The sequence below is a fragment of the Diplotaxodon limnothrissa genome, linkage group LG3 (assembly GCF_057381915.1).
Source record: "Diplotaxodon limnothrissa isolate DT_005_m linkage group LG3, D_limnothrissa_male_GT1.1, whole genome shotgun sequence".
Lineage (NCBI taxonomy): Eukaryota > Metazoa > Chordata > Actinopteri > Cichliformes > Cichlidae > Diplotaxodon > Diplotaxodon limnothrissa.
The window spans coordinates 33,186,744-33,258,832 of NC_140598.1; the positions used below are offsets into that span (position 1 = coordinate 33,186,744).

Consider the following 72,089-nt stretch of genomic DNA (forward strand, 5'->3'; position numbering starts at 1 on the left):
TGTGATTACTCATGAAAGTGGCCACTTTCATGAGTAAATCATATAAGGCTTACATGATTTACTCATGAAAGTGGCCACTTTTGCATTACTTTCATACATTGTTTTAGTAAAACATACAAGTTTCATTATATAATTTTTCAAGGGATCTTATATCTGTTTTCACACTTATATGCTTTTCATACAAGTTTCACACAAGACAGATACAAACTTTATAAGATTTATATATATCTTTTCCATATGGGTATAGCCATATGTAAAACATGGTGTAGCCTCTGTCGTAGTTAGAGGCTGCATTTCAACCAAAGATGTTGAGGATCTTGTCAAAATGAATGGAATTCTAATATTATAAGCACCACCAGATTTTGATCCACCATGCAATACCATCTGGAAGTCACTGCAAATATTTCTAATTTTCTAATTTTTCCCAGCAAAGTCTAACATACTAAATGTATCTTTCTTGTAGAGCAGGAATGCTGCTATTGGAAGTTTCTTGGCATGGATGAGGCACAAAACAAAGTCACAGCTCACAAACATTTCTGTCGATACAGTTTACATTTAAAAATATTTTGGTAGCTATGAATCCATCTGTTGTGACACAACTTCAGAGTTAAAGGATGTTTTGAAAGCGGCTGCTTCTTCAGAATGTTATCAAGATGGTTGGCTAACCGATCATGCCACAATTATGGTCAGTTCACTTTAACGATCATATTAAAGCACAACAATATTATCAAATTTCAACCTTATTCGGGTGTCAGGTTGGCTTGTGCTTGGCTGGTTTATAGGACTCATAAAGCAGGCTGTGACTCAGTGAGGCCATGGAAAAAGACAGAAAAGTTAGAAGCTTTGTTTTTTTAATACTTCCTCTATGAGAATGACTTTCTAGGTCTGATATGCACACTTTATCATCCATTTCACCTCTGCGACTAGTTTTAGTACCCCTTTGTCTTCATGTTGAAATAAAAACTATACAATCACAAATCAATTTGGCTTTATATGGCATGAAGTACCCAGTGATCCAGAAGTTCAAATGCCTTCATGGATGAATGTATTATTCAGCAGAGATAACAAATGAAGTATTTTGTCCACATGGTGGAAACAGTACTTGTTCATCACTGAGCAATTTGTTAATATGTGTTTCGAGCCAAATGACAGCGAGAGAGAGACGTGAGATATCGCGGATAACAGTCTTGAGTACCTGCTGATCTTTGAAGCTCTGGATTCTGGGACTGTTGTATAACATTTTCATTAAAAACCTTTTTACTGTTTTGTTTTTGTTACTCATCATTGTAGCTTGTTGTTAATGCTGTGCTAACAGTAGCGATTAGCTGTGTTAGATACTTTAGCCGTTGACGTTAATGCAATTTAGTATCGGTATACAGAACTGTTCTCTTAAAAGAAAAAACCACTGTTATAATTAAGTGAAGATGCTCCCAACTAATTTTAACCTTTGGCTTCTAAAATATGTGGTTCAATTGCGTGCTGCGTACATAACGTAATGCCAGCTAGACCGATATTAAAATTTATAATATTGTTAAAGTCACTAAAATGGCGCCCGAAGCCTGTTGTGACATGAGCTCTGTGTCTGCTCTAGAAACTCAGAAATTCAGTAGAGCTGAGCCGTACATTAATACTCACATGAACCTGTACTTTGAATTCTGTAAGAGCTGTATAAAATACAGCTATGCATAAGTGTTTTGAATGAATAGAAATGTGACATGAGAAGGTGTGTCTTTGACTGTTCCTGTATAACTTATTTTCGGACTAGTTGACAAGTTATGCTCCGATCATTTGATCTTACCAAGATAATGTCCTTTTGTAATATAGTTACATTTTCTTTGTACATTTCATTTATCGACCATCATACATTAAGCCAAGAAGACGCTGTTAGATTTGTATTGTTGATTGTCATTTATGCTTAGAGATATTTAACCATATATGCTTAGAGGTGTATAATCAATTGTGTAGTGATAGGATGTGTGATCCTTAGGAGTCTGCAAAGACTTCGTGTGCATTCCAGAGAGTTCTGGCATTCACACTCACAATCTTAGGGTCATGGGAAGAGGTCGTATCTTTTCTTGCTGATATATGTTATAGCAAACACATCTATATCTGTTTTACTCCAAGTGCCTTTTGTTTAGAATGAACTGCTGGATTTCCAGACCAGCAGGTTTAGGGAAGTCATGTATGGGGTCACACTCTGACCACACACACACACACACACACACACACACACACACACACACACACACACACACATGCTTACACAACGCACAGGCAAGGTACTCTTTGTATGTAGACGTCATATGTTAATGAACCTATGTATATTCATGTAACCTCAATAAAAGAGCAGTGTTACGAGGGAGCGGACGAGAGCGACTGGGGTCAAGCGAAGGAACAACGTTTGTCCAGTTGGTCTCCCTCGTATACGAAAATCATAAAGAGCTCTGCTTGGTGTCAATGCTTTTTGCTGTGTAACTGAATTGTCTTGAACGTTCCAGCGAATAGGTTTAAGCTACAAACCTATCAGACGCCATACTAACAAGAGGTATCAACACTGGCCCATAGTTCAGCACGTGGTTAAAGTTTGTAATCCAGCCAGGGTGTAAATATCACTCAGCAGCCAGAGCTGAAGCAGGTAGCATCAACACATAAATCTACTCTACCCGGCTTAAATCACAAGAGCACCTCTGACCAAAAAGCTGTAGATTTTTCTTGTTTGCACAAATTAATTCAGATTCACAGTAATTCTGTTCACAGCTCCAACAAAATGAGAAAGAGGAGGGAGAAACACAATTAGACTGAATTACAATTGAGTACAAGGAGAAGGAAGTTTAGGATGAGGAGGAAGAAAAGCAGCAGGAGCATCTTTAGGGATCTCTATGATGTCATTGAGGTTTGTTTCATTAATATGGTCCTCTCACAAATAAAGATGACCTGTTTTAGTTCACTTACTTCCTGTATTAAATAGTTTGCAAAACGTTGTGGAAAACCACGGAGCAGGCACATTTATGGCATCTGCAGGTAAATGAACATCAAATCTCTCAGACTAAAATCTGTATTATACTTTTAGTCTTAAGAACATATGTTGTATATTTATCACCGTTATGATAAAACCCATGTCAGCCATTGGTTTATGGACTTATTAGGATGAGGGATCAGAATCTGGAGTCGTGCACACTACTGTTTCATTTAGCGTGTATCCATAAGATTTGTACAGCAGATCCAAGTTGTGCCTTCAAAACAGGAAAGTCGTCTGCATAGAGGAGAACTGTAATAGCAGGCTTGTACAAAGTGAGGCTTTGTGCTCACATTTGCTGCAAACACTCGTTTTAATTCTGTCACCCTGTTTTGATGCAGAATTCAGTTGAAATCAGGCAAGAACTGAACTTGTTTTTTATAATGTGTTCTTGTGAATTGATTGTGTATCGCATACATTTGATATGACTTTCTGCGAGACAACAGTCGTCCGGTGGCCAAAAAGTTTTCCAAATACCTCCACGTGATCAAGAATGGATTTAGAAAAGAATAGCAAAAACAATCTGCACCTCCTGCTTCAGATGCAATTTGTGTTTGTGTGTTCAGAGGCTACGGCAAGAGGGGAGACCTCGGCTCATCCAGCTGGAGAGCCTGACCAGGAGGAGTCGAACAGTAACTCTGCTCTTCCAGGGCACCCTGCAGACTCGGCTGCTGGCATTGGCGAGGGAGTGCAGCCGCCGCTGGGATGGCGTGAACGCCAAACTGGAGTCCATCACAGGTCAACTGCAGGTATGCAAGTCAGACCTTCTGAGGAGGGTTTCACTTTTCTCTCTTCTTTATAATTGACCCTTGTTTTCTCTCTCTCAGCTCCTTGTCTCAGAGTGGGAGGGATTTGAAGGGAGGAACTTGTACGGTGTACATTTTAGGACAGCGTCAGGTCTTGGGAAAAAAGATGTCAGGTGTCAGTCTCAGACGAAAAAAATGTCAGGTCTCAGACTCAGACGAAAAAATGTCAGGTTTTACTTTACTTTAAATGAAGCTTAAAGTAAATCTATAGGTAAAGATGTCTTTCATAAATGTGCATTATTTTATTCCCTTGTGTTATCTTTAATTTCATTACCCAAACTGGACTTGCAAATAAAATTTGAATAAACTCGTGTTGGTTAAATGTAATTTTGGTCATAAAACATAAACACTGCCTTGGTAAAACTTAATATTTGACCACGACTGATGTTACTACAGTAAGTCAAAGCTAAAAGAACCTTAAATGTTTGCAAGAAAAAGTTAATTACCTTAACAGAATCCAGTCCAAACCTGTTCCCTCGTGTCCTTTGATTAAAGCAGTGAGATAATGGACAGAGCTACGGTGGCCCCTAGAGACAAAGCACGTACAAAATCCAAAACACTTGCAAACCCCAAAACACATGCAAATTCCAAAACACTATGGAAGTGCTCCAGGACGCTAGGGGCAGTGTTGAGCTCGATTTGCAAAATAAACAGCAAGTTTGTCTGTATGGGACAGTCTAGTCTCCATCGCGCTTCCCAGGTTGCCTAGCAACCATGATACTAACCGCTGGAAACGTGTCATACAACTTTGTTTGACAAAAATGAAGGAGAACAAATTTTTTTTGTTGATTTGTTTGTTTGTTTCTACAAGAGCTTTGTGTGATTTGATAAGTATCTGAGGCTGAGACCACAGGACAGTAAAACATAATTTTTGGGCTTCATTTCTGTACTGAACAGTTATTTAAGATTAGTTAGTAAATAACAATTAGCTGATGTTGTTCATGAGACTAAAGTCATATCAATTTGGTAATGTAAATATAATATGGCCAATATTATAGTTATTATATTAATCATTATTAGCTATTACAGCAGTGAACATGAACTCTGTGTCAAATACTGAGCTTCAGTACAGATTCAAGTTGCAGTTATTTATATGTCTTATCACCTTAAATCTTCACTCAAAGAAAAGTATCTTTGACAGTGTATACATAGGTGTATCATATATAAGAGACAAATTGTCATGTTTCGACTGTGTACAGGCAGGAGAAGGACCAAAACGCAAAACTCACGACAACAAAATTAAACTCAAAAAGCTGCTTTAGAATAGAATAGAATAGAATAGCCTTTATTGTCATTGTACAGAGTACAACGAAATTGGAGTGCCACTCCCTTGGTGCAAGATAAATAATAAATATAAATGTAAAATATAAAAAGTACAATAAAATAATCGCAAGTACTCAAACAATAGTAAGTACGATATATACAGGATAGCAGCATTAATATAATGACAGTATGAATAGCAGCATAATATAATGGCAGTGACAGTATGGTATAGCTAAGCAGGTTCAATTGTTTTTGTGCTTATTTACTACGGTGATAGCTCTGGGAAAGAAGCTATCCCTGAATCTGTTTGTCCTGGTTTTATGTGACCTGTACCGTCGGCCTGACGGTAATAGTTCAAACAGTTGGTTGCTGGGGTGAGAGTGGTCCTTGATGATATTGCCAGCTCTGCTGAGGTACCGAGAGATTGCAGTGACCTCCAGGCTGGGCAGAGAGCAGCCAGTGATCTTCTGGGCTGTGTTGATGACCCTCTGCAGTACTTTCCTGTCTGCAGCTGAGCACCCTGCATACCATGTTGTTATGCCGTACGTTAGGATGCTCTCTATGGTGGCTCTGTAAAATGTCACCAGCAGCCTCTCCTCCAGGTTGTTCCTCCTGAGCACTCTCAGAAAGTGGAGACGCTGCTGGGCCTTTTTAACCACCGCTGTAGTATTTGCAGTCCAGGAGAGGTCATCAGATATCTGCACGCCCAGAAACCTCATGGAGCGTACCCTCTCCACACAGCTCCCGTGAATGTAAAGTGGGACCGGGTCTGCTCTGCCCCTCCTGAAGTCCAAGATAAGTTCTTTAGTTTTCGTGGTCTTCAGTTGGAGGTTGTTAACTGAACACCACTCAGTCAGTCTGTTGACCTCATCTCTGTAGTCCGACTCATCCCCCCTTGAGATGAGTCCAACCACTGTGGTGTAGGGCTCAACGATATATCGCATTTGCGATAATATCGCGACATGATCAAGTGCAATTTTCTAACCGCAAAGGCTGCGATTATACTCTGGACATGTCCAAATTCATGGGCTGCATCCTCCTGAGGCCGCATTTGTAGACCGATTACGTCACAGCGACGTGCCGAAGGCTGTCCAAATTACTACCATATCCCAGAATTCATAGCGCGGCCCAGCCAAACTCCAGTTTCCAGCAATGGCGGCCGCTACTAAGTTTTAAAATTACTCATACTAATCTTTCTGGGTCACAAAATAAACTTTTAACATATTTTCAGGCGAGAAAGTAGCTGTGTAAACATCAAATATCTGCTCGGTTTATCAAGATATCGCATATTTGCAAAAGTGCTCGAGGGTTACTGATGCGGCCGAGAACGGCACAACTCCCGGCACATCATTTTCAGATCACCGCGGAGTTTCGCTGCTCGGGTTAAACGTAATATATGTCACTTAGACAACCTAAAAATGTTATTGTTGGGCTTTTTTCAGTGTTTTGTTTGTTCGTGAGTAAATCGGTTTGGCTGAGATTAAAGTTATTAGATTAGATAAAATAAAACTTTATTAATCCCCCGGGTGGGTTCCTCCTTGGTTTTCACACAGCTGACTAAACGTCAAACAGAAAACTTATTAAACAGAAGTATGAGACAGTCGAGAATTTACACCAGTGTCCTGTTATATTTTAGATAGCAAGAAGCAGACGGCCGAGTTTAATAAACTCCACCGAGACAGCGGTGACGCTAATCAGAAGGCTAGACCGTCCAATTTCACGCCTTTAAACTTTAAAGGCGTGTTTGTGTGTGTGTTTATACAATTGCTATTATGTTTGCACTTTATGTGTAATGTTACTGACTGCAAAGATCAGTAAGATGTGTGTATTTTTTATTTATTAGTTTTATTTATTTAATATTATTTTTTAATTGAATGACTGTCTAGTAGTTCACAGATGTCGAAAAACTGAGTGTGGTAAAGCCACTGATTTTTTTTATGTATATTTCTGCAATCTGCACATTGTACTGACTTTCATTTTATAATCGCATCGCAATCGCAATATTGGGGCAAAAAAATCGCAATTAGATTATTTTCCATAATCGTTCAGCCCTACTGTGGTGTCATCCGCGAACTTTATGATGGTGTTTGAGAGATGGGTAGGGGAGCAGTCGGATGTGTAGAGCGTAAACAGGAGGGGACTCAAAACACATCCTTGTGGAGACCCGGTGCTGAGTGTGATGGTGCTGGACAGGTGGGGGCCGAGTCTGACAGACTGTGGTCAACGTGGACATAACAACGCCAGAGGGAAAGAGTAAAACAAAACACAGAACCTCTTAGAGAATAAAATAGGAAACATAATGAAACGCAGACATGACTACATGAACTTGACAACATAACAGACATCTAACACATGAAGGGCAAGGGAGTCTTAACAGAGGTTGGAAGACACAAGGGGAAACTAATAACAAATGAACTAGAAAACCTAATGAGCTTAATCATATAAACATCCAAATAAACTAAACTCAAAACACTGGGTCATAAGACCCAGGATCGTGACACAAATGTTGTTCCTTCAGTATGTTGGCATTACTAAATTTGGCTCATTGCTTACATATATGTATAAAAAGAAAATGTACGAGCTGTGATAACTGTTTCTGATAGAATGAAGAGTAGACTGATATATGAAATATTCCTTTATTGGGTGAGAAACTCAGACCATGTCATCACTGCTTTAAGTCATACAGAATAGATATCAGAGCCTTAAACAGGCTGACTTCTGCTAAATGGGTCAAACTGGGCAGAAAGTATACAAACACATAACATCCTTATAGAATATGATGTAACACTATAGATCAACTTACCTCAGAATATATAAAGCATATAAACAATTACAGCAATATGATGCAACAAACACAGCAGTGCTACTAATCCAAAATACTCAAAGCTTCATAGAACTGGAACAAACATTTATTTTTAGCTCCATTCTGCTGCTGATACATACTTTATTATTCTGAACATTAAACTTGTTGCTGCCTTTCATAGTGTGTAACTTGAAGGCCCTGAGTACTTTCTCCCACACTGAAAACACTGGGATGATCAAATTATTTGAACATTACCTAATAAGACTGATTCTGGACAGACAATTAGTTATGTTAAACTTTCCTAGCAGTCCTTCACAAACAGGGAACAGTCTGTCTATTCTCTCCATCTGTCAGCTTCCTCCTCCTCTTCCTCACACACTGCTGAGTTTGTCCTGGTGAATCATCAGGGGTGCAAAGCCTCACAGATGATGTGAAGTAGTGAGTCCCTCAGTCTGTCCTCACTCTGGACACTTGCAGTTGTCACACATGGAAATCAAATGTGTGATAAGCTGCAGGACTCAAACACAAGTGTAACTTATAAACACATGTTCATACTTTTATTACACAATCAGAGAGAAAGAAAAAGAGAGAGAGTGCAGGACAGACAGACAGGTGACAGTCTCAGGTGTATACACTGCTACAAAACAGCACCAGAGAAGGAGGATTTAGTGTTTGTGTTATTACAAAACAAGAAGAGTTCCCAGATGGTACAGTGGACACATGTGTGACTCATGTGATTAAAGCATCTTTCTTTCGGCTTAACGAGTGAACCGTCAGCTCGTTCAAACACACGTTAAAGTCCGTTTGGCTCGACACCAAAGTAAGGTCAGTACTTCCACGCTTTAAACGCTGCATGCTCATACTCTCTCCGCACTCGATATATTATACATTGTTGATCTGCACACAGCTGTTGTCACAAACGTCGCACTCGCTTACGTCACTGTCATGAGACATTCTCGCAAAAAAAATCATGGTTTTAGTAACGCAGTAACGCAGCGTTCCTACGGGAAAGTAACGGTAATCTAATTACCGTTTTTGCAATAGTAATCCCTTACTTTACTCGTTACCTGACAAAAGTAATCAGATTACAGTAACGCGTTACTGCCCAGCTCTGGTGCTAATACATTATTTCACTTTTTAATATAAACTTGACTATGGAACACCAAAGTGTTAAAACGTGTCATTTAATTTTTATTTTACATTGTGTATTTTTATAATATTTAATTAAATATTTATTTCACTACGATTCTTTTTTGTAACAATAGAAACATTTTGAGACACTTTAATTTTAAGCACCTGTTTAAGCAGCAGCCAATGAGCGTTCAGGTCCCACCCACTGACCCTGATTGCCGGAATAAGAAATTCAGTTGTTAAATGACCTTCTGAAATAAATACACCATTATGAAAAACCCCATTATGAAACAAAAACGGACTTTGGGAAAAATAGATTTTTGGAATATAAACTCATTGAATTTAATAAAATGTCTCAAAAAATGTTCTATAATTCATAAAAAAAAATTAATGCTACTTTAGCTTCAAGTGACAACAGATTAAAACAGTCCTCTGGACAAATGCTTATATTGATCAAGATTTTGCCATTCTTATTGGACAGTGTTGTAGAGAAAAATCCCTTTATCCAGTTTATTTTGATTTAATTGAAATTGTTAAAATACTTTTTGCCCCAGTTGCGTCTTTACAAACTGTGTCCAAACTAAACAAATGATAGAAGATTACATGCTGCATCTTCCCTCTCAGATTATTGCCCTGGGACCTGTAATTTGTCATACGTGTATGAAATTTGAGTCTAAACACTGTTTGTTTGTTTTTTTTAAAACAATGGTCAGCCAAATTAAACTTTAAGGATGTGTGCAAGTCTCTTGTAAAGCACAATCAGCTGCTGGAGTGTTGTCAAAGTGAAGCAGGAACTGAGCATCCAATATCTGTAAATGAGAAAGGACTAGGTCCTGTATCAGAGGTTGCTAATATGGAGTTTTTGGTGATTGAAGATGCTATACATCATGCCGTTAGAGTAAAGTGGCTTATTTTACATGGTAACAAATACATCTGTGACAGGTCTCAGGTATAAATATACCTTCCAATGATTGACTTTCTTATTTCAAGGAAAAAGGTGAATGTTTCTTATTTTAAGATAATTTTTTGTTTTACACTCTAAAAGCTATTTTTGCTTGAAATAAATGTGAAATGGTTCATTTTTGGATTTACAGAATAAATAAGAAAAAAAGCAATATATACTTGAAACAAGTCTAATCATCTAACACATGAGACTGGAAACTAGCTTGTAATGTTCAAAACAAGATGGACAAGATAATCTGGCTAAATTTAAGACAATAAATCTTGTTAAGCTACAAGAAATTTGCAGTGTGGCACCAAAAAAGGTTCTTCTATGGCATCAGTCTAAAGAATCACTTTTGGTTCCAGTTGGCACCTTTATTTTTCTGAGTGTATATGAAGCTAAAATTTCACAGCAATCATTATGCATGTTCACATTTTCTACCATAAAGCTTTCATGCACATAAGACGCAGATGAGCAGAGCCGAAGACGTGATTGCTCTTAAATGGAATGATGCAGGTGGATGTCTCAGACTTTAGTTATTAGACCCCAAAATATGTGAGATGTGGAACACACGCACAGACCAGTTGGATTCAATGCTTGAGATTTTAATCATGAAGACGAAAAAGAAAAGTTCATTCTGGAGAATAAAGATTTACTAAAAGCATTCTTTCCATTGCACATTCAGTTTGCTCCTGTTGAAAGAGAAAACCACTTTATGTCACTTGTCGTGTCGTTCCTTATATAGCGTTACAGCAAAGAAAAAGAAGTAAAGATGTAAAATGGGATTTTTCAAGGGGGATATATGAGATCATTTGCTTCTTTGTCCAGTGAACCATACCATCATGCCAGGAATGATCTTCTTTTCCAGACGCAGACATATGGGTATCGGTAGTGACAGTAGATATCGTTCATGCACTTGTGTCCTTTAAGCACCAAAAACCAACATTAAGTGAAATCATGATAACATGAACACATACTTATTTGTACTGAGGATAAGATTTCGTTTTTTATGACAGCAAACCACCTTTTGACTATAGTTTCACAACATATATAAATACATAAATATATAGATATCATTTGATATATACATATATATTCATATTTAATGAAATACCACAATGTTTTGTTATGTAATATTAACTGAAAGATACTGTTATTTTGAACTGAAACAACCAGTGTAAGTATTTGACACACCAAACAAGTCTGGATACCCCCAACATCAGCATTACACTTTATTCATATACTTACTTGACCAGTTCATGTGCATGCAGTGCTCACTGCGGCGAGCATTGTTAGGCTCTCCGCGGCGAGCATTGTTAGGCTCTCCGCGGCGAGCATTGTTAGGCTCTCCGCGACACCAGTACGTAAAACCGAAAGGAGTTCCATCGATCCAAAATCAATGATGCTCCTATAAAACAGAACAAAATGGACAATAATGCATTTAAAACTATGTACATAAATAGAAAATTATCAAAGTAAAATGCTTGATATGCAAGCCTTTGTTTCATGATCAGTAATATACCTTCTGAGCATCAGAGCCTCCAAGCCATGTAATTGGGTAACTGTGAGTGGCACGATATATGACCCTTTGAATCACCCGGTACTCTCTGAGGTTGCGTACAGATGCCAGGTTTGCATGCATAGACTGACAGTGTCTCTGTAGTGCAGATCAACAGACACCAGAAATTTCAAAGAAAAAAAAAGCGATTTAACCAAGCTGGACTTTATAAAATATTAAAGGGAATTAACAGAGATGGGACAAATGAAAAAATCCAAATCACTGTTTTTACCTGAGCATGAGCCCAATCCAAACGATAGGGAAAATAGCGGTAGTATCTGTTGCCATACTTATACCAACCCCGATACTTGTACCAATACCATCTCTTCTCAACAAGATGTTCTTCTGATGACAAGGAAATAATACTTGAGTAAAAGTAATTAAGGATTTTAAAGTGTACATATTTGTTGGTGTATTTTAACATATTGGTTATATGTAACATTTCTGGAAATATTTTCTCTCCAGGGCCTCAAAACAACTTTGTGCTGAAGATTTAACTGCACATAAGCAGGATATTGATGTGATGCGTCACAGAAATGGGATTAATTTCAGTGAAAATCCTGAAAATGTTGACCAACCTGATGGCTTTGCCTCTGTCCCACCATCTTCTGGAAGAGCAGGACAAAGTAAAACATTTAACCGTCAAAGTTGACAATTATATTCATACTGTTATTTGTATGATTAGTTCACACATACAGTGGGGCAAAAAAGTATTTAGTCAGTCACCGATTGTGCAAGTTCCCCCACTTAAAATGATGACAGAGGTCAGTAATTTGCACCAGAGGTACACTTCAACTGTGAGAGACAGAATGTGAAAAAAAAAATCCATGAATTCACATGGTAGGATTTGTAAAGAATTTATTCGTAAATCAGGGTGGAAAATAAGTATTTGGTCACCTCAAACAAGGAAAATCTCTGGCTCTCACAGAACTGTAACGTCTTCTGTAAGAAGCTTTTCTGTCCCCCACTCGTTACCTGTATGAATGGCACCTGTTTGAACTCATCATCTGTATAAAAGACACCTGTCCACAGCCTCAAACAGTCAGACTCCAAACCAGAGGCGGAGCCAGACATTTGAAACACCCGGGGCTTAGCCCTAAAGGGTAGTATGCATGTGGAATTATTATTTTAGAAATGACTGAAAGATTAATAGGCTCTGTTTTGAGTTTTGTTCAAAAAAAGAATGACTTCATATAGGAAAAAATATATCACATATGCAGGACACCATCAACTAGTTTTTTAATTAAGCAGCAAGGCAGAACAAAGTCGGGGCTGTATCAAGACACGAGGACTAAACCCCAATTCAACCAGACCCAGAACTGATCCAGAATTAAAACAGGACTACAACAGTTCAAAATCAGGACTACTTGGTATTTAACCAAGACAGAACCAGAATCAGAACTAGATGATAGTAGCACTAAAAATCATCATATACCTGCACTACACTTATTTTTTAATTCTACCAAAGTCCACTATTTAGATTGAGAAAAGTTTATATAATTATTTGGCCTTGTTGTACAAACAAGCCTGCATAACTTAATAAATATAGAATTTGAAAAATAACAAACCTAAAAAGAAACACTAGGTACGAGATACATGAGTACCTATGATACGGTGATACTTTTGGTAAACAACCATTTGACTAACATGTGTGTCTCACCTGCTCTTGTTCCATCTCTGTTCTGTCCTCATTCTCCTCTCTCTCCCTCTCTGTTCCTCTCTCTCCCTCTTTGTGCTGACAATCATCAAATATACAGTTGAAACCAGATATTTACAAACTCTTCAGATAAAAACACTTTTTTAATTGTAACATCAAATCAGACTAAATGTTTATTTTTTTTAGATTGATAAATATAAAAAACATATTTGTTAACTTTAAGAGTAAAGAGAGAAACTATCTGTATTTCTTAATTGCAAATGGCACCAAATTGTATTCAAAATTGCGCCACACTTATGGAGCTCCACAGTTCTTTTTCTGGTGTTTTGGTTGACATCTCTTGATTTTCCCATGTGACAGAAACAGGCTCTGTGTTTTGCCTTATATGCATCCACAGCTGTGCCACCAGTTTACTCACATGGACTCTACGAACCAATCAGAAGCTTCTTCAGCTCAGAATGGAATCGTCTGGAGTTTCTTATTAATTAACAATAAACTTAGTGTATATGTACTCCTACATTTGATGAAAGTGATAATAAATAGGCAGGTCTGTCTCTCTTTATTCTGACATTTAACTAATTCAAAAGATATTTCAATATTTATCCAAAACAAAACAAGTTTACTCTAAATTGATGTTGTACAGTAAAAATGTTTTATGTTTTCTCCCTAAAGTGTAAATATCTGGTTACAAATGTGAATATCCTGCTGTGTACTGAAATCCCTCTTGTTTTTCATAGAAATATACTGAACAACATACAAAGCATAATATATAAAATAACATTTACCTGAGTTTTTTTCTTTGAAAGAGCCCTCTAATGTCCATTCTTATATTTCAGTACATAACTGAAACGGATTTAGTCGGGGAGGGTAAGAACTGAAAATATGAAATAAACACACGTAAGATAAGACTCTATAAAAAAAAAAATAGCATTTGTTCAGCTTTTCATTTCGCCATTTGTTGATTCACTTGTAGAGCAAGTAACGTAATATTGGTCAAGTGATCAGTTTGATATCAATCTTTCGTGATGCACCGTCATATTTACATTATTTGTACGGTACGAATGATTTGCTTTGGTACCTGCTCAAACTTAAGCTCTCCTTAGTATGGCTGGCTCCGTTTCTCCAACAGCGCACTCACAGGCAGCAGCTGCCCCGCCCTCTCGCTCAGTCGCTTAGTGCCTGAGCTCAGATCATACCAATATCAGGGGGGATTCACGCACAGTCGTAAATTCCCACAGTGTGCACTATGTGCTTCGAATATTGTGTGTACTTTTTGTTTTATACAGTTGTCAGCCAGGCATCTAACTATGAAAAAAATTACACTCCAAAAGACCCCGGGCTTCTGACAAAACAACCCGGGCTTAAGCCCAGTAAGCCACCCCCAGGCTCCGCCCCTGCTCCAAACTCCGCCATGGCCAAGACCAAAGAGCTTTCGAAGGACACCAGGAAAAGTATTGTAGACCTGCACCAGACTGGGAAGAGTGAATCTACAATAGGCAAGCAGCTTGGTGTGAAAAAATCAACTGTGGGAGCAATCATCAGAAAATGGAAGACATACAAGACCACTGATAATCTCCCTCGATCTGGGGCTCCACGCAAGATCTCATCCCGTGGGGTCAAAATGATCATGAGAACGGTGAGCAAAGATCCCAGAACCACACGGGGGGACCTGGTGAATGACCTGCAGAGAGCTGGGACCAAAGTAACAAAGGTCACCATCAGTAACACACTACAACGGCAGGGAATCAAATCCCGCAGTGCCAGACGTGTTCCGCTGCTGAAGCCAGTGCATGTCCAGGCCCGTCTGAAGTTTGCCAGAGAGCACATGGATGATACAGCAGAGGATTGGGAGAATGTCATGTGGTCAGATGAAACCAAAGTAGAAATTTTTGGTATAAACTCAACTCGTTGTGTTTGGAGGAAGAAGAATACTGAGTTGCATCCCAAGAACACCATACCTACTGTGAAGCATGGGGGTGGAAACATCATGCTATGGGGCTGTTTTTCTGCCAAGGGGACAGGACGACTGATCCGTGTTAAGGACAGAATGAATGGGGCCATGTATCGTGAGATTTTGAGCCAAAACCTCCTTCCATCAGTGAGAACTTTGAAGATGAAACGAGGCTGGGTCTTCCAACATGACAATGATCCAAAACACACCGCCCGGGCAACAAAGGAGTGGCTCCGTAAGAAGCATTTGAAAGTCCTGGAGTGGCCTAGCCAGTCTCCAGACCTCAACCCCATAGAAAATCTGTGGCGGGAGTTGAAAGTCCGTGTTGCTCGGCGACAGCCCCAAAACATCACTGCTCTCGAGAAGATCTGCATGGAGGAATGGGCCAAAATACCAGCTACTGTGTGTGCAAACCTGGTAAAGACCTATAGTAAACGTTTGACCTCTGTTATTGCCAACAAAGGTTATGTTACAAAGTATTGAGTTGTATTTTTGTTATTGACCGAATACTTATTTTCCACCCTGATTTACGAATAAATTCTTTACAAATCCTACCATGTGGATTCATGGATTATTTTTTTTTTTTCACATTCTGTCTCTCACAGTTGAAGTGTACCTCTGGTGCAAATTACTGACCTCTGTCATCATTTTAGGTGGAGGAACTTGCACAATCGGTGGCTGACTAAATACTTTTTTGCCCCACTGTATGTTACATGTTGGGAATGGGAATGCTCCGGTCTTTCAGATTTGGGTCCACAATAATCAGCTCCCACAGCAACACTTGACAGATACTTGTTCATCAGTGTTATTTTCAGTCTTTCTTTAAGTTTTACTTTTATTTAAAAATAAACTCCATCAATACTTTGTACCTCAAGTTCTTATGAGAGAAATGTCATTAAATTTATTGCAGTATGAGACAGTTTTCTAACTAATGTAATTTAATTTAATTGGTTTATTTTTTTTAAAGCTGTACAATTATGTTTTTCATTTTTGCAGGGTTTTAACGATGAAGGAGAAATTAAAGTTAAATAATGATCAGGAATTAAAAAATATTGCATATGGTAGACACAATTGGGCATACTGGGTTAGGCAGTAAACCATACATCTTGTGAAATAAGGTTTGAACTTCAGTTCTGAAAGATTTTCCTTCTTCAGAATATGAGTAAGGCTGTTGGCTAATTGATGATACCATGATAATGTCTTTATCTGCCAGTCACAGGCTTAGATGTGCACTTTTTTTTCAACCTAGTTTGACTTTTGAGAACAGTAAATACTTTAAATATAACCTGTTTACACAAAAGTTGATTACATATCCTTACGTGACCAAACTGTACACAAAACAACATGTTCTAAAAGAAAAAATGACCTTTAAATATTTTTAAATTTGATGCTTTCATAAATGTGTATGTATGTGTTTCATTTTATTTTTCTTTATTTATTTTCCCTTAGGTCTGGAAATGTAAGTATAGTTTGGTGCTTGTGTTTTCCTACATGAAATAGTTTGGGGATTTTGACCTAAAGGTCAAATGGAAGAAGAGCTGTAGAACGGTTTGAACAGAACCAGGAAATATTTATGTTTTAGCAAGGTTGGTGAGGTTTTAACAAACACTGATGTGTTTTGAAATTCACAAGGCTTGTGAAATAATCAGTGTTGGGACTAACGCGTTATTAAGTAACGCGTTACAGTAACTACGTTATTAATGTGGTAACGAGCACGGTAACTAGTTATTATGCCAAAATCAGGAACGCGTTAGTCGTTACTGGGATTTAGATAGGGTCGTTACTCGTTACTTCGTGTGGTGGCTATCGCGAAGCTTCCACAGATTCAGTAACATTAGCAAGTGGTGGAGGCCAGCAGGTGGAGGAGGGAGGAGAGACCCGAGGCAGCCCCCGGTCCGAGTGTGAACTGAACTTCAGGTAAGAAGTTATGACCTGCAGTCTCTCTGGGTCAGATATGAACCAAGTTTAGGTGGAGTTTATTTTCGTTATTCTGACTTTTTCCGTACTGCGTGCTAGCTAGCATGACGGAGTTTCTATACAGCTGGGTGGTGCTATGAAGTTAATGATGTTGAACTTTATTTTGTTCATAAGTTATTAGAGTTGCCAACCGTCCCGTCTGGTATTCAGAGAAAATATTACGCGTTTCTTATTGAGGTGAAAAGGAACAGTTTGTCCCGTAATTCAGCTACAATGAAAAAGGCACAAAGCTGGAGTTATTCTGTGTCTTTGCTGCACAGCTGCCTCTTCTTCTCTCATTCTCCCCTCCCTCTCCCGTTTTCTGCTTCAATCATGAAAACTGATCAATGATCAGCTGATCGGCTCTCTTGTTTGTTTATCGCTCACTTTGCGCCGAAAGAGGAAACCAGCTGGTGTCGCGCTAGACAACAGCAGCACGATTAAGCTTGATCAGCTGTTGTTAGAATTTATTTAATATTAATTTCTAGTATCAGCTGATGTTTGCTGGAGCCACAGCTGTAAAGCTGCTGGTCATGATGTCGGTTTGGTTATCTGGTGAGAGGGAAACATGAAGATGAAACCAGGAGACGTCCTTACTGAATCATCAGAGCTTAACAGGTGATGGAGAAACAGGTTTACCTTTTAGGTGACATGAATGAGTTGAAGTTATGAACTGTTTCTGAGAGACAAATAACACCAGGATCCTTTTTTAGGTAGCTGACAGCTGGTAACTATGCAGGGGTGGAAGGAAAGGAAATGTTTTGTTGGTTTCAGGCTTTTAAGGATGAAGGACAAAGTAAAGTTCAGGGGCGATCGTGGTTCAAGAGTTGGGAGTTCACCTTGTAATCGGAAGGTTGTCGGTTCGAGCCCCGGCTTGGGCAGTCTCGGTCGTTGTGTTCTTGGGCAAGACACTTCACCCGTTGCCTACTGGTGGTGGTCAGAGGGCCCGGTGGCGCCAGTGTTCGGCAGCCTCGCCTCTGTCAGTGCGCCCCAGGGTGGCTGTGGCTACAATGTAGCTTGCCATCACCAGTGTGTGAATGGGTGGATGACTGGATATGTAAAGCGCTTTGGGGTCCTTAGGGACTAGTAAAGTGCTATATAAATACAGGCCGTTTACCATTTTAAAGTTCAGTGCTGATCAGGCACTCACATATGTTCACGTGGTGGACACAATTGAATATAGTGAGTTAAAGATTAAATTATACGTCTTGTGAAATAATGTTTGAACTTTATCTTTGAAAGACGTTCCTTCTTCAGAATTCTACTAAGGCTGCCGGCTAATTGATAATAGCATGATAAAGAGTTTATGTGCAGGTCACAGACTTAAATATGCTCTTCTAGTAAAAATACCTTAAATATAATTCTTTTCAATGAAATTATGTATCCTGACCCCAAAGTGACCCCAAATATACAAAATAATCAATATGGTCTAAAAAACGAAGCAAGGTTATTGAGGTTTTAGTAAACATTGATATGTCTTGAAATTCAGATAAAGCGAAATAATGTCTGAACTTCAAACACTGTTTCAAAAGCTGTCACTTCTGTAACAGCTAGGGCTGATGATTAATACTGATAATAACCGTGATAATGAGTTTATCTACAATTTAGACTTGGACATCCTCTTCTTGGTTATCTGTTTTCGTTGTATGGTTAAGAAAACACAAGACAAATGAAAGATCCACCAAGCATCAGACATTCATGGTCATTGTTTTCTGAACTGAAACAGGTGGTCCAGTCTTAAAAGATTACTTAAATGCCTATATGACCCATGTAGGATTTACTGATAGGGGACCACTCATAAGTAGCTGATTTTTACTGATCATCTCTGAATCTTGTTTTATTATTGTTTTTATTTCCAATACAACACTAAAAAAGAGACAGGACTGGCATATTAGGAATATTGTTGGTGGATACCCACATAGTGAGAGAGTTGAAGAGTGAGTTGTTTGGGACTATTGTCTATGGCATTAACTGCCCTACACTGAAAAAAAGGGATTGGCCAGCTCTTGGATTTACATAAGCATCTTGCGTGTATTTAACACAATTGCCTCATGCTTTAAAGTTAAGTGTAACTATATAGTGTAGAAACTACATGATATGCAGAGAGGGTAGATTAAATTGTTCATATCATGTTCAAGTGAAGTAAGTCAATAATATAGCAATGTTAAATCCTGCGACACTGCACGGGTTTCAGACTCGCGCTCTTTAGATCGTGGTTTCAGGAAGGCATCCATCTCAGTCAAGTCGAGCAGCCACCTCTACTTTTTTTGGTATACCAAAAAAAGTAAATTGGGTGGTTGTTACATTAAAAAAGTCTAACTTGTAATTTGAACACAATAATTTCATGTTTCTATGAACGTAATTAATTAAATCATGTAGGATTTGCATGGAATTCAAACACTTAATTTGTTCTTGTTGAGACGACCTGACCTGATACAATCTAGTAAGAGTGGTTAGTTGCTGAACTCGTGAAATTCACAAGATCGCACAAGATTTCAAACTGCAGGAATATCAGTGGAGTTATGAGAGGCAGAGAACTACACACGCACCACGTGCATGCTATTGCTATTTATTGTGGATTAACCTGTCAAGGACAAAAACAAAACAATTCTGCATCAAATACAGGAAATCTTAGTTTTCCTGTGTTTCCTAGATTGTTGGCATGGTGGTTAGTGCTGTTGCTTCACAGTAAGAAGGTCCTGGGTTCAAATCCACATTCTGGCTAGCTTGCAGCAGCTTCTCTCTGGGTATTCTGGTTTCCTCCCACAGTTAAAAGTCATGCAGTTATTAGAGTTAGGGTTAACTGGTGATTCTAAATTACCTGTGAATGTAAGTGTAAATGGTTGTTTGTTTCTATGTGATAGACTGGTGAGGTGTCCAGGGTGTACCCTGCCTCGTAACCTGTTATTTCCCAGCCCTCCTGAAACCCGGAGGATGGTAGTCATTGTAAATCCATTCAATTTTTATGGTAACAAGGATCTAGACTTTGTTGAACATTATGTAATATGAAGACAACATGTAGTATTTAAGTGAGCAAGTAGTATTGGGGTAAAAGTTATTGAATAGTGTTGAAATAAAATGACAAAATTGTGAAGGATTAAAATATTCCAAGAGCTCAACTTACTTCATCTGAACATGTTTCAATCGCGTTTTAGGAACACAAAATGCACAGGTTTATTGAATATGAAAAAGTTGTGTTGATTTAACTCAGTTGTTTAATTTTCTGCCAAAGCAAAACATTTGTGTGCAACAAATGTCCATTATTGAATCAAGTAAATCCAACATGACCTTTTTTTCAGTGTATTACAATACCTTCTCAATAAACCGTGGTAAGAGCAAAACGTCTGGCACTTAAGAGTCTATGCGAATCTTACACTGGTGTCAGATTTTTAAAAAAGCGAGAGAGCTATTGCTAGTGACATTACTTGCTGGTTGGAGACACAAGACCCAATGATGTTGCCGGACACGATTAAGAGAGAGGGTTCAGGAGACAGTCAGCCACGTTCACCTGCATAGAATGAAGGAAATGGTCTCTGAATTCTCTCCAGCTTTAACTAGATGTTAGAACTTCCAGCGGGACGGAGTTGATGTCACGTGGTACCCCGTCACATGGTACCCCGTCACGTGATGTAAACAAACATGGCAGTGCACTGGGCAGCTTGCTGTCCCGGTGACTGTCCTGGTAACTAGACCGGGACGTAACGCACACCGCCTGGTGGAGAGGTTTAATAGGACACTGGCCAAGCAGCTAGCCATCCTTACCTCAGAACACCAGTGGGGCTTCCATCTTTCCTTCACCCTCATGGCCTACAGGTCAGCAGTCTAAGACTCCACCAAATGCACACCTGCCCTGTTTAGGGAGAGAGCTGAGTATCCCTGCCAGGCTGGCTTTCGTCAAGCCCCCTGACACACTGGAGGCACCACCAGGCCTGGACTACTCGAGGAAGCTGCAGCTGGCAAAGGCAGGACTGCGCCAAAATAGAAATTCCAACAACACTACTAAGGGGAGGCCCTTCCATGATGGAGAGCTGGTGTGCGTCCAAAGAGAGGAAAAGGATGTTTTTTTTTTTTAAACTGGATAGCCACTCAATGGGGCCCTGCAGTGTCCTGGAATGAGTTGGGGAAGTGGTTTACAGGGTGCAGTTGCCTCCTAGAGGTGGAAAGTGGTGTTGCACAGAGACCGAATGGCCCCTTATAGAGGACATTCTCTTCCTCCTTTCCTTGAAGCATTTGTGCAAAGCCCCCATACCCCTCTACAGATGGACTTCCAGCAGGTGCTGCCTTCCCCTCCTTCAGGTTTTCCCCTCTAATCCATATAGCTATTTCTACCTCTCAGAGATTTAGGAGACCTAAGAGCCAACGCAGACTACACCCCCAGCTCAGAGAGTGTGTTTTCACTCGAGGACAAGAACTTATTGTTGGCGAGGCAGTGTAATGATCCTTAAGGTGATTTTATTGTGATGTGTTCACTATTTCTGTTGCACTGTCTCCACTGCATGAAAAAACATTGAGTTCATATATAGTTGTATATATGAACTTTGGCTGCTTATGTTTATAGGACCACCTTGTGTCTTCCTCTTATATATTATATTTTCCCTTGCTGTAAGAGCTCTGTAACACCGAAATTTCTCATCCATGGGATAATAAAGGATTATTCTATTCTATTCTAATGATAAAAACTCTTATGATGATTTGGAGAAAAAAAACTGATATTGGCCTAAATTAATCTTAAACTGCTAAAACCCAAAGGTATCTTTTTAGAAAATAAACTTGGTGATCAGTCCTTCAGCAATCCAAAGGAAACATCCACTGACAAATGTGAACGGTTTAACTATTTCTTGAAAGCGGAAAAATGGAAGAAATACAAAAAAAAGAACGACAAATTCCTTTACCTGTACTGAACCCTGAGCTGTCTGTTTTTTGTTGTTTTTTTCAATTTTTATTTTAAGAGATCACAGTTAAAGAATTACACAAGATAACATACCACCTGAATTCCTCCACCTGTCAAATCAACACCACTTCCACTGATTTGTGAAAGATGTACCTCTGATTGTTGGTCTACAGTTACTGTAAAATTTTCATTGCCTACTGCCTCTGTCTCAGTGTTTTAAAAATGCAATACTTAAACCTTTTCTAAAGAAAACTGCACTGGTGTCAGATTTTATGATTGATATACTATTAGGGACCCTAAAGCTCCCCTAAAATAGGGTGAAATATATTTTTCCCCCAAAATTAAAAAGTCATGCAACATCAACGGCCCCATCATGTGCCCAAATACTGATACTGCAAGTTAGCATGCAGGTAAAGTAACAAACTATATATCTTCTACTTAATGGAACAGAAATCTAAGTGAAAATAATGTAGTAGAAATAGTGTTGCCAATGAGGCAATCAAACAGTTCATACTGTCTTGAACCTGCCTATGTAGTTGCAGACATGTCTATTCATTGTGATAGGTAAATATGCAGTTAAGCATTAAGCCAAATGCTTAATGCTGACTAATTTATTTCATAATTTGAATTAACACTAATTGGCCTTACTTCAGTCCTCTTTTGGGAGGACCCAGAAATAGTCATTATGTTGCCAGTCTAGATAGGAGCCAGGAACTGGAGCCATGATATTACATGTGCCTGGATAGTTAAAATATATATTTCAGAAACAGGAGCTCACAAGGAGCTGTATTGTACTATACTGGTATTTGGGATGAAAAAATGCCCCTGCAACATTTCAGGGGTTAATGACCACTGTCCTTGGTAATGTTCCAAACAGTAACACCAAACTGTACCTTAGGAAAGAGTCTTGTTGTGGCCAAGTTCGTCCAATTGATGCTTAGGTCTTTGAAAACATTGAGGACAGATGTGTGTGGAAAACCTAAGAGAAAATTAAAGAAATTAAAGTTCATTATAGTTACATAAATTCCAAGATTGCAAATTTATCTAAATGTGTTCAAATCTGAGGTTGAACTGTTTTATCGCTGTGGTGTATAAAAACCAACTGTTTATCTTAAACAAAGTTACTGTGACTCTCTGCATGGCCTGTAGGTAAACTTTAAATAAAAAACTGCAAATATCTGGTCAGGAGCCTTTTTGTCGGTTCCTGCTGCCAACATTTTGGCACTCAGCACCCTCCATACTATGACTCCAACATGATTTATTTTTAACTCTGTTACATAGCAGTACTTTTTTCCTGTGTTTGCAATATATTCAATATCATTTTTTTTTCAGTTTCCCCTCACCCACAGTTATTTTTAGCACAAACAGACAACTACATGCAGATCATTTTATTATTCAGAATATATTTTCGTATTCATCATATTAGTTAGACTGATATACGAATTAAAGTATTGAGTGTGATTAGTATTATTATTACACATCATATTTAATTATACTTTTGATTAAAATCAGAGATAATTTAATTATGAGCAAAAACACATGTAGATAAACTCTGTTTTAACACTCAGCATCACATTACCCATAAAAAGTATGGATGGCATACTTTAATTTCATTTTTAGATACAGATGAGTTAGGGCAGTGGTTCCCAAACTTTTTTTGCTAGGCCCCCTTTGTTTTACAAAGAAAAATGTCCGCCCCCCCCCCTCCCCCCAACGCGTGTCCAAGCGTTTTTTTGTTGTTTTTTTTACCCTTTTCATACCGCGCCCCCCCCCTGCAATAGCTGTGCTTCTCTAATTTAAAGTAAAGTAATTCAAAATAATACCACAGTTGTGGTACTAGGAGGATGAGGGGTAGCACTGGCAGCCGCCAGTATTTTTTATTGACTAGGGAGTTTAGAGAAATAGGGATTTTATATTGGTTGTTCTCTGTGTGCAGAGTAATTACTCAATATCATCCCCCATGCTAACGCTAACCTCAGAACTGTGGGATGATTCTTTATGTCCTCATGGGTAAAACCTTAGAATTGAAATAAGGAGTACATTCTGTTTCACATGATCGTATGGAAGGAATGGAGTCACCTTAGACAAGCTTACTTGCTTCTAGTCGCCACTATTTTATGCGCAGAATTAGAGTAAAATCCTTTATTCCCTCGACTATTGTTTCTTGATCTGTGCTTTGACAGGCAGCAGTGTTTTTGATTGGTGTTTAAAAATTGCAGGTTGTATAAGTTACCCCCTCTAACTGCATGTTTGTGAACTTTGGGAGGAAGCTGGAGTACCCAGACAGAACATGCAAACACCACACACGTTATCTGTGTCAGGTGGTGGATTTGAAAGTGGTGAGGCAACAGTGCCAAGCACTGCACCACCATAGTTAGTGAGATCAGGTTGATTGGTTAGTATCACATTCAATTCAAAATCCTGCTGCTCACCTTCCGAATTATTAACAATATATCTCCAAGCTACCTCATTGAGCTACTTATTAGAGGGAGTGCAGAATTATTAGGCAAGTTGTATTTTTGAGGAATGATTTTATTATTGAACAACAACCATGTTCTCAATGAATCCAAAAAACTCATTAATATCAAAGCTGAATGTTTTTGGAAGTAGTTTTTAGTTTTAGCTATTTTAGGGGGATATCTGTGTGTGCAGGTGACTATTACTGTGCATAATTATTAGGCAACTTAACAAAAAACGAATATATACCCATTTCAATTATTTATTTTTACCAGTGAAACCAATATAACATCTCCACATTCACAAATATACATTTCTGACATTCAAAAACAAAACAAAAACAAATCAGCGACCAATATAGCCACCTTTCTTTGCAAGGACACTCAAAAGCCTGCCATCCATGGATTCTGTCAGTGTTTTGATCTGTTCACCATCAACATTGCGTGCAGCAGCAACCACAGCCTCCCAGACACTGTTCAGAGAGGTGTACTGTTTTCCCTCCTTTAAATCTCACATTTGATGATGGACCACAGGTTCTCAATGGGGTTCAGATCAGGTGAACAAGGAGGCCATGTCATTAGTTTTTCTTCTTTTATACCCTTTCTTGCCAGCAGCGCTGTGGAGTACTTGGACGCGTGTGATGGAGCATTGTCCTGCATGAAAATCATGTTTTTCTTGAAGGATGCAGACTTCTTCCTGTACCACTGCTTGAAGATGGTGTCTTCCAGAAACTGGCAGTAGGACTGGGAGTTGAGCTTGACTCCATCCTCAACCCGAAAAGGCCCCACAAGCTCATCTTTGATGATACCAGCCCAAACCAGTACTCCACCTCCACCTTGCTGGCGTCTGAGTCGGACTGGAGCTCTCTGCCCTTTACCAATCCAGCCACGGGCCCATCCATCTGGCCCATCAAGACTCACTCTCATTTCATCAGTCCATAAAACCTTAGAAAAACCAGTCTTGAGATATTTCTTGGCCCAGTCTTGACGTTTCAGCTTGTGTGTCTTGTTCAGTGGTGGTCGTCTTTCAGCCTTTCTTACCTTGGCCATGTCTCTGAGTATTGCACACCTTGTGCTTTTGGGCACTCCAGTGATGTTGCAGCTCTGAAATATGGCCAAACTGGTGGCAAGTGGCATCTTGGCAGCTGCACGCTTGACTTTTCTCAGTTCATGGGCAGTTATTTTGCGCCTTGGTTTTTCCACACGCTTCTTGCGAGCCTGTTGACTATTTTGAATGAAACGCTTGATTGTTCGATGATCAGAAGCTTTGCAATTTTGAGACTGCTGCATCCCTCTGCAAGATATCTCACTGTTTTTGACTTTTCTGAGCCTGTCAAGTCCTTCTTTTGACCCATTTTGCTAAAGGAAAGGAAGTTGCCTAATAATTATGCACACCTGATATAGGGTGTTGATGTGATTAGACCACACCCCTTCTCATTACAGAGATGCACATCACCTAATATGCTTAATTGGTAGTAAGCTTTCGAGCCTATACAGCTTGGAGTAAGACAACATGCATGAAGAGGATGATGTGGACAAAATACTCATTTGCCTAATAATTCTGCACTCCCTGTATACACCCCTACTAGAGCACTAAGATCATCTTCCCAGTCACTTTTGTTCTGTCTTTTTAATGCCATCTAACATGCTAGTATGTTGGTACTTTGCCATAGCCCTCATCCTTCCCTGCTACTTCATCTCACCCTGTTGTATGTTAAGCACTTTTGTACACCACTGGTTTTAAATGTGTTATATAAATAAAGTTTGTTGGTGGTGGTGATACTAAATTGCCAATAGGTGTGAATGTGAGTGTGAATGGTAGTCTGTCTCTATCCTTCCGTCAGACTAGCAATCTATCCAGGGTGTACCCTGCCTCTGGTAGTTGGGATAGGCTTCAGGCCACCCATGCTCCTGATAAGGATAGCTAATAAGAGAACAGACGGAAATAGGTTTTGTGTTGTTTGATTGTGTAAATAGGTTGCAAGCTGTAAGCTGCAAAGAAAGTCACCTAAATCTGAAAAAGGGGTGAATGTTGTTCCATTTAATGAAATATGCACATAAAAATATGCATTTATTTGAAAATCGGGATGTTTACGCATGGATTTCTTTCATGTTTAGCAGTAGACCAATGAAAATATAACATACAACAATGACTCACAGACCAATTTGATTCAATGCTTAAGAGTTTAATAATGGAGGCGAGAAAGAAGAGTTCATGCAGTCGAATGAAGTTTTGCTAAAAGCATTCTTTCCATTACACATTCATTTTGATGCTATTAAAAGAGACAATCCAGCTCCAGGTTACGGCGTTTGCCGATTCATTCCTTATGTAGCATTACAGCAAAATAAAAGGAGTAAAGATATAAAAAAGATTCTTCCGGGGTAATTGAGATTATTTGCTTCTTTGTTTGGTGAACTATAGCTTCACGTCAGACAAGGAGTTATCTTCTTTTCTTGACGCAGACAAATGGGTATCGATAGTTACAGGATTTGTCATTCATACACTTCAGTCCTGCAAGCAGCAAACATTGACATTAATTGAAACCATAATCATTTACACATATACAAATCTACACTAAAAGAAATTAAAATAAAAACATTAAATTTGTGGAAAACACAACACTGTGTAATTGTTGTTTAAAAAACAAGTTTGATTTGATAAAAAAAAAAAAAAAATACAACAGCTGTCTTGTTACTAGTTGTCATGCCAAATAAATGAGAATTATTTGGGAAATCGTGGATACTTTGACAACATTTTCCCCTCAATATTCATAGAATACTTTCATTTGAGGATTCACCTGTCCAGTTCATGTGTAGGCAGTGCTCTCTGCCCCCAATGTTGTTAGGCTCTCCACGACACCAGTATGCGTATGTAAAAGGAGTTCCATCAATCCAAAACCAATAACGCTCCTAGAAAAAGCAATAAAATCGACAATAAAACATTATTGAATATTCATAGCATGTAGCTTGTTTTTAGAGAGACTGTTTTTCAAAGCCCAATTCTCTATGGCTAGAGTAATCTTTCTAACTGTCAGACCATGCATAATTATGAGTAGTATACCTGTTGAGCATCAGAGCCTCCAATCCATGTAACTGGGTAACTGTGAGTGGAACGATATATGACCCTCTGAATCTTGCGGTACTCTCCAAGGCTGTGTACAGATGCCAGGTTTACATGCATGGACTGACAGTGTCTCTGTAGTGGAGATAAACAGACACCAGAAATTTCAAGATTTGCGATTTAACAAAGCAAGACTTCAGAAAACAAATTAGCAAACAGAGAAAGAGTAAATAGTGAATCCAAATAACTGTTTACCTGAGCTTCTATAGTGAAAGGGAAAGTAGCGGAAGTATCTGTTTCCGTACCTACTCCAACCAAAATACCAGTGCCGAAATCTCTTGACGACAAGATGCTGTCCTGAAGACGAGCAAAGAATACTTTAGTAAAAGCAATTTGTGTTTTTCTTGGGGTTTTTTTTTTTTTTGTATAAATGTATTTATATGTACATGAAACTAATTTTATGAATGACTAACTCTTAAAAAAAAAAAAACCACACTCTTTCTCCTACAAATGTAGCTAAAAAAATATATAATATTGACATATCATTCTCCTCTTTAGCATGGCAGAAATGAGACAAGTTTGGGGGAAAATCAGTAATATTCTGACTGACGTGACTGAATTGATCCCTCTGCATTTTCCATCTGGAAAAGCAGGGCAGATTAAAACAGCAGAGGATGACTTTAATAAATAATACTGCAATTCTCACCAGCAACAGTGGTCACAACCATCACTGCACAAAGAAGTGCAGACACAGTCAGCAGCTTCATGTTGATATTCAGAATCTCTTTAAAAAACAGAAGACCCAAAGTGATTGACAGTTTATTAAAGAAAAGAAGATAAACTGTTTTTGCAGCAAACCTTTTGTTGAATGTCTTGTCTTATTTCTTGACAGCACCACCCAGTAGCTTCAGGTTTCCAGTGAGAAGATGCTTAACAGCTTTGACATCAGGGCTTTTATACTGTTCCCTTAGTTTAAATCAGGAACTATTTTTATCTGCTCCCTCGCCACAAGGTGTCGCCACAACGGGTAGCTCTGCAAGTGCATTTCATAATTTTTAACATGTACGTCATGTGACTCATTGCACTTCTTTGTTTCCTCACCAAAACCAAAATAACTGCCTCATGCTGACTTAATTTTACATTGACTGGTTAACTGATGATACCACGATAATGAGTTAATCTGTCGGTCACAGACTTGTCTCACATACAGCTTCTTGATTAGTTATGTGCGATGCATATTAAATAAAACAAAAACGGAGTTAAAATGCACGAGCAATGTGTAAAAAAAAAACAAAACAAAATGCACCCTTACTACTTAGAATAGAATAGAATGGCCCTTTATTGTCAATGTATATGTACAACAAAATTATGAAAATTATTAAACATGTGCACTTGGTTAATTGATCACTAGCAACATTGGTATGGCCCACACCTGGGCCAGCACAAGGCCAGGTAGACACGCTTGTGGTCCTGTGAAAAAAGCTGAGGTTTTCTTGGTTGGATGGTCTAGAGCAGGGGTCTCAAACTCGCGGCCCGCGGGCCACTTGCGGCCCACATCACCTCTACTTGCGGCTCACATATTGACATGAAGAAATATTTTTTTTAATTATTATTCAAAAAATGATTTCATATGAAGGCAATAGGCAGAGTGTTACAGGCATAGCCCTAAAGAATGTAGCCTCATAGGCAGTGTAGTCTGTGCTGCAGGGAGAATGGATTCCCATACCCGTTATGTGTCTGTGAGCGCAAGGGAGGGAGAAAAACGAGAGTCGAAAAGTACAAGCTGTCACCAACCAGAAATGGGAGCTGGAAGCATGTAAATATAATAATAACCACTGCAGCCAAGAAGAGTGTCTGAAGAGCCCAATTGTAAGTAAGCTATTAAGACTCGACTGTACACTGTGTTCATGTTTTCCTCCAAAACAATAAGTTCAGTTGGAGCAGCCTTTCAACGCCTCTCTCTGTCTCTCGCTAGCAAAGTTGACCCAGACAGTAAAGCTAGTTTTCGGCTATGAGCCTGACACGGAACCCAACATATTAGCCAGAGGTCCTTTTACTACGGTTCGGAGCCACGGACCTGGCCGAGGTAACAAGAGAGTATAAACAAAAAGAAAACAATTTTCACTAACAGTCAAAAACGAATGTGTACACTTATGTCTGCATTTTTATTTAATTAAATACAAACAAAATCATAGCAGAAGTGCTGCCAGGTGTCTGGCCAGAAAGAGAGGACCAATTTGTTTATTTGGCAGTTCAATGAAAGGCTTCAGTTGGTTAAGAGTGAGAAAGAAAATTGCGTTAACATTTGCAGTTTTGTCTTGTTATTGTCATATGAAGGCTGTGTGCAGGCAGGGGTGGTGGACCCAAAGTGCAGACTCACGGAAACAAAAGGAGAACTTAAATACAGCTTTAATGCTGGATGGCAAAACTGAAAACTGGTTGCATAACAATACAAAACTAACCTAATCAGGCAGGCTAGCAGACAGATAGAACACACAGTAAAAGATGATGGTAGATCGTGACACTGACGCAGAGAAACACAGGGCTAAAATACACAGAGGGAGCAATCAGGGAATGGGTAACAGGAGGGAAACACAGCTGGCCTAACAAAAATCAGGCCTAACCAGATGGGGGAAGCAAAACCAAATACATTAACATAAAACAGGAAACATAACACAGAGACACAGACTTGACACGGGGATACAGCAGACAGGGGAGACAGTAACTATGGATCACAGTCAGAAAACCAGAACACTAAAACTCAAACAAAACCCACACAGAGAACCTAAACTAAGAATAATCCTATAACCCATAAGACAAAGCTAGAATATAATGAAATAAACAAAATCAAAGAACCAAAAACCCAAAACAGGGTCAACGACCCAGGGACCCTAACAATATTTGAAATTTGAAAAAGCAAACAAAACTGATTTTAGGAAATATTAGTGGGTGTTTTGTTTTTTTTCTGTACTACTTGAACACTAAAGTGGCCCTCCAATGAGATGACGGTGCCAGCAGTGGCCAGTGGCTCATTTTGAGTTTGAGACCCCTGGTCTAGAGCATCCAGGAGTGAAAGACATGAGCAATGATTTTAGAGAAGCAGCTTTGCTGCTCATCAATCGGGGGACAGTTTTAAGGCTATTTCCAAACAACCTAAAGTACAGAATTCTAAACTGAGAAATAAAAAATTGAAGATAGCGTGGACATCCCAAAAAATTCATCCAATATGAGACTGTGCAAAGATCAGAGACACTTCAAAAACGAACAAAACAAATAACTTGAAAGCTTCATCTTCGACACTGCAGGCCTCAGTTGGCAAATACACTGAATGGATTGTTTGGCAGAGTTGGCAGGAGAACAGTCCCTCTCTACAAAGGCTATAGCATCATGCCTTAGATTTGCAAAGTTGTATCTAAACGAACAATAAGATTTCTGGAACAATGTCCATTGGACAGAAAAGAAAAATAATTGCGGGTGTCTGGCCATACTGCACAGCATGGTTGGTGAAACCAGCTCCAGGTCTGGGCAACAGCTTTCAGTCTGTAGATCAGATGGAAGAAACTTAAAAAAAAAAGAAAAAGAAAATGGAATAATTATGTTTTCTGTTGTTAATTTTACAGGAAAAGAGTACATAACAGTAACAACTTCTGTTTAATCACCTGGCAAAATATTTATTACATTTACAGATCAAACGGGACCCACAACAATTCAGAAGAGCAATTACATAAAGTAGGCAGGCGATGTAAATGTTCTTTTATGTCTTTAAGCTTAACCTAGAATTTACTTACAGGTGCATCCTCATTGAGAATACTGTATTAAAAACATGGTTAGTGACAAGACTGACATATATTCAAATAATGTTTGTGGAAATGCACAAAACAGTAATAAAGTAAGTCCAAAATCTTGTCGCATACACTCTTAATCTGGCATATCACATCCAGAGCTTTGTGAATTGTGTGCTGGTTGAAGCCAGAAGCCTTGGCAGAACACAGGGACACAGGGAAGTGGTGAGCCTTCACTTCCACTTCCTCCTTAAGAATGACTTGGTGACTTTCTATATCTGACATGTGGCTCTAGTCTCAGCTGCGATGCATTTAAGCATCGCAGCTAATTTTGGGATGCTTTTGCATTTATGTTGAAAAAGGATCAACAACAAGAAATCAATTTTTCAAGTGTTATATGACATAAAGCAGCCATATCATACTTTCAAATATTGCCCAACTAAGTACTTTGGGTCTACCTAAAGTAAGGTTCTTTAATGTCCTCCGGAGAGGTTTTAGTTCTTTTCAAAGATTTGGTTCTTTTTGGTCTGCTCCCTTTGAAGAGCCAGCTGGCACAGCTCTCAAATGGCTCTTCATTTAGTATCTCTCAGCGCCTTCAAATACAAAGGATGCATGTGTGACATGTTTATTCAGTATTTTCATAAATGTCTTACTTTTTGCATTTGCTACTGCTGGTAAGAATAGATATGGTGTTTAAAGATTGGACAAATGTTGTTAGCCATTTTCCATTTTGGAGGAGTAATTGGCTCCTTACCCAGTTTCTCATTAACACTTATCCGTTTGCCTTGGGTCATTTGTTTTGGAATAAATGCACCCATTTTCCTAAATGTACAATTATTGAATTGCTGAAGGCCAGTGTATACCTGCAGTTTTCGGCAAGACAATGGATACTATAGAAGTACTCAAAATGGGAAACTGCTCTAGGGTCAGTGGCTGGAGGAAAAGGGCAGATCTCCTCCAGCTGTATGGACGAGTGAGTGTATATGTTTATTGTTGACCCTGCTCTGATTGATATTTTCAGTTTGTACATTTTGCACTCAGTTTTGCAGTCTTTTTCCTTTCTGCAACAACAGAAGGACAATGTTTTCGAATTGCAGCCAGTTGTTCCTACTTTCTATTCTCTTAACTTTCTCCTAACGTGGCTGAATTTAAATCCAGGTCCCCAGCTCTCTGTGCTTACCTGGCCTCTACCACTACACTACCTGCATGGATTCTCCACAGAGCTGGCTCACCTCAACGGGAGTCGGCTCTTCTCACACGCTGCAACAACAGAATGGCACATCACTATTTTATGAACCCACATTGAACTTGAACTTGAAGTAAAGAAGTGGGGAGAAAAAATAAGAAGAAAAAATGGGAGCAACTGACACAGGCTGCATTCTGGTTGATGCACAAGCACTTACCAGAAAAGAAGAAAAGAAGACAGAGAAACGACACAATATTGGAAAGCACCAGAGTTTAAGAATAACTAATCATGGTAAGCCCATCAGCAGCCTATAGTAGCATAACTAAGGGTTGAACTATGATCCCACAATCAAACCTCCAACTGTAAGTTTTACCAAAACTTTGTATTTCAGACTTTGATTTTAAAATACCTTTCCTCGCATACATTGTTGGGTTTTGGATGGCAGCTAATATGGGAAACATTTTTTTGTTCCTGTTAACACTCATTATGATGTTGTGGCTTTTTAGGGAGCTTTTAGTGACCTAATAATAATAATGACTTATAACAATCAAGCCTAGAAGTAATGAGTGCATGAAGTAGCTCTTTAGCATCACTGTAAGACAGGGGTGGTCCAGGCCTCAAGGGCCGATGTCCTGCAGGCTTCAAATATCACTCTGGGTCAAGACACCTGAATCAAATGAGTAGTTCATTACCAGGCCTCTGGAGAACATCAAGACATGGTGAGGAGGTAATTTAGTCATTTAAATCAGCTGTGTTGGATGAAAGACATCTAAAACCTGCAGGACACCGGCCCTCGAGGCCTGGAGTTCCCCCACCCCTGCTCTAAGATATTTCAGGATGTGTCTACTATTACTGATATTTCTCAAACGAAGCAGTCCTACATATTTAATGTGTGTGTTGAAGAACATATATTGGCCAGAAATGACTTCAGGACTTTTCACCCTGTTACTGAAAACCATGGTACTGTTATGTGTATGCAGCTAGATACCATTGCCTCTTTTTCACTCGTACCTACCCAGCTCGACTCGACTCTAATCAGTCATTATAGCAATGCGGCTGAAAGTCCTGTAACATCATTTGTGCGTGACACAAACACAACACAACCACAATGGACATTGACAATAAGTCCTAGAGTGAGCAGCAGGTACTATTGCGTCAGAGTTGTAACCACGATGTTTAAGAGGCACAAAAAGAGACACATATGAGTCATCATCTTATCATGGTGGAGGGGTTGAGTGTCCCAGTGATTCCGGGGTTATGTTGTCAGGGACGCTCGCCCTGGTCTCCCGAGGTGGATTTGTCCTGGGTGAGGAGTCAGAGTGATTCAGCTGACCTCTATTAGTCCAAGGGGCCTAGCCAAGTGCAGCCGTAAGATAAGGCACGGGCCTGCCCTCCTGAAGGTCAACCACCTGCAAAAGTACACACATCACATTTAGAATAAAATTATTAAAATAAAAAATAAATAAATGAAGCTTAAAGCCAACTCTCATCCTGTAGCAAATGAAAAGAGGTGGGTTTTAAGAAGTGACTTAAAGTGGACAGTTAGGAAGCCTGTGTAATATGCAGCTGCAGCAAATTCCCCAACTTAGGTGCTGCCACAGCAAAACCTCTGTCCCCTCTGAGCTTTTGTTGTGTCCTCGGCAAATTCAGGAGCAGCTGTTCAGTTGACCTGAAGGACTGGGAAAGTACATGCAAATGTAAGTGCTCAGAGAGATGGGATCGGGCAAGACATTTTAAAGACTTAAAAACAAAATAATTATAAATGAACTATAAAATGAACGGGCCAGGCCAGTGAGGCCAAAACAGAAGAAAACAGGCCAAAACTCTCTTCTGTGTATCAGTTAAAAGTACAGCTGCATTTTTGCACCAGCTGGAGACAAGACAGGGAAAATTGGGAGACACCAAAATAGAGCACAGAGGCACTAATCATGGCAGCACAGGAACAAACTGAGCACAAGATCCATAGAGGCAATGATAATGACAAATTTCTGAACAATTTTGGTTAATCAGTCATGAAAAACACGTGGTTGGAAAGACAAAGGATATTGCAGCTTCCTTAGCACCTCTGCAAACATTTGATAAACTTAACGTTGTGTGAGCCTTATAAAGAAAACCCAACAACAACAAATAAAAATTTCACCTTTCACACTCTGGAAGTGTTTTTACAAACATCTATTTCCTGTGGTTGAATCTTTTAAAGATGATATGTTAGACATGAAGCCACAACTCTTGTGACATAATGTTCGTACTTCAATTTTGAAGGATATTTCTTAAGAATACAACCGCAGCTGTTGGCTAATTGACGATACTATGATAGTGAGGTTATTTGCAAGTAAAAGACTTACATGCTTTCATTGGGTATTTGTATGAATTTTACACGAACCCTGGCGTATAACACAGGCAGACCTCTAGATGCATTTTAGTGAACTATAGTTACAGTGGTTAGCATGATGCAAATCAACTGTACCAGCCAGCCTTCCCCAGCACTGATCCCTCAACCCACTGCTCCACCCCTCCCCTTCGGCTGAGCCACAAACCACAACCCGTCACATTCAACTTTTACATACGTGTTAAATGATATTTGACCCGTTTCATATTTTGATAGCATAAAAAATTACCATAATTATGATTACAGTATTTTAACATGAAATGTGATGCCTTTTCCTGAATTGACCCAAACTCCACCATGATAAGCATTTTTTGTAGCTGGTCACCAGGTCTGCACACATGTCGTGAGGCATTTTGGCTCAGTCCTCTTTACAGAAACTCTCTAAATCTTTTAGGTTTCTCGGCTGCTGCTTGGAAACTCCAAGCTTCAGCTCCCTCAACAGAAGTTCTACCAAGTCGAAAGATTAGCTATTCCACTCTATGAGCTTAATGTGGTTCATTTTTAGCTACTGCTTACCTTTCCAGTATGTTTTGAGTCATTTTTGTGCTGTTAAGCTGTTTCCATCTCTGTCTGACTGTGGGGATGGTCTTCTTTGGGTCACAGTCCACATTACGTTCCCTCCAAAGCTGTTTGGTATGAATTCAACCTGCATTTTTGTCTTCTTCTGACCACAGCATTTTTGATATTCTGTGTCTATCTTAAAATAAGAGAGAGAAATGAATCTACCATAAAATTAGAGACCATAATTATTTCCTCCATTTTAAGGAACTGGATTTTTGTTCATATTCTGGTTCTATCTTAAAAAGAGAGAGAGAGAGAGAGAACTGAAACTACCATAAAATTAGAGAGTTGAATTATTTTCCCCACTGTGAGGAACAGTGGTTACACACATTAGGAACAATTTACTGTCTGCTACCTGAGAGCTAACTGAGATTAAAACAATACTCAGAAGTGGGATTTGGTTGTGGTTGTTGTTTTGGTGGTGTTGCTGGTTTTCTACTATAGGTCTCGTCCCAAAAGCACACACATTCATGCAGCGCTTTTATCTATGTCTGAGTGCAATCTAGCATTCACACATGCTCTGATGTATGCATCAGAGGCAACTTTGGGTTCAGTAACTTGCCTGTGGATACGTAAAGCGTCATCCACCAACTTTCCAGTTGGCAGATGACCTGCTCTACCACCTTAGCCACAGCTGATCCAATTTTTTTTGGCCCAAATGTTTGCTGGTTGACCAAAAATTCTTTATTGTTAATACGATAACATTTTATTTGTTTGTTTGTTTTCTATCATCTATATGTCTTAGAGTGGACAAAAACTTTTATTTTGGAGTGGCACAAATAATTTGTGTGCCTTCTGATATGATGCAGCACACCTGATTGTTCTGTAAATAGTTTTAAATGGTTATATAAAAAACGGCTGCATTTTATGCTCTGAGTCAATAAACTTAGCTAGCAAAGGGAGGCATCCACACTTAAGCCAAATCTGGTAGGAAGTGCCCTCACCTCTACTAAACCCTTAGCTGTCAGTGGGTTTCTTTTTTTGTTTGTTTTCCAAATAAGATCAAAACTCAAGAATGAAAATCTTTCATCTTGAGTTTGCACCCTGGCAACTGGCAACGACTGCTAGCCGACATAAAGCTGTAGGTAGGCTTTAGGTTTTAAGTGAAACTGGTAATTGCTTTGCTTTGGTCACTAGATTGTTGCAGTTACTTGTTGTTTATTAAATATTTCCACTGACTTGAAAACACTGCAACTACAACCACGAGATCCAGCATTAGAGAAACTGTGAGGCAAACCAGGCTACAGTCCCATCATGTGGTAAGATACCTGTATTGCAAACTACCATGCAGGTATAGTCACAATTTGGATTTTTTAGGAAAATTTAGGGGCGTGTGTCATGGTTCCTCAAATGTTGATTCTGTGTCGAATTTTATTTCTTTAGTTTCTGTCTCAATGTTGTTTCCTGTTTTATTCTTTATGTACTTTGTAGTGAATTTAAATTTCGTTGTGTTGTTATTTCTGATGTGTTCCCATTGCATTTCCCACCTTTTCCCTCTGCCCTCATTACCTGGTGTATATTTATTGCCTCCACTTGTCCTTTGTTGCAGTCTCCTTCAGTTCTGTGTGCTCCATTGCTCTGTTTCCCTGGATTCTTAGTTTTGTATTATGAAAGACTCCAGCATGAAAGCTGCTTTGAGTTCATTTCTTGACTCATGAGTCCTGGTCCTAATCCTCCCTGCCACACAGTTGTTTCATGGCATTGTGATTGACACGTGCTGATATGGGCAACTGTAGCTGGTCCTCACCTCCAGTAATTGGAGTTACTGTACTGGAATTATTTACCATGTTTGTGCCTTTTTATTGTCTTGTGATTTTTCATTTAAATGTGTTAAGCGACCATTTACATCACTCTGGTTTTAAAAAAAACAGGTTGTTTCCTGTAATTTTGCAAAACAACATGGAGGATTTCACCAAAATCATGCCAACAAAAAAGAAAGTTTTGAACCCAATCTTAAAAGTAGAGAGGGTGTCTGTCTCAAACTGGGAGCTGGTTGAAAGCAGACATGAAAACTGAAGGCTCTGCCTCCCATTCTACTTTTAAATACACTAGGAACAACAAGTAAGCGCCTGCAGTCTGAGAGGGAAGTGCTCTAATAGGGTGATATGGTACTAAAAGGTCATTAAGGATGACCTTATATTACCTGTTTATTCAAGAGGAGAAGGAGTATACATTCATCTCTGGATTTAGCAGGGAGCTAGAGAAGAAAAGCCAATATAGGAGACTAACAGGGACTAAATACATATTAGTCCCTGTTAGTATTCTTGCTGCAGCAAATTGGATTAACTGAAGTCTTTTACAGTAGTTCAGCCAAGAAGTAATAAATGCATCCCGAGCCATAAGAGAAAAAAAAAATGATATAAATAAATGGTGAATGACCCTGTGTACTGTCATCATCAGTCTCTCAAATTTTTTGAGAAACTGATGATCCCCCACCCGACATGGACTGGTGTCAGTTTGAAACGTTGAAACAGATCGCTATGTCTGTTTCCCTACAAGTATGACACAGTGCCCTAGGTTATTTATTAATAAGTAAGCCAAAATGCAGAAGAAGTCTGCGTGAAAAACTAAGTACACCCTTACTGCTGACTGATGATGATGTACAACAGAGCCGCCTGTATCCCGTTTTTCAGTTTTAGTCAGTTTAACTATCATCAGCACTGTGTGAAATCAAAAAATATTTATGCTCGTCTGGCCATTTTAGCAGCGAGCGGCTCGGGTTGAGGGGAGGAAGACAGGACACTGTACACTATAAATATAAAATTTTATTTATTATTTATATGATTACAATTAACTTTATCCAGTAACATCATATTAAAACATAGACAAGTGCAATTTTAATGTATATATAAATATATATGCTCGCCTACAAACTCGGCATGGTAGTTGTTTATGTGTGCCAAAAGGAAACAGGAAATCATTGTGGTCATGGTACTGTGCACACAGCGGTTGAAGCATGTTCTGGAACTGAAACCATGTGCATGATAATAATTTTATAATACTGGTTCTTCTCCAGTCAGTTTTTTTTTTCCTGATAACAAATAGTATATGTGATTAAATTTAACAAAGTGTAACACAGTTTATTTTTCTCTGGATATAACTTAGCCTAATATAATTTTCCAATTTTAGTTTAGAAAGTCTGAAAATAGTTAAATAGTACATTTGAAATATATTTTTAAACTTTTGCACTCACAAGGTTTCCTCCCAAAGTTCACGTCACGCTCACTACCTCTTTTCACACTTGGTTCCAGCTGTCACCCCTGAGATTTATACTTCCTCTTTATGAAGTCATAAAACACTTCAACTCATCCTGTTGTCTTTAACGAGTTTCAGCAGTCAGCTCGGCAAAAATATAAGGTAAGACTTTGACAAACTTCTGACAGAATCCTAAAACAAACCATGAAAAAAACTTTATGCTGTAAAGTTTTGCTGATTTTTACAAGATTGTTTCAGTTTTTAATTTTGCAGCAGCAGTGATGATACCATACACTGATTAGCTCTGTCACAGATAGAGAAAAAAGGAGAAGAACTTGGGCTGAGTGCTGTAAAAGGCTCAGTAAAAGCTGTTTGCACACCAAACTAAGGATTGCTTAATGTCCATCCACCACCTTCCACCAAAAGATAAATATTAAAAATAGTTTTATGGTGACATACTGCAGAGTAGCTGCATTTAATGTGAAAGTTGAGGTTCCGAAAGTGCATTTCTATCACCGGGATTGAAAAAGAATAAGAATAATAAAAAATTAGAAATTAATTAGGACTTTATTGTCAATATTCAATCCTATACAATGGTTTCTGAGTCACCTCATTTTAAAAAAACAAGAAGAAAAAAAGAAGAAGAAACAGGTTCAGGGAAGAAATACTGTATATAATCACTTCTGTTTGTGTGTCTGTCTGTCTGTCTGTTTTTTAGCAGTCTAGCATCCACAGTTTTCAAGATATCGCTCACAAATTTAGTGTGGTAGATACCAACAACAGCTCAAGCTAACTGAACTTTGGTGAAAATTGGATAAAGATCACACCAAATGTGAAAATAAGTTTAAACGTTATAATACCCACAACATTTTATGGATCGTCTTCAAAGTTCACAAGCACATGTTTAGTCCCAGGGGACACGAGTCCCTGGGTTGACTAAGCATTTGACCATAACCTTCATTTATAGCGCCCAAAGTCAGAGTTAAACTTGAAAAAAATAGAGAAATACATCATGTGTAGGGGCATGGGGAGATCTGTATAACACACCTTTTTATTTTCTCAATACGATCCCCTATGACATCACAATGATGCCATAAAGATTCTCAGTTAAAGTTATTTATAAATATATCCTAAAATCCCAAGTTTTTACAGCTTAGGGTCACTTGAATTAGAAAAAAATTATTTTCCAACTTTAAGCTGTTTTAATCTGTTTTAAAGAGCTCTTTTTTAAGTTCTTTAAAACATTATCTTTAAAGACAAAATTATATGACTTTACAATGAAAAACAAAGATGAATAAACTAGAGTAGATTTCCATATTAGCAATGCTGACATTAGCATAAAGCTGTTCTATGTTTCCCCTTCAGGGGGAGTTATGGACTACCTGAGTGCTCTTGTTGAAATGTTCAAATACAACTGGAAATACAGTATATTAGGCAAAGAAGTTTTAAAAAAAAAAACCTTAAAAATTAGTATTTGGCATGACCTTTTCACAGTGTCAAAAACAGGAAAAAGTTCCCTGTGATGATATCACAAGGTCATTTTTAAAGTCTGCAAGTGAAATCAATTGAGAGCGCTGCAAGTCCTTCTGTGATGAACTCCATGAAGACGGGGCAGATGAGGAGAATGCTTTTTGTCTGAGCTCTGTATGAACAGGTGAATCTAATAAAGTCCTGAGTCATGACTAAACTGTTTCTGTAACATGTAATCTGACAAATAAGAGGGGAGTAAACCAGAAACAGATTAATATATGAAGATATAAATGAACCATCCTGAATAAGGACAGTGGGGACAAGTCAACAGTGGTGTGTTAAAGGTTTACATCTGGTTATAGATTTTAATGCCCCATTATAAACACAATCCAACAGATGGAGAGAATAAGTAGATATATGTAAATTATATCACCATAATCCAGAAGGGGTAAAAAGTTGGCAGCAACAAGCCTTTGACTTGCAGTGAAAGATTTCATAAAAAGAACTTCAACTTAAGCCTCAATTTGTTTATCAGGGGTCAATATGTAGCTTTAAGGAAAAACTATTATCAATCACAATACTGTAAGTATTTGTATGAAGCCACAGTTTCAACACAAATTGTCTTGAGCAAATACAAGAGAGGTAAGTACTGCAGGTATGCTGTTTCTATTTGAGAACAACATGATCTTGGTTTTTTTCAGCAATTAAAATCAGTCTGAGCTGACACAGCTGTGACTGTATAAAATCAAAAGCCAGCTGTAATTCTTTAAAAACCATCTTGATGTTTTGAGCACAATAAATAATTGTATCATCTGCATAGAAATGTACAAATGCATTAAAATTATGTCACAAGCTATTAACATAAATAGTAAATAATTCCAGCCCCGGGACAAAATTCAAAGAAACCTCGAATTCCTGCAAAAATCCCCAGATATGGTATTTGTTTTGCTGCGATGAAACATGACCTTCACTGCAGGATGTGAAACAGATTTTTGCCATATTTATGTACATCTGTTCAGATCACATTCAGCCCCGGTTTCCTGTCCACAGCTTCATATCTGTGCTCATCCGTGAATGCAACATCTTGACACAAATCATATACCTTACAGGCCTTTCTTTAGGACCTCACCTTTATGTTTAAACTAGCTTTTAAGCTTGGCGAAGGTGTTGATCCCTGTTTGTGTGTGTCCGCGTTAATTTGCAGAACAAAAATTTGATCCTAATGGGATATGCAGCCTGGTTTAAAATTTGCAGTGGTGTATTTGGCTTTTTGGACCCACCTTTACATCAGTTTCCACATCAGTTACTACATATTTCTATTTTAACATTTGGAAAATTCCGTATGGAAAAATAACTTTAAAAAACAATTACAAATATCTGTGTTATATTTTATACAATTTACATTTTACATTACATTTTACATAATATGTAAAAATGTATGAATCGAGTTGTGATTAATGTATGAAAAATGCACAAATATTAGACAAGCATTTGCTATTTCTGGAGTGAAAGGTGCAAAGGTTCTTTCATTTATTTTTCCCATGGGATGAACTGCTCTATAAATGTATAAATATAAAATGCTGACAAGTCAATGCTTTGAGATGATATTTGTTGCTTCCTGCTCTGATTTCAATGCACTGGCTTTGTTCAAAGAAGATCAATACCCTGGAGCCATAAGAATGGAGGCTGTTATTTGCGACATGACTGAAAACTTCATGTGCTTATGCTTTAACAGATGGAACCATTAGGTGTAGGGTGTGTGAGAAGCTGAAGACATCTCTGTTTTCTGATAACACCTTTCACTTTTGCAGAATTGTGTTGTGAATGAAACTTTTTAGGCTTCCTCTTTGAAATTGTGCTTCTTCCCTGTTGTTCTTTCACTTCTGTGTGTGGGTCCTCTGCAGTCTGAGAAGTATGACTCACTTTCTCCCTGATTTATAAATCATCTCAAACACTACTTCATGTTCTTCACTGATTTCATGCAGCATGAGACGTCCAACCAGCTGCTCCTCTGCTCTCTCCTTCATCCTCGTCCTCCTCTTCCTCTCTGAGAGCTGGGGCCAGAGGTTGAACACAGACAACAAGAAGCCATCCTGCGACCACTGCAACCAGCAGCTCTTCTGTAACTGCTCCCACAGTGGATTCACCAGTGTTCCCACTGTAACAGGCAGTGCCTTGAGTCTTGATCTTTCCTTTAATAAAATAACAGCTGTGACGAATGATGACCTGACGGGCCACATGCAACTGAAGGTTCTTGATCTCCACGGTAACACATAAAGTATTGATTGAGTGGGTGTTGGTGGAGGGGCAAGCTGTGGTGATGGAAAAAAATGAGAAGAATACCAACAGCTAACTATAAAAAATATTCTTTTGACAACATTTTATTTTGAAAAGTGAGACTATTTCAGCCTTTTTATCTGCTTTTTCTGTAACTAGTAGGATCATCAGCATATCCCAATGGACAAAATACTGGTTTTGTCTACTCACTCTGTATTGTGCAGGTGTTGTTGCAAGTTAAAATTTGACAAAAATCTTTTTTTTCTTTTTAAATAATGGGAGTCATTTGGATTTGTGGTTGCATGTTTTAGTCATAAGGGATGTAATTTGAAGTCATGTTGTAGTGATAGTCCGACTGGGTGAAAGTCTACCAAAGTCTATACATTTGGATGTGTAAATTATGCACGTCAAGGGACACGATGGCCATGAAACCTTGTCCTGAAATGTACTTTAAAACATTGAAAAGGTGATTTCAGGTTAAGTGCATGGCATCATCACACTCTCACTTGAAGACTCTGGGGGGAGGCAGTCATGCATAAAATGTGAACTATGATTGTGAAAAACTTGATCCAAAGTCTTGTTATATATTTAAATATTTACTTTACAACAAAGTGTGCCATGAACAAGGGCTCCCAATGACATTATGATGTTTTGTAACAAGTCATTACAAATCCTTTATCTGCTACAGTTACTTTTTACTTGTTTGTTTTCCAGTTGCTACAAAAAAGACTTGGCAGAGCTCTGGGATTTCAATTCAGTGTTTGATTTTCATCAATAAAATGTGTTTACAATTTGTTTTAAGATAGATGTTACTGTCCTCCAGGCAATGGCTTAGCTGAGATCCATCCATCAGCTTTTGACTCTCTGTGGAGCCTGGAACAGCTGGATCTCTCTTACAACCAGCTGACTATGCTAAACCACAAATGGTTCAGCAAGCTGGAAGCTCTGCAGCAGCTCAACCTACTCAACAACCCATACAGGTAATAAGCTAAAGGTACCAAAATTGTGACAAGACAAAAAAAAAACAAAAACGTAAGTTATTATTATTATTATTATTATTATTATTATTATTATTACATTATGGTTATTTTCTTTTCCTGTGCTCTCATCTAGTTACCTCGGTTCTCCTCCAGTATTTGGGGCCCTAGTCAGACTAAGGAAGCTGGCCCTTGGAGGTCCTTCTCTGAAGGAGCTCCGGAGAGGAGATCTGTCTGGAGTCACCCAGCTGGAGGAGTTAACTGTTCATGCAAACAACCTGACCAGGTTTGCACGGGTTTTGGTAGTGGTGTTAAGTTACTGTCTTTATTAGTGGTGGTAGCTTCAAATTAGTATCCTTTATTCTAACTGCCTTGAGTCTTTTGTTTATGGTTAACTGTAGTGAGGCTATGAATACATTTTTATAGGTGGCTATAGATGGCTAAAAGTAAGTTACTTAGTAGGTTAATGAATCAACACGCTTTATGAATTTTCTTTGCTATTGCAAAATGTAACCGTTTCCATCTCAACTTCAGAAATGTGTGTCAAAATAATGAAGAATAACTAAGAGACATCTTTAAAGACTCATATTTATGGCATAACTCTTTTATATATAATTTCAGTTATATATAAAAGTTACTTTTTTAAAAAAGTTCTTTAAAATGTGTTGGTTATGGTCTATTTTTATAGATTCTTTATACTTATTTGGGCTAACAAACCAACACTTCTCTATGTGCTTTTACTAAATATACAAATCAATATCTGATGCTTTTATTATTGTGTATACTGTCTTCCTTTTCACATATCCTCAACTTTTAGCTTCTGTATCTTGCTTCTGCAGCTATGACGCTGGTACATTAGCACACATTTGGCCGCTAGGTCATGTCACCTTGAGTCTCCATGGTCCTTTTCTAACAAATGTGACCTTGGCTGGGTCTATGATTGATGATGTGTCATATCCTGAGACACCCATCATTCTGAAAGACATCAATTTGAATGGAGTTCAGTCTGTTCAGCCCTTTAGTAAGGCAGCCAAAAGGAGGATCAGGTATGGACATCACTTCTACTTGGGTAAAACTAATATTCTAACAAACTGGGAAACAAACAAACCTATTCTTCCTCTGTGTTGTAACTCTTCAGGTATTTGACCCTACATAATGTTTCTGTGTCTGACGAGGCTATTGTTGACTTCCTGGTGGTATTAGATGGAGTTCCACTGACCAAACTTACCATAGAAGATGTCACACTGATGGGCGAAGGCTGGTAGGAAAGAAGCACATTATCTTTTTGGCATATGTCCCAGTTAGCAACTTTGGTTCAAAAGAAACGTTTGTGTATTATACAGGAAATTGAAAACAACAAACTTGTCTTTTTTTGGTTGGGGTTAGGTGGGGGAAAGCTAGCCAAACTGATCACAGAAGCATAGATGAGTTCTACATCCGTAACCTTGTAATTCTGGATGTCTACAAATTTACCTCACTTCTACAATTGGGTTTTCTGCTGGAGTATCCAAGAAGGGTGTCTGTCATAAACGCCAAGGTAAAAATAATTTTCTCAGTATGTTCCTAACTGTGGAAACAGACAGCTTAAATCTCTGAGACAGCTTTCTGTATCCTTCCCCTTCTGTATCCTTCCCATGATGGTGAACAGTCTTTGTCTTCAGGTCATTTGAGAGTTTTTTGAGACCCACATGTTGCTACTCTTCAGAGAAAATTTAAAGAGGAGGGAAACTTACGATTGACAATGTTCCCTCTGCTGGCACGGTCTCTGCGCACTAAAAGTTTGCGTTGCACACAAAGAAAAAATCTAACCTGAATTGAAATTAAAATTAAAACTTCAACAATTCCGTTTTGCAGTGTTAGTCAGTGAGTGACTGGCTGCTCCCGTATGGGATTAGAACGATGACACCTTATCCCATAGTCCAGCCAATGATGTGATTCACATTCGTATATACGGAGCTAATCAACGTTGTTGACAGGCTATGACAGCGTCCTAATGTGCCCACACCGGTGTTTTAGCTAGCAAAGCGGCGTGGCTGATGTGGAGTGAAGCCACGTTAATGACAACGTGTACAACCACTGGAGATGTCGACCAATCAAAAAATGATATGGCAAGTTGTTAAGAAACGGGGGAAGTTTTAGGAGTGATGGCGGTGTTTTGAGATGTGAGAGATTTGTGACGTTTAGCGCAAATCTTGTGTAGTTAGTGTGTAGTGTAGTCAATAGTTTTGTGTGTGTCAGAACAATGAGGCGACTGCTGAATATTACAGGTGTTACAGCAGTGATACATCTCCTGTTGTCAGGACTGCAGGTATCAGGCTGTTGTTCTCCTTTATTTCATAGTAGACAGAAATTATTTTTGGAGTGGCACAAATAATTTGTGTGGCATCAAATTTGATGCAGAACAGCTGATTGTGCTGTAAATATTTTGAAATGTTTATTTTTAAAAAATGCTATTAAAATGCCAGTCTCTAAAGTGACCAGCTCTGTAATGTATGCTGCTTGTGTAACATTTTCAAAATCAGAATCGTGTTTATTGGCCAAGTATATGTGCAGACACATACGGGGAATTTGGTTCCGGTAGATGGTGGCTCTCAAGCACAGCAATGTAAATCACACACACACACACACACACACACACACACACACACACACACACACACACACACGTGTCTATATATACACATTACACATACATACACAAAGCTGTGTAAACCAACTATAAATAACGAATCTAACTTATATACATAGAATACAGAAATGAAATGAGGTGAAATGAATACTACAGAATGTACATAAGGTGCAGCAGCAGTCTGGCAGTGGGAGCAGTGTGACAGGTCAACTGTTAAGAAGGGAGATGGCGAGGGGAAAGAAACTGTTCCTATGTCGGGTGGTCCTGGTCTGCAGGCTTCTGTACTGTCTGCCAGAGGGCAGCAGATCAAAAAGTCTGTGTGCAGGGTGTGAGGGGTCTGTGATGATTTTCCCTGCCCGTTTCCTGGTTCTTGAGAGGTACAGATCCTGGATGGAGGGCAGGGGGGCGCCGATGATCCTTTCTGCTGTCCGTACAGTCCGCTGCAGTCTGCTCCTGTCCTGTTTAGTGGCTGCTCCATACCAGACTGTGATGGAGGAGCACAGGACAGACTCAATGACCGCAGTGTAGAACTGGATCAGCAGCTCCTGTGGAAGACTGTACTTCCCCAGTTGTCTCAGGAAGTACATCCTCTGCTGGGTCTTTTTGAGGATGGAGTTGATGTTGGTCTCCCACTTCAGGTCCTGGGAGATGGTTGTACCCAGGAACTTGAAGGTCTTCACAGTTGACACAGGGCTGTCTGATATGGTGAGGGGGAGTAGAGTTGAGGGATGTCTCCTGAAGTCCACTGTCATCTCTACAGTCTTAAGAGTGTTCAGCTCCAGATTGTGCTGACTGCACCAGAGTACCAGCCAGTATGCAGACTCATCACCATCTTGAATGAGGCCAATGACAGTGGTGTCATCTGCAAACTTTAGGAGTTTGACAGCCGAGTTCTTGGAGGTGCAGTCGTTAGTGTAGAGGGAGAACAGTAGTGGTGAGAGGACACATCCTTGAGGGGCACCAATACTGAGGGACCGGGTTTCAGAGGTGATCTCCCCCAGCCAAACTTGTTGCTTTCTGTCTGTCAGGAAGCTGGTGATCCACTGACAGGTAGCTGGTGACACGCTGAGCTGGGAGAGTTTGGAGGAAAGAAGTTCAGGCACAATGGTGTTAAAAGCCGAACTAAAGTCACAAACAGGATCCTGGCATAAGTTCCAGGATCCTGTCAAGGTGTTGCAGGATGTAATGCAGCCCCATGTTCACTGCATCATCCACCGACCTGTTTGCCCGGTAGGCAAACTGCAGAGGGTCCAGCTGGTGGCCAGTAATGTCTTTCAGATGGGCTAACACCAGTCGTTCGAAGGATTTCATGACCACAGACGTCAAGGCGACAGGTCTGTAGTCATTCAAGTCATGTGATGGTGGTTTTCTTGGGAACAGGGATGATGGTGGAGTGTTTGAAGCAGGAGGGAACTTCACACAGCTCCAGGGATCTGTTGAAGATGTGAGTAAAGATGGGAGCCAGCTGTTCAGCACAGGTTTTGAGGCAGGAGGATGAGACGCCGTCTGGTCCGGGGGCTTTCCTAGGCTTCTGTTTCTGGAATAGTCGGCTCACATCCTGAGTGTGTATTTTGAGTTTCAGGGAGGAGGAAAGGGGGGTGGAGGTCGTTGAGTCTGGATTGGGGAGGGTGGGGGTGGTCGTTGAGTCTTGATTGGGGAGGGGCAGGGTGAAGGGGGGAGAGGTGGAAGGTGTGTTGGGGGTCAGTGTCTGAAGCAATGTCCCTGGGGAGGGGAGGGTGGGGCGTGGGAGTCTGTCCGTCTCAAACCTGCAATAGAAAGTGTTTAACTCGTTGGCCAGGTCTTTGTTTGCTTCACCAGCGCGACTCCCCCGTCTACGTCTTCTCCAGGAGCCACAGAGATCTGCTGCGCCTCCAACTAAAATCTCCAAAAAACTTTCCGGGTTTGTGAAAAATGGATAAGAACTATAGTGAGATGACTGCCTGATGTTTAGCAGTTGTTCTCTGGAGAAAGTGATGTAGTCTGAGTGACCAAAAGCGCAGAAAATGAACAGAAACAAGAAAAGTGCGAGAGAGCGCAGTACCGAGGCTGCCATCCGCGGCGCCATCTTGGATGGATGATGGAGAACAAATCTATGGAGAACAAATCTATGGAAAATATTGATTAGTTTACTCTCTAGAGACATTTTTTCAGGATATCCATACAGTGATCAACTATGATTTTGAAAGCCTTGAGTTCACTGTTTTCAGTTGAAGATGGATTTTTTTAAGCTGACAAAAAAAAATTAGTAAAATGAAATTAAAACAAATCTTTTCTACCGGAACATAAACAGACACCTAGATGGTCTGTTTATTTTTTTACTTATCTTTAGGTCATCTGTGAGTTTGGCTTTTGTGGAGTTTGTGTGAAGATGTGGATAATTTTCAGATCAGCATGTATTCAAGAGAAAGGTTTTAGCTTATAAGTTTTACTTGTATATACTGTTTATACATACCATAGATGAAGATGGCCATTTCATCTAAAAACTCTTGTTTTTATTTTCTCTGACCCTAGTGCACATGAAAGCAAAGCCAGAGATTTGTTGAACTATTTACTGATATTATAGATTGTATCAACACATCCCTTTCATTTTAAGTTTTCCTTACAGAGTTAACCTCTTCAGGAGACATAAAATCAAACTAAGGATACTTGCAAACATGTTTATAATGCCCTGCAGGGTAGTTGGATGTTCTTTCAAGTTTCTACATGAAACTTTTTTACCTGATAGTTGCTACAATATACTTTGTTCATACTGTTTTCTGCATTGTACATGGAAATGGAAATGATTGCCAAAAAGGCCCCTGTTTCCTGTGCATGCAATATTTACAGCTGTCCACCATTTTTCTTTAATTTGGCTAATCCAGGGTCATGCAGGGGCCCGGAGACTATCCCACCTTATAGGGTAGCAGGGTACACCTCGGACAGGTATCCAGTCTGTTGCAAGACTAACAAAGAGAGACAGATAACTATTCGTTTTCACAATCAGACCTGTGGCCAAATAAGAATCAACGGTTTACCTAACATGTCTGTCTTGTGGACGGATGTTGGAGTTATAATGCAAACTGAAGGAAAATACTAGGGGAGACACTAATGGAACTAGTGTCTCCCCTTACCTTACAGCTTCCCACTTTGCAGTCATATTGATGAGTTTTGGTTCTTTCCTTTAGGTGTTTGTGATGCCTTGTCTTACGTCCCATCTGCTGAAGAACCTGCAGTATCTGGACCTGTCCGACAACCTTCTGACGGACCTGACTCTGGAGGAGACGCTTTGTGGTACAACACAAACTTTGAAGGACATTCGAGTTTTAAACTTCAGTGGAAATGCTCTGAAGGTGAAGTATGAAACTTTAATAAAATCTGCGTTACCTACAAGTATTCAAGAATTCTGAGGATTGATGACGACAAGTACTTTCCATCTTTCATTCCCCATTTCTGTCCAGTCTTTGTCCACCGTGAGCCGACTGGTCACAAAGTTCTCTAAACTGACACACCTGGATATTAGTAGGACCGGTTACAGCTTCATGCCCTCAAGCTGTCCTTGGCCTTCCACCCTGCGATTCCTAAACATCTCCGGGGCAAAGTTCACAGCCATTACCCCCTGTCTACCCCAAACCCTGGAGGTATGAAGACCATGTATTGACCTGGCAGATTGACCTGGCAACCTATTTTTTTTTTCCCTTATGCTTTATTCTTTACAGGTGCTGGATTTGAGCAACAACAACCTTAAAGATTTCACTCTACTTCTGCCTGTACTCAGGGAACTGTATCTCTCTGGCAACAAGTTTCTGAGGTTGCCCTCTGGGCTATCCTTCCCCAATCTACAAACCCTGACCATCCAGGTAATAAGTCAGATCATATGTTTATGCTTCTGATCCTCGTAGTGTTTCCATTATGATACACATTTTATTTCCACAGTCAAATACCCTGAACATGTTTGGCAAAACAGACCTCCAGTCATACCAGCGACTCGATAACCTCCAGGCTGGTCAGAATAAGTTTGTCTGCTCCTGTGACTTTGTCAGCTTTGTCCAGTTGGAACTCCGAGAAGGTGGAGGTATACAACTGACAGATGGAGTGGACAGCTACATCTGTGACTACCCTTTCTATCTACATGGACAGCCAGTGGATCAAGTCCGACTCTCAGTTGTCATGTGCCATCAGGTTTTGTTTGTGTCAGTGAGCTGTGGCTTGGCGTTGTTTGTAGCCACTCTGCTGTCTGTGGTGCTGTGGCGCATCCATGCCTTTTGGTACCTCAAGATGATCTGGGCATGGCTCAAGACCAAGCGTAATTCTCGACAACGGCAGCAACGCAGAGATAAGGCAGACACAGAAGCCCTGATATCCTTTGATGCCTTTGTTTCCTACAGTGAAAGAGATGCTGGCTGGGTGGAAAATTTTTTGGTACCTGAGCTAGAGGAGCCAAGGTAAGTTCATCAGTTTTTGTGATATTATTTGACATAATTTCAGCCAAAGTGTCCATATTGTCATTACTGTGTTCATCAGTAATAAAGGTTTCAGTGTAGTTTTTCTGAACAAATACAGCTATCTGGCATTTTTTAAAAGGGTAGTTCTGACATCCGACAATGAAACTGCTCTCTGTGTAAATGCTGCATGATATAGGTAACTAGAGCTTTTGGCTACTGTTAATGACGGTTAAGAAGACAAAATTGGGTTTCAAACATAGTTTAACCTAAATAAACTGAAACACTTCCAAACTGGGTATATCAACCTCTTTAAAAAGCTTCCATTTTTTAATAACCTAAATTTTGGGGTGATGTAGAACACTTGACATGGAAGATCTTTGATCAAGATCTGAGTCCAAACAATGTGTTATCAAAGCAAGTTTAATAGAGTTTTTAAAATTCTTGCATTAACCATTTTTTAAATCATACAGATTTAAACTCATGAAATGATTGCAAAACTTAAAGTATATTAATTATTTTGATTGTGCAGTCTCTGGCTTATACGCTGTATACCAAATTAGAAAGTAGAAAGGCTGAAAGCTGCTTTTTTCTTCACTTCAACAGTGAAAGCAGCTCTGGGACTAGGTCAACATCCCACCGGAACTTGACTCTCTGCCTTCACAAGCGGGATTTCCTTCCTGGACAATGGATTGTGGACAACATCATGAATGCTATCGAACGCAGTCGGAGAACTGTCTTCATCCTCTCCGAGAATTTTGTGCAGTCTGACTGGTGCCGCTATGAGCTTGACTTCTCTCACTTCTGGCTTTTTGATGGTCATGCCACTGGTGAGGCAGCCATTTTGATCCTACTAGAGCCATTGTCCAAGGATGATGTCCCCAAACGCTTCTACAAACTGCGCAAACTGATGAGTTCCACCACCTACCTAGAGTGGCCACAGGAGGAAGAGAAGAGGGAGGAGTTCTGGAGGTGTCTGCGCAATGCTTTGAGAGGAAATGATAACTAAAAGAGCAGAATATAATAAAGAATGAGAAGAAAAAGAAAGAGTTGGATAATAAGGGATACAAGAGAGGGATAAATAAAGTCAAAGTAAAGCTGTAGCATCTTAATTCACTGATATCCAAGTCATCATCACTGAAAATCACAACCCTAGCTCACAACCCCAAATTTATTCCTGTGTTTTGGAGAAAAGCAAAAAGGACGGGGTTGTGGTTGTTACCAGTTTCTGTCAGTCCAAGGAGGTGGCCTCCTCCACCAACTAGGACATCATTGTCACTAGGGATGGGAATCGATAACAATTTAGCAATCCCAGTTGTTGTTTCACTTATCAATCTCATTGTCTCCAATGTAAGAGTCACCACCATCAGAGTCAGCAGCATATCAAAGACATTAAAATCATACTAATTAATTACATGCTGTATGCTCAAATGTTTGTACATGTCAGAGGCATTTTCCCTCTTTGTTGTGATCAGTTTTGGGATCATTACTCGAAAAAAGTAATTATTGCACATATTGCAAAGAACGCTTTTCTTTAAAGTAATGCAGTACATTACTTCATTACAAACAGGATAAAGATGTTTGTTATACTACTCATTACTTTAATTTTACTATTTAAAATTATCTGAAAAACACTTTCACATTATTACCGTTCACAATATAAACCTGAGGCTACAGCCCTAAACGCCAACACAAATCCCTATCCTGATGACCAGAGATGGGCAGTAACACGTTACTTGTAACACATTACTGTAATCTGATTACTTTTTTCAGGTAACGAGTAAAGTAAGGGATTACTATTGCAAAAACGGTAATTAGATTACTGTTACTTTCCCGTAGGAACGCTGCGTTACTGCGTTACTAAAACCGTGATTTTTTTGTGAGAATGTCTCATGACATTGACGTAAGCGAGTGCGACGTTCGTGACAACAGCTGTGTGCAGATCAACAGTGGATCATATATCGAGTGCGGGAGAGAGTATGAGCGTGCAGCGTTTAAAGCGTGGAAGTACTGACCTTACTTTGAGTTTGATTCAATAAAAAGTGACAAAAACATTAGTGTCCGTTGTGCGTGGGAAGAAAACTTCTTTTTACAGCGAAAACCCCCCCTAAACTTCCAAGCAAGCACCGGGAGTGCACTACCACGTAATAGGGCTTTGGAGTCACGCCTCAATGCATTGTGGGAGCGCGGCACCATTTTCGGGGTCTACGAATCAAAACAAACACACTGTGTTGGAACGACGACTACAAGATGCTTAAAAGCAGCTCAAAAGAGAATGGACTGTATAGACACTGATTTCGTTCAGAGGCGAAGCGGCGGTACTTGCAGAAAATAGCGTGCATTGGAAATGTGACCCGTATGAAATACGGCCGTGGAGTAGAAACCCTGTAGACTTAGTGCTATTGACGTAGCCTGACATATTCTCGTACCTTGTCTGTGGAGTCAGCGCGTACAAGTCGTCATTCAAACAAAGGTAAGTCAGCTTGAGTACTGCGTGTGAAATGCGTTTGATTTCCCTGCAAACATTCAGATTAGTGCAGCATAACTTCATTCATGAGGAAGAAATTACAGTGAGAACATGTGGAGGCTGTTAGAGGGATAACATAGTGAGTTCAGTGCATTGATGTGACACTGTCCTGAAGGATTTAGTTATTCTTTATGGTTAAAGAAATTGCACTAATTTATTCATATTTATTATAAATAATCCTAATTATACATCTTGCTTCCATGTTTGTATCCTGTGTCACTAAAAATACTTTTTATTTTAGTTTTATACATTGATTAATGACCTGCAGAATCTCCTTATCATACTAAGTGATTCATAATTGTCACTTTATGCTTTCTCCATCTCTAAAGTGATGACATCCTTGCATTACATACTTTAGGTTCATTTTCTGCAGGCAGGTTTCTGACAGAGAACAGGCAGATTTACACTATAACATGCAGCGTTCTATAGATGGATACATAAAAAAATGAAAAATTACATGTATGCGCTAACTTTCTAAACACTTTGTTACATAAAGTAGATAAAACACATTTATGTCAGCCTTGGCTCATAGTTCTTGTCTTTAAATGAACTTTGTCTGTGTGTGTTTCAGGTCCTGCACTCTCAAAGACTGAATGAACCAGCATTGCAGCCACGGGTCATTGTGAGCATCACAGAGAAGGTTGAAGTCGCCCACTGCAGCTGTATGGCCGCAGTCACGGAGACCTGCAGCCATGTCGCTGCTCTTCTGTTTAATGTAGAAGCAACAGTGTTGATCCGTGGCACAAGGACTGTTACAGATGAACCTGCATACTGGGTTTTGCTGGGTAATATGACCAAGATACAGTCAGTGGTTGGCCATAGCATAGACTTCTCCTCTTCAGCTGCCCAAAAAACGGCTCTTGATCAAAACATAAACAGACCATCTGTAGTGACAGGTAAAAGGAGCCGTCCTCAAAAAAGAAAAATCCCACCTGCTACTGTGGAAGAGTTGTCACTGCTATTGGATACTTTGCTGGAACACAGTAAAGCTGTGGGTTGTGGGAATGACCCATAATGTTTTATCTAGGGGTCTAGATTTATGCCTGTAGTGCACTGCCGTGTAACTAATTTGCATTTACTGAATATGTACTGACTGAGTCCCACTGTTCAAAAGTTGAATAAAAAAACAAACTAATTTTTGCCTCTTTTTTTTTTAAATTAAAACCACTTTATAGAACATCACATCAGTTACAGTGTAGAATCCATGTCATTTATAGTTTATAAATGACAAAATGTTTACACCAAATCATGAGTGTTTACGTGACATCACCCACGACTAACATTACTTTATTTACTGTATCTTTTGAAAAAATACCGCTATTTATACAGCAAAAGACTTAAGAATATTTAACAGGAGCAGGTTTCATTCTTCCCTGGTTTTACTGCCACACTGATCACCAAAATGCAGCAAACCTTCACCATCTTATCCAGAAGGGTCACCTCTTCACCCTGACATGGAAGAAGTAATCTGATTGGCATGGTGGTATGTTTGAAGCAGGTCCCTTGTGTAGCGCTGGGACCCAGTCACGATGTTTCATCCATTTCATCGGCTGGTTTGCTGCAATAATGCCAAATAATTAGCAACTCTATAAATAGAAGGTAGTTCTGCAAAATCACTCAGTAGGATGTTTGTTCTAGTTTGCTATGAGCTCAGAGCGCATAGAAAATAAAACTAATAGGCTATAAAGAGTGATATGAACATATTTAGAACTTACCGGAATGAAAATGTCTGGAGCACCAACAGATATTTGGAGATGGAAGAGAGCTGCACGTCAGCTCGTCTCACAGCTGCTATCCAGGCTGGACGCCTTCGTTTGGTAACATCAATACACGAGCTGCCTCATGTCTCTTCCAGGTTGGGAAAGAATGAAAAGATAAACCATTTTCAAGCTAATTCTCTTGCCGGTCTTGCAATCGAACATTGCAGCCGACCACACAGCAAGAACGAACCATGGCTGTTGTGTGTGCCTTCCACGCCCACCCCCGTGACATCATGCTCCAAAGCCCTATGGGAAACTCACAGAGAAACTCGCGGAATCTTCAACTAACCGCTGCGGCACACCTGCACCAAAAAAAATTTATGTGCAGGAATGTGCAGAAAAGAATTTCTTCCAGTCAGAGAATGTTGCATATAATTAAATTTTTGCTTGATGCATACAGTTAAAAGATTAAAACTAATAAAACAAGTTTTAAAAAGAGACTTTTCCATTTGATTACATTTTGTATCATGGATTATGCAGAAAATGTAGAATTGGGCTGAAAGATCTCTCACTTTATCACCTCTTCAGGTTGTAAATCGTGTTTTTAAAAAGTAACTAAGTAACTAAGTAATTAATTACTTTTTAAAATAAGTAATCAGTAAAATAACAGGTAATATAGTAATCTATATGTGTACCACGTGTTCCTATTTAAGTCAAGAATCAGCATGGACCTTTTGCTCATGATGTGATGAAATAGACACTTGTGAGAGCCGGTGGTTTATTATAGCCTGATGACTTGCAGATTGCAGCAATAACGTCTGAAGCAAACAAAGAAAAGTGACACACACTGTCTTTATAGTTTTGATTTCATTAGGTATTTTTATCATATTATCTTCATTTATGAACCAAGTTTACAGTAATTAAATTCAGGGATGTAATGATAAAAAGATAAAGGTGTCAACAAATATATTTGTTGAATAAACCATTTAGGTCAAATGTCCCAAGTAATCTGTTGTCATTTTTATACAGTACTTTTTTTTTTTTTTGTGTCCCGTTTGGATCTATAGCCATCAGAATTGTTGTCTTGAGGCCAAGAAAGATGCCAAGCGGATTTATTTTACCAAGTGGATCATCATGGCCTTGCCATATTGGTCCATTTGATTGACCTTTATTATAATTATGAATTTATTTTATTTTCAGTTGCAAACGGGACAGACATAACTGTGGGATAGGACAGGGGGAAAGAATGAAAGAAAGAGGGGGAGAGAAAGAAAGAAAACCAAAGGGGAGAAGAGACGGTGAGAAGGGGGGGAAGAGAGAAAAAAACAAAAACAAACTCCTGGGTCACCTGTATGGAGAAAAAAAAACAGAAGAGACAGCAAACAACAAAGAGCAACATAATAATAAAAAAAGCACCATCACAATAAACTAGCTAGCAGTAGATATCAATAGTTACTAAATAATAAACGATATTGTGCAGCACGCAAGATAGACAGCGCACAGTGTGCTTTGAGGCAGCAGCCAAGAAAGCTGTAGTCCGCGTCTGTGAATACCCGTGTGTACACCTGTGTGCATACCTGTGTGGATCAGCATGCTTGCATTCCAAAGGTTTCTCCATGTAATGATCTGCTAGGGAGTGTGGGGAGCCACAGCCCTGTCCTTTATGGTATCAAGCAGGTATGGAGGAGATCAAAACTCCAGACATCCAGAGGCCCCCAGAACACAAGAGACCAAGGAAGACCAACAGAGGGGCAGCTGCGCCACTGTCCCAGTTAGAGCTGAGGAGAGTCCCAGATGAGGGCTCATTCAGCAGCCGCGGAGCAGAAGCCAGGGGGAGTTGCAGTACAACAGTACATTACATTACAGTACTACAGTACATTTTTTAAGGTCCAATTTTTTTTTTTTACCAAATCAATACTTTCTTCCTCTACCTTTTTCATATGTCTATAAGTATTGTTTTCAATCATTTTTATTCTGAAAAGAAGTTCAAAACGTACATATTTGCTCGTGAAGAATGGATTTACTTAGGCAATTGATGCTGTCAACTTAACATTAATTGCATTAATTAACAGCAATTGCTTCCCGCAAAACACATTTTCTTCCTCATTTTAAAACTTAAAGCATGCTTGAGTAAATTTTCTATTAAATTATGATGCTGTCAACTTAACATTAAACACTGAATGAACGTGTGCCTCTGTAATACTTTAATCAACAACAAATTCTAATGAGTCAAAAGCAGGGTGTTTTTTGTTCATCCAGTGCTTAAATTTCAAACTATATCAAATGCTTGGATTGTAGATGTGCAATATTGAAATATTTCATCCAGAAAAACATAAAGTTAAACCTTTTGGAGCTGTAAAGCTTTTAACTGTAGGTGTGTTAACCACGATGCTTTGTCAAACATCACAATAAATTATTTGTAATAAAGACAAATTACAATAAAATGAAACCTATAAAAACATACATCTATTTTCATTATCTTGCTGTCGTTTTTAAAATGCACACAAGTACAAGTGACTTTTTATTCATCATGTTTATTCATCATCTGTACAATAATTTACAAACAGAATATCAATCAAAATATACTTTAGGAAATTTGGCTCTAACACCAAATGAAAGCAACCTTCCTTTATGAAAAAGAGGAAAAGTCACATTAAAAACATATTTTAAAGGAAGCGGGAGTCAAGTCCAAAATGAAACAAGAACTGAGCGTAAAATGTCATATTAAAAACAACAAGAACTAAAAAGAGTCATGTTTTCATGGTCCTGGATCTTGGACCCAGGGTTTATGAGCTTTTAAGATTCTTTTTTATTTAATGTATTTATTTATTCATTTATTCATCTATTTATTTATTTTGCTTTTAGTCATCAGTCGTGTTTCTTTATTCTTCTTTCTTTGGTCCAGTTAGTCCAGTTGGTTGTTGTTTGTTAATTAGATTTAGTTTTTTGTGTTTGCTTCCGTTACCTTTAACCTCTGAGATGTGCTTTTTATAATGTTTAATCTTTAATTTGGTTTATTATCAAGTGTCATGTATTCAGGTTAGTGTTCTTCTCAGGTTGTTTCCTGTTTTACTCTGTAGGTTAGTTGTCTGTGATATCTTGTGTTACTTTACTGCATGTCTGTCACTCACCTGATTGTTTCCAGCTGCTGATAATTAGTCTGAATCTCGTCTCTCACGTGTTGTTGTGTTTACAGCCTTAGTATGTCTCTGTTGTTGTTGTGGCATCTGTCATGCGCCCCTTTTTAAACTTCCTGGAGGAATCTCCTTTTTTTTCCTGGATTTTGTTATTGGTGAATTTTTACAGAAGTCTGTCTCCTATGGCTGGCATGTGGATGCTGTCAGTTCACAATCTGTATAATATTTAGTCTCTAACTTGAATACATCACAATCAGACTAACAGCATTTTTGAGCATATATTAAACAGCTTTGGTAAGACAAAAAACAACAACAAGATTTTAAGCAGATAAACTTAAATATGGAACAAAAATACAATTTATTTTTTCAAAGACACAGACTCACAAACTGAGAAGTTCACTATTACAATTTCTTGTGATGACAAAGTTGGTTTGAATAAATCTGTACCAAGGTTGTTATAGCAAACTAAAACTAGGTTTTGGGAACAATTACAATTAAAATTACATCTTTATTGTTGTTGATATATGAATATATGTTGAGCTGCTTCTTCCTAGTACAGTTGTTTGGTATGTGGATGGGTATCTGTCGAGAGCCACGTCCTTTAGTGTCCGGGCAAAAATGCGGACTTTGTCTTTCAACAGATGGACTTTATCATAAAGACAATTTATGTTTATGGTAGGGTGTTTGGCGAAGTGGACATTGGCCAGCTTCTCACACTCTTTTTCTAGTCTGCTGTTGATCTTGTTGATGGTGTCACAGTGCATGTTTTTCATTGGAAGCAGGGCTGACATGACCACTCTGCTCTCGGGGAAAGTGTTGGAAGCTTTCTCTATGACTCCTTTCAGAGATTCTGACAGTCTGTCCTGCTCTTGCCTCAGCTGACTGGAGCCAGTGTGGATGATGATGTGGGTTGGAGTTCCCAGATGCTCCTCTGCCAGAAGCTCAATGGCTTTTTGAGTGTTTGGACAATCAAATTTAGCCACTTTGTCCCTGGGGAAAAGTTTCTTCTCACGTATAAATCTTCCATTGGAGTCAATGAGGATGACGATGTCATTCTGGGCCCTCTGTTCTGGTTGTGAGGGCTCAGGGTTTGGACCTACGAGTGACATTGCGAGGATCTTTCTCAACATCTGGATCTCTCTATCTTTTTCACAAAGCTGTTCTTGTAAAGCTTCTACAGTTTGTTCCTCTGTTTCGTCTTGGCTTGAGTCTTCCTCAGTCTGGTCAGCATTGCCATTAAATGGAGGGGCAGCTGTGTCTTCACCGCTCTTATAAACAATATACAACAGCATCATTAATATAACATGCAGACTGATAATTACTAATTACTAACACAGTATGTGTGTGCTACAAGGCTGTAGTAAGTAAGGGTCGCTGCAGCACCCCCTGTTGGATTGCAGAGGATTAGCATGGCCACAACTACTCGCTATAAAGACTGAATACGAAATAGCATTTAGTTTTCTTATCTTATTCTGCTATATAAACTATTTTTAGGTCAGGCATGGTTTGCCTTTTGTCCTCTCTCTCCGCTTTCTCCCCTTCCCTCGTCCCCCACTGGTTGCAGTGATGCCTGCCCCTCCTTAAGCCTACTTATGTGGCACGTGACTGAACACCACCTAAAACTTGATTTATAGTAATGTAATAAACTACATGTTGCTGCTACACAAACCTCAACACCTGTCTAAAGTCCATCTGGCAGTATTATGCTGTTTAATCACAGCCTTTTGGTTAGAAGGAGCTGAATACTGCTGTAATAATCCTCAGTATCTATTTTGCTAAAATAATTGCTATTATTCCTCTTCTGAAGGAAGAATAATATTAAACACTCAACAAAAACCATAAGAAGCTACTAATACATGATTTAGCACATACAGCCACTTACCGCCATCTTGATGCTTTCCTCTTTTGAGATTTATTCTGAAAGAGAATAATCATGTTAGGAGGACAGATTCTCTGTATCTATGAAGCGCCTTGAGGCGACTTTTGTTGTGATTTGGCGCTATATAAATAAAATTGAATTGAATTGAATTGACAGCTGGAGATACTCTCTCGTACTAACACAACACAAGTATAAAATATGCAGGAGGAGTTATGTTATAGTACAAAAAAATCCTCCTCTTCAGACTCAATTAGCACGTTTCTGATCAAATTTCAGCCCTTTTAGAAACAGACTGTTCACTAGACTGTGGAACCCACCCCACTTATGTTATTAGTCATTTCGATTTAATGTTAGCTCACTTTACCTTCCTGACATAGACAGATGTGGAATAATAGAGAATAAGGTTCAACTTGGCACACAGTAACACAAAAAACAAGTCATACTTTCTGTTAAATGAAAAAAAAGGGGCAACAACATTTTTAAAGTGAAAGTAACTCAAAGAAAAATATAGCTGGAGGGTTTTTTTCTGCGATGGAGCAAACATTTTTGTTCTATTTTTAGATAACATTTTTGAAGACATTTAGATTCTACACCATCCATTCATTAAAAAAGAAAGAACATGAGCGTCTTACCACAGCTTTACTTGAAGAGATCAGACAGGACAAGGCAACCTCAGCTGACACCACTTGACTGACTTTCAGGTAGTGGTGGTGGATTATTTTACTATTTATCGGCTGATGGCGTGGCCCTGACTTGTTTTGCAGGTTCTTTTGTACTTACCCAAGAATATTTCGTGCGCACATCTTCAACAAGTTTTTCAGCATACCAACAATAGTTATAGTGAACAAATGCATAAAAATGAAACTGAGTGTGCATTATAGTCACACAAAGCAAGAACTGAACTAAAAATTGCCTATGGTGGCAACCAGTACATGCCCATGCTACAGTATTGTTTTGCCTGTGATTCCAGTTTATTGCTAAGCAACACGATGATGTCATAATATACAGTATAAGACATACAGAAATAAAATTGTCCAGAAGCAACATGATGATGATGATTTATAAATAATCTGGTTTATAGTGCTCTGCTTTCAATTACATTTGACAAATACTGAAGGTCAAAAGGTCTCTTTTAATGCTATGTATGTTGATGCATGTTATATGTTGATACTTTCTTTAGTCTCAAGTTTACTATTGGCAGAAAATCACTTATGTTGATGTTGAAGTACAAGATTCCTTTACGCCTCTTCTAATTAGCACCTTGGGCAACAACAACCTACATTTGTTTTAACATGTGACAAGGTATAAATAAATAACATTACATGAACCTGACCTAAAGTAAAGCAGATCCAGTGTGGCAGGTTTCACAGCTACACTCACAGCAAAGAAATGAACCACATCCTTATTACAGTAACACCAGTGAATTTCCAGTAAATGCCTGTTGAATACTTACAAAATATTTAAAGACCAATCCCTTAATAAAATATATTTTAGTTGTAAGATAAAATAAGATGGCCTTTATTAGTCCCAAAGTTGGGAAATTCACATTATTAGAGCAGCAGAGCGGAAAGAGCATGAGTAAATAGACAAAGGATAATATAAGAACTATCATAACTACACATAAGCAACAGAGGAAAACACTCCAGTAAAGTGCCATTCTTCTTTTGTTTTACACTTTCTTATCATCTGTCCTGAGACTCTGCTTTTATGCAGGTACATTTATTGTAAAAACCAAAAAAAGGTGATATTTTGTTTTGCAGCCCCTCAATGGGGTTAATTCTGGGAAAGGGAGTCCAGTTCTATTTGGAAAGGTTATAATGTAACATCGAGGCAATGATTGATGTCCACTTTGCTAAGAAAGTGTTTGAAGAGGGAACTGATTGACCCACCACATAAAGAAAAGCTAAGAATGGTCAAGGGAAAATATTGCAGAATTTCGAATCTCGAGAGTTCACCTGAAACCTTGGCTGATTGTGACCTACACCCGTTTTCACACCTTGGCTCGTGTGATTAGGATCATTAAGGGATCCTTTGTCCCTCTTGGGGGGACACTTCCATAGGCCTTAAATCTAGGACTTTCCACTATTTGATCCTGGAACTGAAGAAGGTTCTCGAATGAGAGGTGAAACGTCTTCAAGCAACTTAAAGAAGTCCAGACACTTTTCTTTCCAAGCTCTTTAGACTATGATGACCTGGATGACTGAGAACCTTCACAGACATATTGTGGAATCTATTCATCTGGACCTGCAAGTTGATTAAACCTGCAGGTCCAGATGAGACTGAAGTCACCTGGATGTCTGACGAAACGTTTACCCAATACAAATTATTTTTACTATATCAAATATTTTAGAAGTCAGACAAGTATATCAGTATATCTCATTCTATTCTAATCAGCATTAAGTATAATTAACTATCGGCAAAATCACATATGACTTTATGTTTTATGGCTCCAGATTTTGAGCTTTGTGTGATTCTGTGTTTAACAACTCTTTCATTTAAAATAATGTATAATGATGGGTTGGTGACACATTTCTTATCTTCATCACATTCCTACAGATGCAAATTCAGACATAAGAACAGTGGTTTTCATTACTCTAACTCATTTCTTATTTCCCATATTCACCAAACTTATAGTTTGACTTTTCTTTGATTAAAAATAAAGATGATTTACAACTAACAGGAACATTTCTGTTTTAGCACTCTGATCATTTTTACCACATCAGGATGGATGTTAAGACCATCAGATGTGAAGTCAGGAGGAAGCCGGGGGGGCTTTACTCTCTTTGTCTCACCGCTCTCAATACTTGGGGTTCTCAAATGGTATAGAGGAAGGTGTTGAAATAGTTGAAAAAGTAGTAAACATAGGAAAGTTTGCACTGTCACCTTTTCTCTGTCTACTTCTATTTCATCAGTGAGACAGCAAATTTTAAAAGGAGACTTACTAAGCCCAATTTTAGCGTCATTCCTTCAGCACTTTGGTGGTGTTTAATGGATATAGGTTCAAGTGAAACCTAAATATATATTAAAAAAATTAATTTACAATGTTTTCGTGCTTTCTCTTTTAGTATTATGTAACAATATAAAGGCACAAAGGGCAGTGAAATAGCTTTGATTGCTTACAATGAGAACATTTTTTTAGTGAATATCCAAAAGCATTAAGTCCTTTCATTAACCACAGATGATCCAAGATCAAAGAAAAGAGAACAGATTGGTCAGTAGGTACTGCTTAGATCTGGGGTTTAAGTTTTGATGGCAATGAACCCCAAAAAGATCTGATTTTATTCTCTAAAAGATTTTTCCTGGGCGATTGAGAATGCATCAAGACATCAGATTTTATTGTTTTATTATGAGGGTTGTTGCTTGTAGTGTGGAGAAATGGTCACTAGAGGGAGCCGGTGGTGTATTGTTTACAGCCAGAGGAGGCGTTCATTCCAGCAACAACCTCAGAAGAAAACACGAAAGTGTCACTGCTGTTTTTATAGTCTGAATCACTTTCTCATTTTATCCTTTTCCTTATTTAGAGGACAAATTTCTATTTTATGATAAAGCTGGTTTTATATTCAAATATGGTGAATACGGTAAATGAGGAATCGCTGTAATTCACATCCAGGGAAGCGCTGAATTAACTGGGCAAAATGTCTTTATTTAAATAGCATGATATCTGAAAAATGCCTAAAATATTAGTTTGGTCCTCTGTATTGCCATGCTTTGTTACTTCCATGCTTCTGTTTCAAACTAAATCCAAGCAAACATCTTGTATGTAGATGTTACATTTGAAATATTATGTTCAGAAATACTGAAAATCAAGGCTTCTCCAGCTTTAAATGTGGTCTGATAGTCATGGTTCACTGAAGACCATAAAAACTGCAGACAAAAATGAAGATTTTAACTTTTGAAACCATGTAAAGCAGAGTTACAGCAACACCTTTCCACCTGGAGTGGAGTTTCTTGCTAAATTATAGTGCTCAAACTTTTACTTTTTTAATAACTTCACACAGACAAACAAGATACTGTCTGCACATTTAGGGCATGCTAACCCAAAAAAAAAAAAAAAAAAAGACAATATAAAACAATTAATTGAAAAACTGAAAAGAATACATTCTTGTGATGATCTTCTATTAAAGTGGCAAAAGACCAGATTTAAAACTAGCGTCACAGCCAGAGGCCAATTCAAGGAAGTAGACTAACGCAGACAGCACTCAGAAACATCTGAGAAAAATCTGAGAGCAAAAGACTTTATTTACAGAGTGCGTGTAGGTGCACAGAGTAAACAGAAAGGCGAGGAGAACTTCAAAAATAAACCATAAACTTAAATGGTGCACAGAGCAAAACAATGATTCTATTACTCAATTTACTTCTATGAACTCCAACTAGAAGCATACTATGGTTCATAAACACAACTCCTTAGACAAAAAACACACAAACACTACCTGAGAAACAAGGGGTTAGCAAACATAATCGGTACTGTGAGGTTTCCGTGAGGGAGCCTTGGGGCTATCCGACACTGGGTAACTGCCAGTGCAGGACCCCTGGGGCGTGGGACGAAGAAAACGGGGGTAGTCACTAGAAACGAGGGAAACAGGAGTTAGCTGGTACACTATGATGCCGATCCAAGGTAAACATGGTGAATTGAAAACAGTCTTACTTTGGAGCAGGTGGAGGTGTACCATAGAGGGGTAGGGGGTCCAGGTGAGGGGAAACTTGATCCGATGACGGAATCCGTGAGAATCAGAATGCTGGGTGGGGAGGCAGGCGAGCATGTGAGAGAAGCTGTGGGCTGACCAACGATTGTTTCCAGGTAGGTTATGGCAGTGACTTAGCAGTATCCAGAGATCTTCTGCGAGCAGAAAGCACAAAGGTCAAATTACATGGAAAAACCTATGACAAGAAACAATAATAATAATAATAATAATAATAATAATAATAATGGATTGCATTTATATAGCACTTTTCAAGGCACCCAAAGCGCTTTTCAATTCCACTATTCATTCACTCTCACATTCAATAACTGTGGCAGCCTTGACTAACGCAGGTTTGCAGACAATCTGGCGAAGTGTCATTGTGAGCGTTGGTCTTAAGAAGTCGGCAGTTCAAATTAAATACAGGTGCAGCCTATCAGCGTTGATGCAGCGGCTCCACCCAGAGATGGAAACACCAGCACTGAGGAAGAACCAAGCACTCCCCTGGACGATGACAGTTCGTTGAAAAGTTGTGTTATGTGTTGTGATCGCAAATTTTGAAGTCAATAAGATACCCTCATTACGCTGATGATGTGGAGGTCCAGCTTTTCAGATCCAATTAAAATCAAATCACTTAAAAAGATCTTCTGGAAACTAGTAGAATTCTTGTATAAGAGTTTAATACACAGAATCATATGAACAGCAAAACCGTACATTTTACAGCAAAATAATAGCAAAAAGCAAAGCTGTTGTTGGGTATTTTCCATTCCACCAAACAGGTGTCAGTTTGCACTTTGTTCCTCTTTTAAACTCCGACACTTGTTTTACATAACTTTCTGGCGCTACTCCATAACTTCCGAGCGCTGTTGCCAACATCAGTTATTTTTAATTGGGTCCCTTTGACGAAGACAGGCAGAGAGGCTCCCAGGTGCATCTTAGCAGGGCCAAGTTTATGTAACCCTTTGTATGTTGGCCATAATACAATCAAATGTTACTTATTGATCCTAATTTCAGACAGTATTGATCACATATGCTCATACAACATTCACGCTCATACAACACGTGGCACAAACTTCAATAATATATTTGTGGATAACATTTGACATAAATATGTGGGTCTTGTGATTTTAAGCATTTAGGTTAATTGCTTATCACAGTGATTCCATTATATAAACACGTAGATAGACAGACAGACAGACAGACAGACAGATAGATAGATAGATAGATAGATAGATAGATAGATAGATAGATAGATAGATAGATAGATAGATAGAGAGACAGACAGACAGACAGACAGACAGACAGACAGATAGAGAGTGTATACAACTATGTATGATTGCATAGTATATTGGAAGCTACATATAAAGGAATTTTTGCATAGAACCTGTATTGTATTTTTCAGACCATAAGGCACACTGTTGATTTTTGAGAAAATGAATGAATAATGTAGCAGCTGAGCGAAAACAAACAAACAAACACAAAACAAACAAAAGAAATTGCTCAAAAAGACTTCAGGGCATACAAACAGGGTATTTTACTATTAAAATATCCTGTGGTAATAAAGTTTATTCCACTAAGTAGAAAAGTAAAAGAAAACAGAATTAAAAGCCACAAGTAGGTGTGAAAAAAATGAAAGTTTGATGTGACATTGACATAATTTTCACAAGACATTACACAACATCATATCTTAAAAGCTGTGGATGCTAACAGACAGACAAACAGACAACCTGAACCAATTGGATACCGCTGCCTTCAGGGAGAAAAATACTCTGGTATGTACAAAACAGAAGATAGAATTTTATCATTTCTAATTACTATAATCATTCAGTCTCTTTATAACTATAAATGTTTTCCCTCTTGCTGGAGAATTTTTAGATCTGGTTACCTAACTAAGCTCAGCCTCGAGTATTTCAGTCTCACTCCATTTTATCCGAGCATTCTTCCAACAGTGCCTCAGGTCTGTCTTGCTTTGACCCCACAAAAGATGCAATAATGTTTTCTAGATGTGGATTTCCCTTTTCCTCCTCCTCAACTCTTTCCACCACCTCCCCATAGCCCTCTTTCTTCAGATTATCCACAAAGTTTTCAAATAGAGTGAGCAGAGGAAAGGCATACTTGAGCACACTCTGATTAGGCTTTAGAAGCCCAAAGAAATATCCACCAGTGTGCAAACCAAACACTCGTCCATGACCATCGAAAACTGGGCAGCCAGAAGAGCCGTAATACATGAAAAAGTTGTAGGTCACATAGATATTTTCAAATGGGTTATTTTTGATCACCTGATTGACTGCATAAAGAGTGATGAAGTATTCCTTGATGTCCTCACAATTTTTATTAACAGCCTCCTCTCGTCTGTCTTTCTCAATGATACATATAGGATCCATTTTTTTCACTCCTCCTCCTGGGTGTCCAACGATACAGGCCTCACCGTCTGAAGGTACAGGTCCAAATCTCTTGAGGAGCCCTGGTGGCACTTCCTCTGTTTCTAGCTTAAGTATGATGTAATCAAACTTCTTGTTGCCAAAAAACACCTTGGCATTAATCTTGTTCTTCTCTGATTCGTGTTTTTCAAAGTTAAAGACAGCAGTAACGTTTACAGATTCATGACAATTAGGTCATTTTGATTGAACCCAGTCTTCAAATAAGTGGGCATTCGTCAAGACATAGTTGTCAAAAAGCACAAAGCCTGTGCCCTGCTTCATGGAGGAACCAGTTATGAGACAAACTGACTTGCTCAGCTTTAGCAGCTCCTTGACTTTGTGAATTTCACTAAAAGACTCCTGGATCTTTCCAAAGTTCTCCTTCCCCAGGTTAAATGCTTCCTGTAAAGAATTCCCAGGGAATCTACTTTCCATGTGTTGTTTCAGAGGTGGACACTGGGCACGCAGTAGTTCATAGATTTTCTCAATGCTGCTGCCGCTTTATTTGGCTGCTCTTTTTAGACTGATTCCTGTCCGCTGTGCTACATTTAGATTAATCTTATTTCTGTCTTTCATTGTGATCATTTGATGCTTGTTTAGGTTTTTGCTGTTTGAGTTGTACATGGTCAGGCTGTTGATTTAATTCTTTTGCTTCAGTATTTGCTCCTCGTGGAAGACATATCTGGAATTTCTTATTTTCCAGATTATCAATTTCGTCTGTGCACTCAGTCTTACATTTGTCATTGATGTTGACCAGCTCAAAGTAGCCCAGGTCATCAGTGAAGCGGCCATCTCTTTTTAGAGCTTCCGCCACAGTTATCCCCTCCCCTCCATAAACACAGAGATACCTGAACTGTTTTAAAGTGCCACTTTTAAAAAGTTTTTTTTTTTTTGGCATTTAGTCCTCCCTTTGTATCAAAGTAAAAGATAGAATAGGCATCTCTTGGATGTACTATTTTGGAATCTCGGACCTGAGCCGATTCTACTTTTTCTGATTTACATGAAATGGTCAGAACCTCATGATCCCCAACACAAGAACATGGGAAATGTGTTGGAACAATTGATACGTCGTCTCCTGTACCCATCTGAATGATAACATTTACATCTGCACCCTTAACCATCTTCTTATACTTATTTGAAGATGTTATGATGTCCATGTGGTTCCTGCAGGAAATCAGAGTGGGGAAATGGAAGTTTCAAACTTTTGTGGTAGTGAAATGAAGTGTATTTTGTACAAAAGGGAATATGCACCTTATAGCCATCACCATTCTCTTCCTTCATTGTCACTGGATGAGGTGTAGCAGTCTGCAAAATAAGAAAACAAAGTATATTTTCAGTTTAATGTGGTAACTATTAGAATTACTGAATAACCCTATTAAAGAGTTGTTTGACAATGTCAGTAAGGGAAAGATTTATATTTATTTCTAAGGTCAAACTTTGCGTTACACTGGACTAAATATTACATATCAAAAACACAAAAAACTTAAAGATGTATGTATCTTTCAGTCAGCTCAGGTCACATTGATGTGGCCTCACCTGAGAGGCTGGAGCTCCCTGTAGCTGCATGCTTACTCTGCGGCTGTCAGGACCAGGACTGCCCTGATAAAAACATGTGCACGTACAAATGAAACCAGACAAAAGACAAATGATGAAGCATAAATACTGTAGTATTATTAGACAAGCTGTTGCTTACAATTTTCTTCCCCAAAAAGGGCCTGACGTCCTCAGTTATCTTTTGCCATTTCCTGGGAAACATTTTCTTCTGATATCATAAACATAAAGTCAGAGTATGTAAGATGTTTCTACACCTGCTTCAATCATTATTAATTCATATTTTTTAATACAGATCTTGTTTACTCACTGTACCATGTGGCAAATACACAAACTCTGATGATTCTGCCATTGAAGTCCTGAAGAAGTGATTTTCTGTGTCAGGCCTTTAATGTATCTTCAAACAAAAATCCAAGTTCAGAATATAGCAAACGTAGTTCAATCTGTGTTAAAAGCAGAATAAATACAGATATAACTTAAAAATAAGAAAGTGTCAAACTCATTAAATGCAATAACAGTTTAAAAATCTATATTTGCCTTGCCAGCGTGCTGGAGTTTTCAAAACTGGATCTGGGCATATAGGGTGCTGTGCAAAAGTTTCAGGAAAGTGTGAAAAAAATGCTGTAAACAGGAAAATAAAGAATGCTTTTTTTTTTCTTTCTTTTTTTGACTGTTTATTGGCCTCAAATGGTGTATTGCCCATGGTTCGCTGGCTTACATGCCAGTCAGACCTCGCGACTGTCCACAAGTGTCTCTATTCGGGCCCACTCTTGCTGGTGACGAAACTTGAGTCGCTCCACACTTGGGCCCTCAGTGAACTGAGCAAACAGCCCCTCCCCTGTCGTGGGATGGTGCAGGTTAGATGCTCAGCTACTGGGAGAGGCCTTGGGCCTTGTCCTACCTCAGCCATCCACTAAATGGCCGAGCTGCTGTGGCAGGCTCTCTCTCCCTGGCAATGTGTCACTGCTTAGTGCCAGGCGGGGATCTGTTATGACGCCGCTTCTCCGGCCGGCAGCCCCAACTTCCCGTCTGCAGCATCGTCCGCATTTCGCAGGTTTCTTTCACAGTGATAGCCAGCTGCCATGCTCGAGTGGCCTGGTAGGCTGTGCTTCCCTAGCGTATTGCCTGCAGTTCGCCGGCTTACACACCAGTCGGACCTCGTTGTGTCTGATATGTCGGCCAGCGAGTGAGTGTTATCCAGCCTGCAGCGCTGGCTCCCTGTTTGGCGTTGCCCGCTTCTTGCAGGGTTGCACAGCCAGTGGGGTCCCCACTCAGCAGCTCGTGAGCTACGCTTCCTCTCTTTACTCTGCCCCTGGGATTCTGGGTTCTGGCCCTGGGAACCCCAGGCCCCAGCTGGGGATCCTTGGGGAGCATGCACGCGGGCTCGTCCTTGCCAACCGCCTGTGCTTTCTGGCGTGCTAACCACGTGCCGTGCGTTTACACGCTTGTCAGATCTCGCTGTGTCTGATACTTCAGCCAGTGAGTAAGAGCTCTCCAGCCTACAACGCTGGCTCCCTGTCTGGTGCATTGCCTGTGTGTCACAGGCTTACACGGCCAACACAGGCCCACTCAGTGAGCTGGGACTTATGACTGACCTTAAGTGTCTCATTTGAGTTCACTCTTGAGGCTCATCTGTCTGCGGACAGCACGTAGTGACAGTGCTGGGGGTGGACTTTCAGATCGTCGCCTTGCTCAGCCCTCCACTTCAGCAGGCTAGGCTGCCAGCAGAGGTGGGTTGAGTATCCAAAAATTGTACTCAAGTAACTTTAAAATATTATTACTCAAGTAAAAGTGAAAGGTAGTCTTCAAAAAAGTTACTCGAGTAAGAGTAAAAACTCTCAAGTAATAATAATAATAATAATGGATTGGATTTATATAGCGCTTTTCAAGGCACCCAAAGCGCTTTACAATGCCACTATTCAGTCACTCTGACATTCACACACTGGTGGAGGCAGCTACGGTTGTAGCCACAGCTGCCCTGGGGCAGACTGACAGAAGCGAGGCTGCCATATCGCGCCATCGGCCCCTCTGGCCAACACCAGTAGTGAGTAACTGTTTGAGATGTCTGATTTATTTTATAAATAAATGCTATCAGACAAATAAAAATAAATAAATATACACATTTTTGTATTTTAAAAAGGAATATATGTAAAAACATCAACAAAATAAGGCACAACAATTCTAATTTCCAGATTTCAGATTTCCACAACATTTTTCAAGCAATGATGGTTGAGCTTCAGCAGCAGTTTGCTCTCAAGGTTCTTTCTGTGAAGCTCTAACTGTTCAGCAGTGAACAGGAGTCCTGCATGACTGAGAAGTCCTTCACAAGCTCCAGATGCAGGAAGAGCTGTATTGATTTTGATCGACAGCTTCTTGATGTGAGGAACGCCATGCAATAGAGCCACACCTCCAGTGAATGGACATGAAAGGTACCTCTCCAGCCCTGCTTCTGGCTTTCCTGACCCCATGGATCCATCATCTTAGTCGGTTAGGCCGCTGTTTGTGCTGGCCTCATCCAGCTCTGAGTCTAGGTGATGTCTGATGAAGTGGAGACCTGTGGAAAGATGTATGGTTTTCAAAAGAATTAGGTCTGGTCATTATAATGCTGTATACACTGCAGCTGTGGATGTTTGGCAAGAAGATTTGATCACACTGGAGATGTTTTTTACTAACTCTTGTAGAAAAACAAAATCTTGTCATTCATATCCCGCACAAACAGTTTGCAATGAATTCCAGATTAAGTTTAAAATGAGAATGTGTGCAAGGCTAAGCAGTGCTAGCCAATAATGGCTCTTACTCTGGGAAAAGACGAGAAAGACGTTGATGGAAGCGTGACTGGAGCTGCTATGTAGCCTATATAATATTTATATTGTAACGTGATAACGTGATAATTCTGTATATTGTAATAACGTGATATTATATTGTTCAAACGTGAAAAGTATATTGTTAGAACAATATACTTTTCCACTTTTCTATTTTTCTTTTGCCTGGGTGGCAGCTCTACGCTTCCGTATCCGAGGCTTTTCAATGTGGCCTCACAAAATTATCACGACTACAAACATGAAAAGAGTTGGATGGACATTGCTGCTCAATCACAGTTGCCTGGTCAACGTTTTTCATTAGTAATTTAGCAAAGTTGACGGTGGTGTGTGTGTGTCTGTGTGAGTGAAAGGAGCTGAATAACGTGAGTAAAAAAAATTGCACAGTGTTTGCCCAGCTTAATGCAGACTGTTTAAACTAAACAAGCTGCTGTTTCACATAATAAAGCCTGTCAGCCGCAGTATTGCCTTCTGTTTTAACAGTTAAAGCAGTAGAGACGAGCTGTTGGCATGTGCGTGGAACTCTAGCGTCATTAACCATGCGAGCAGTTAAAAGGACAGCCGAAGCTGCACTCGCAGCTCGAGCTCGACACCGCTGCTGTAACATAAGACTGAACCACAGCTAAAAAGATATTTAGAGAAAACTTACCCTTTTCTCAGGTTACACGAGTTGAGTTTTTTCACGCTGAAAAGTTGTTGTTTTGGCTCTCACTGAAGACACTGACGCTGAAGACATAGCTGCTCTTTTGTACTTCTTTTAAGCAAAACATTCTTTGTATGTGACGCCAAGGGTGTTCATCCTCCTCAGCTCTAGTGTAGACGACTGGCTCTGCCATGTTTTCATGGGTTTTTTCTTTCCGTGTGTCCGCTGCTACTTTGAAATGCTTGGCCCGCTCTGCCCGCCACAGTTTCAAACTGGTCATGTGACTGCATGGCCACATGTGATTGGTAAAAAAGTTACCGGAAACTCCACTGGCGGCATGTTATCTAATGTGTTAAAC

General features: G+C 39.2%; 3 protein-coding genes and 2 pseudogenes across 3 annotated transcripts; 1 reads left to right on the forward strand and 4 right to left on the reverse strand.

The window, feature by feature from the left end:
* Positions 1–10,802: 10,802 nt before the first annotated feature.
* Positions 10,803–14,590, reverse strand: LOC146635447 (ladderlectin-like; annotated as a pseudogene).
* A 12,282-nt stretch (positions 14,591–26,872) lies between these two features.
* Positions 26,873–28,259, reverse strand: LOC146635448 (ladderlectin-like). The gene is made up of 5 exons (XM_085350118.1): positions 28,199–28,259; positions 27,741–27,849; positions 27,493–27,625; positions 27,230–27,341; positions 26,873–26,943 (listed from the first exon to the last, which is right to left on the reverse strand). The coding sequence occupies exons 1-5, from the start codon at positions 28,257–28,259 to the stop codon at positions 26,873–26,875; spliced, it is 486 nt and encodes a 161-aa protein (XP_085206244.1).
* A 13,802-nt stretch (positions 28,260–42,061) lies between these two features.
* On the forward strand, positions 42,062–51,385 carry tlr2 (toll-like receptor 2). Its single transcript, XM_085350562.1, has 11 exons — positions 42,062–42,341; positions 43,176–43,332; positions 43,466–43,615; positions 44,169–44,375; positions 44,468–44,590; positions 44,716–44,866; positions 49,123–49,287; positions 49,396–49,575; positions 49,654–49,794; positions 49,871–50,379; positions 50,983–51,385. The coding sequence occupies exons 1-11, from the start codon at positions 42,062–42,064 to the stop codon at positions 51,383–51,385; spliced, it is 2,466 nt and encodes an 821-aa protein (XP_085206688.1).
* A 6,855-nt stretch (positions 51,386–58,240) lies between these two features.
* LOC146635450 (uncharacterized) lies at positions 58,241–59,628 on the reverse strand. The gene is made up of 2 exons (XM_085350119.1): positions 59,623–59,628; positions 58,241–59,008 (listed from the first exon to the last, which is right to left on the reverse strand). Exons 1-2 carry the CDS (start codon positions 59,626–59,628, stop codon positions 58,241–58,243), a joined length of 774 nt encoding a protein of 257 aa, XP_085206245.1.
* A 6,586-nt stretch (positions 59,629–66,214) lies between these two features.
* On the reverse strand, positions 66,215–67,839 carry LOC146635451 (serine protease FAM111A-like; annotated as a pseudogene).
* Between the last annotated feature and the right edge of the window lie 4,250 nt (positions 67,840–72,089).

Coding starts and splice junctions, on each gene's coding strand:
- LOC146635448 (XM_085350118.1), bottom strand. CDS start 28,259: ATGAAGCTGCTGACTGTGTCTGCACTTCTTTGTGCAGTGATGGTTGTG. Junction 27,626..27,740: donor TATAGAAGCTCAGGTAAACA/GTTATTTGGATT, acceptor TCCACTACAGAG/ACACTGTCAGTCCATGCATG. Junction 27,342..27,492: donor GAGGCTCTGATGCTCAACAG/GTATACTACTCA, acceptor TGCTTTTTCTAG/GAGCGTTATTGGTTTTGGAT.
- tlr2 (XM_085350562.1), top strand. CDS start 42,062: ATGAGACGTCCAACCAGCTGCTCCTCTGCTCTCTCCTTCATCCTCGTC. Junction 44,867..49,122: donor TGTCTGTCATAAACGCCAAG/GTAAAAATAATT, acceptor TCTTTCCTTTAG/GTGTTTGTGATGCCTTGTCT. Junction 49,576..49,653: donor GTCTACCCCAAACCCTGGAG/GTATGAAGACCA, acceptor TATTCTTTACAG/GTGCTGGATTTGAGCAACAA.